This window comes from Cervus elaphus, chromosome 14, assembly GCF_910594005.1.
Source record: "Cervus elaphus chromosome 14, mCerEla1.1, whole genome shotgun sequence".
NCBI lineage: Eukaryota > Metazoa > Chordata > Mammalia > Artiodactyla > Cervidae > Cervus > Cervus elaphus.
In genome coordinates, this window is record NC_057828.1 from 16,716,346 (window position 1) to 16,788,434 (window position 72,089).

Genomic DNA, 72,089 nt, shown 5'->3' on the forward strand with positions numbered 1-72,089 from the left:
CCTAAGTATTTTATTCTTTTTGTTGCAATGGTGAATGGTATTGTTTCCTTAATTTCCCTTTCTGTTTTCTCATTGTTAGTGTATAGGAGTGCAAGGGATTTCTGTGTGCAAATTTTATATCCTGCAACTTTACTATATTCATTGATTAGCTCTAGCAATTTTCTGGTAGTCTTTAGTGTTTTCTATGTAGAGGATCATATCATCTGCAAGCAGTAAGAGTTTCACTTCTTCTTTTTCTATCTGGATTCCTTTTATTTCTTTTTCTGCTCTGATTGCTGTGGCCAAAACTTCCAAAACTATGTTGAATAGTAGTGGTGAGAGTGGGCACCCTTGTCTTGTTCCTGATTTTAGGGGAAATGCTTTCAATTATTCACTATTGAGGATAATATTTGCTGTGGGTTTGTCACATATAGCTTTTATTATGTTGAGGTATGTTGCTTCTATTCCTGCTTTCTGGAGAGCTTTTATCATAAATGGATGTTGAATTTTGTTAAAGGCTTTTTCTTCATCTATTGAGAAAATCATATGGTTTTTATCTTTCAATTTGTTAATGTGGTGTATTATATTGATTGATTTGTGGATATTAATGAATCCTTGCATTCCTGGGATAAAGCCCACTTGGTCATGATGTAAGATCTTTTTAAATATGTTGTTGGATTCTGTTTGCTAGAATTGTGTTAAGGATTTTTGCATCTATGTTCATCTGTGATATTGGCCTGTAATGTTCTTTTTTTGTGTGTGGCATCTTTGTCTGGTTTTGGAATTAGGGTGATCATGGCCTCATAGAATGAGTTTGGAAGTTTACCTTCTTCTGCAATTTTCTGGAAGAGTTTGAGTAAGATAGGTGTTAGCTCTTCTCTAAATTTTTGGTAGAATTCAGCTCTGAAGCCATCTGGTCCTGGGCTTTTGTTTGCTGGAAGATTTCTGATTACAGTTTCGATTTCTGTGCTTGTGATTGGTCTGTTAAGATCTTCTATTTCTTCCTGGTTCAGTTTTGGAAAGCTATACTATTCTAGGAATTTGTCCATTTTTTCCAAGTTGTCCACTTTATTAGCATAGAGCTGCTGGTAGTAATCTCTTATGATTCTTTGTATTTCAGTCTTGTCTGTTGTGATCTCTCCATTTTCATTTCTAATTTTGTTAATTTGGTTCTTCTCCCTTTGGTTCCTAATGAGTCTTGCCAACGGTTTATCAATTTTATTTTTTCAAAAAACCAGCTTTTAGCTTTGTTGATTTTTGCTATGGTCTCTTGTTTCTTTTGCATTTATTTCTGCCCTAATTTTTAAGATTTCTTTCCTTCTACTAACCTTGGGTTTCTTCATTTCTTCCTTCTCTAGTTGCTTTAGGTGTAGGGTTAGGTTATTTATTTGACTTTTTTCTTGTTTCTTGAGGTAAGCCTGTAATGCTATGAACGTTCTGCTTCACACTGCTTTTACAGTGTCCCATAGGTTTTGGGTTGTTGTGTTTTCGTTTTCATTCGTTTCTATGCACATTTTGAATTCTTTTTTTATTTTTTTCTATGATTTGTTGGTTATTCAGAAGCGTGTTATTTAGCCTCCATATGTTTGAAGTTTTAACAATTTTTCCCCCCCTGCAGTTGAGATCTCGTCTTACTGCATTGTGGTCAGAAAAGATGACTGAAATGATTTCAATTATTTTGAATTTACCAAGGCTAGATTTATGGCCCAGGATGTGATCTATTCTGGAGAAGGTTCCATGTGCACTTGAGAAAAAGGTGAAATTGATTGTTTTGGGGTGAAATGTCTTATAGATATCAATTAGGTCTAGCTGGACCATTGTGTCATTTAAAGTTTGTGTTTCCTTGTTAATTTTCTGTTTAGTTGAACTGTCCATAGGTGTGAGTGGGGTATTAAAGTCTCCCACTTATTGTGTTATTGTTAATTTCCCGCTTCATTCTTGTTAGCATTTGCCTTAGATATTGTGGTGCTCCTATGTTGGGTGCATATATATTTATAATTGTTATATCTTCTTCTTGGATTGATCCTTTGATCATTATGTAGTGTCCTTCTTTGTCTCTTTTCACAGCCTTTATTTTGAAGTCTATTTCATCTGATATAAGTATTGCAATTCCTGGTGTTTTTTTTTGGTCTCTGTTTGCATGAAATATTTTTTTCCAGCCCCTCACTTTCAGTATGTATGTGTCCCTTGTTTTGAGGTGGGTCTCTTGTAGACAGCATATATAGGGGTCTTGTTTTTGTATCCATTCAGCCAGTCTTTGTCTTTTGGTAGGGGCATTCAACCCATTTACATTTAAGGTAATTATTGATAAGAATGGTCCCGTTGCCATTTGGTTTGTTGTTTTGGGTTCACATTTATACAACCTTTCTGCGTTTCCTGTCTAGAGAAGATCCTTTAGCATTTGTTGAAGAGCTGGTTTGGTGGTGTTGAATTCTCTCAGCTTTTGCTTGTCTGTAAAGCTTTTGAATTCTCCTTCATATCTGAATGAGATCCTTGCTGGGTACGGTTATCTAGGTTGTAGGTTATTCTCTTTCACTACTTTAAGTATGTCCTGTCATTCCCTTCTGGTCTGAAGAGTTTCTATTGATAGATCAGCTGTTATTCTTATGGGAATCCCCTTGTGTGTTATTTGTTGTTTCTCCCTTGTTGCTTTTAATATTTGTTCTTTGTGTTTGATCCTTGTTAATTTGATTAATATGTGTCTTGGGGTGTTTTGCCTTGGATTTATTCTGTTTGGGATTCTGGGGTTCCTGGACCTGTGTAACTATTTCCTTCCCCATTTGGGGGAAGTTTTCAGCTATTATCTCCTCAAGTATTTTCTCATGGCCTTTCTTTTTGTCTTCTTCTTCTGGGACTCCTATGATTCGCATGTTGGGGCGTTTCACATTGTCCCAGAGGTCCCTGAGGTTGTCCTCATTTCTTTCAATTCTTTTTTTTTTTTTTCCTCTCTGCCTCATTTATTTCCACCATTTTATCTTCTATCTCACTTATGCTGTCTTCTGCCTCCATTATTCTACTGTTGGTTCCCTCCAGAGTGTTTTTGATCTTATTTACTGTATTATTCATTTTTAATTGACTCTTTTTTATTTCTTCTAGGTCCTTTTTAAACATTTCTTGCATCTTCTCAATCCTTGTCTCCAGGCTATTTATCTGTAGCTCCATTTTGTTTTCAAGATTTTGGGTCATTTTTATTATCATTATTCTAAATTCTTTTTCAGGTAGATTCCATATCTCCTCCTCTTTTGTTTGGCTTAGTGGGCATTTTTCATGTTCCTTTACCTGTTGGATATTTCTCTGCCTTTTCATCTTGTTTAGATTGCTGTGTTTCGAGTTGCCTTTCTGTATTCTGGTGGTCTGTGGTTCCTTTTTATTGTGAAGATTTCTCCCAGTGGGTGGGGTTGGACGATTGGCTTGTCAAGGTTTCCTGGTTAGGGAAGCTTGCGTCAGTGTTCTGGTGCGTGCAACTGGCTTTCTTCTCTCTGGAGTGCAATGTAGTGTCCAGTAATGAGTTTTGAGATGGGTCTATGTGTTTGGTGTGACTTTGGGCAGCCTGTATGTTGATGCTCAGGGCTACATTCCTGCATTGCTGGAGAATTTGCGTGGTATGTCTTGCTCTGCAACTTATTTGCTCTTGGGTGGTTGTTGGTTTCAGTGTAGGTATGGAGGCTTTTGGATGATCTCTTATTACTTGATGTTCCCTGTAGTCAGGAGTTCTCTTGTGTTCTCAGGTTTTGGGGTTAATCTCCTGCCTCTGGATTTCAGTAATATTCTTCCATTAGCCTCAAGGCTTCTCCAACTATGCAGCACTGATAATAAAACTTCTAGGTTAATGGTGAAAGGATTCTCCACAGTGAGGGACACCAGAGAGTTTCACAGAGTTACATGAAGAAGAGGAGAGGGAGGAAGGAGATAGAGATGAGCAGGAGGAGAAAAAGGGGGGACTCAAGAGGAGAGAGATAGATCTCTGCAGTACTCTATTCCCTAAGTGTTTTCTGTAGCCCAGAACACCCACAGAGATTCACAGAATTGGATTGAGAAGAGAAAGGGGAGGAAGAAATAGAGGTGATCTGGGGGAGAAAAAGGCAAGTCAAAAGGGGGAAAGAGTAATCATCACACTCCTAAGTAAAAATGGATACTGAATATTGGATTCTTAAATGTCCAAAATTGACATCAAATACTGAAAAACAAGATTGAAAATCTAGAGTAGAGGTTAGACTCTTAAAAATACAATATTAAAAACAAAAACACAAAAAATTTAAGAAATATATATGAAGTTTGCTTTAAAAATAGGATTTTTTTGCAAGGTTATAATGAAATGAAAATGAAAATTAAGGCGTAATAGAGGAGTAACAGAGGACTTTAAAAGAAAATAAAAGAAAAAAAGAAAAAAATTAATTAAAAAAGATAGTAAAAATATATGAGAATGAAAATGAAAATTAAGGAGTAATAAAGGAGTAATAGGGAATTTTAAAAGAAAAGAAAAAAATGTATTAAAAAAATATAGTAAAAATATATCTAGGAATTTCTCTGGAGCTGTTGTGGGCAGTGTGGGTTCGGTTCAGTTTCGGATAGTTCCGTGTTCCAGCTTACACTTCTCGATATCTATAGGCCCCTTCCAGTGCAGTCAATGTTAACTACAGGGATTTTAATCTGTTGCACCAGTCACTTCTGAAGTGCTTCCCTTTATTTAGTTGGCTTCTATTTGAAGGTCTCTTCAGTGTCTAATTTCCGCCCTGACACAAGTGGGCGGAGGTTGTCTCTTATTTAGGTTTGCTTCTTCAGTCATGCTGTGGGGAGGGAGGGGCCCTGCAGACAAATATCGCTGGCGTGTGTGGGGAGCACTCGCAGTGTTCCAGCCACTTTGGGTCTGCCCCCGCTCGCGGCGGGCGTGTGTGCTTTCCCGTCTACACTGCTCAGGCTCCAGGCTGCTCTATAGGGAGCAGGCCCTGAGTTGTGTGCTGTTCCAGTTTTTGGGTACTCCACCAAAGCGCAGACTCGGTTGGGCCTGCGTTTTGTGCCTTCCCCTGCCCGAGCAGCTCAGGCCGCCAGGAGCTTGATGGGCGCACTCTCCCCGGGTGCAGTGTGCCTTCTCCCCTCCGTGGTCCCAGCCTCAGTTTCTGTGCGCGCTGGTTGGGTGCGCCTTGTGTCTGTTCTTGGGAGCTGACCTCTAGCCGCAACCCTCCCGGCGGATGTCAACCATCCAGAATCTCAGGAAGTCTTTGGTTAGAAACTGGGAGCCTGTTTGCAGTTTGGTAGGGGGTGCCATCTCTGGGGCTGAGTTTGCCCCTTTCCCCTCCCCTCCTGCCTCCTGCCTCCAGCAGGGGATGGGCCGGTCCACAGCCAGCTAGCTCTTCTCTGAAATTGCTCAGTTTTTCTTTTGTTCTGCAAACAGCCGGCAGAGTGTTTTGTTAGCGCACTTTTCACCGGTTAATTTTCTCTCTCTCTCTTGCTGTCCCACAGTTTAAGTTGCTATCTCATGTTAGCTCCCTCCAATTGCCCTCAGGGCATTCGGGCCCGGTCCTTACCCTAAGCAATGCTGCCCACTCTTCTCCGTTCTGCCCCCATTTGCTGGTGGTGGATGCGAGCATCTGGGGTACTTTTCTGCTGGGAGTTGCTTTTAGGCATGTTATCTGTGAGTTTTATTTAATTTTCCTCCCAGTTAGGTTGCCCTCTAAGATTCGAAAAACTTCCCCCAGACCCGCCAGTGAGAGGGTTTCCTGGTGTTTGGAAACTTCCTCTATTACGACTCCCTTCCTGGGATGGGTCTCCGTCCCTGGCTCTTTTGTCTCTCTTTTTATCTTTTATATTTTGTCCTACCTCCTTTTGAAGACAATGGGCTGCTTTTCTGGGCACCTGATGTCCTCTGCTAGCGATCAGAAGTTGTTTTGTGCAGTTTGCTCAGCGTTCAAATGTTCTTTCAATGAATTTGTAGGGGAGAAAGTGGTCTCCCTGTCCTATTCCTCCACCATCTTCTGTGGGGAGTCTGTACATTCTTTTATATGTATATTTTATAATAAAGGGTTTCCCTGGTGGCTCAGGTAGTAAAGTTTCTGTCTGCAATTCTGGAGACCCGGGTTTGATCCCTGGGTCGGGAAGATCCCCTGGAGAAGGAAATGACACCCCACTCCAGTATTCTTGCCTGGAAAATCCTATGGACAGAGGAGCCTGATAGGCTACAGTCCATAGGGTTGCAACAAGTCGGACACGACTGAGAGACTTTACTTTCACTTTTCACAATAAAAAGAGTGTATGAGGGTAAATTTTCCTATGTATTTTAAAATTAATCTGCATTATCCAATTCAGTTGGGTTTTCCTGGTGGCTCAGACAGTAAAGAATCCACCCTCATTGCCAGAGACCTGGGCTCAATCCCTGGGTTGGGAAGATCCCCTGGAGGAGGGCATGGCAACCCACTCCAGTATTCTTGCCTGGAGAATCCCCATGGATAGAGGAGCCTGGAGGACTGCAGTCCATGGGGACACAGAGAGTCAGACATGACTGAGCGACTAAGCAGAGCACAGCGCATCCAGTTCAATTAACTTTCCAAATAATTATTTGCTATTGAGTGTTGCCTTCTGATAGGAAGCTCATTTAAAAACCCTTCATTTTATATTTTTGAGAGTTTAATAAAATTGTATTTGTCAAGTGCTCTTGTAGGTAATGGGAATTCACAGGTAAAGAAGATAGAGTCTCTGTCCTCAGGGACTTATAAATATTCTCTCCAAACACTATGGTCTCTTAAATCAGTTCAGTTCATTTATTCAGTTGCATCCGACTGTTTGCGACCCCATGAGTGACAGCACGCTGGGCTTTCCTGTGCATCACCATCTCCCGGAGTTTGCTCAAACTCATGTCCATTGAATCAGTGATGTCATCCAACCATCTCTTCCTCTGTCATCCCCTTCTCCTCCTGCCTTCAGTCTTTCCCAGCATCAGGGTCTTTTCTGAGTCAGGTCACATTAGTTGGCCAAAATTTTGGTGCTTCAGCTTCAGCATCATCCTTCCAATGAATATTTAGGACTGATTTCCCCTAGGATTGACTGGTTTGATTTCCTTGCAGTCCAAGGAACTCTCAAGAGACTTCTCCAACACCACAATTCAAAAGCATCAATTCTTTAGCAGTCAGCTTTCTTTATGGTCCTACTCTCACACCCATATACACAACTACTGGAAAAGCCATAGCTTTGACTCGATGGACTTCACTTTGTCAGCAAAGTAATGTCTCTGCTTTTATAATATGCTGTCTAGGTTTTTCATAGCTTTTCTTCCAGGGAGCAAGAGTCTTTTAATTTCATGGCTGCAGTCACCATCTGCAATGATTTTGAAGCCCAACCAAATAAAATCTGTCCATTGTTTCTCCCATCTATTTGCCATGAAGTGATAGGACCGGATGCCATGATCTTTGTTTTTTGAAAGTTGAGTTTTAAGCCAGATTTTTCACTCTCCTCTTTCACTTTCATCAAGAGGCTCTTTAGTTCCTTTTTGCTTTCTGCCATAAGGATGGTGTCATCTGCATATCTGAGGTCTCTAAAATATGTACCATTAAAATGGTATTTTGCTCAGGAGAACATTGATAATTTAACTATTGAAATTGTACTAAGCATAATACAATGATCTTAACTGATTCATTGTGATTTACCAAAATTCAACATGGTTGAGCCAAAATGATGCACATAGACCTATCAATCTCATATCTGGTGATTTGAAGAAACTCTCTCCCCCACCAAATGATCTCAAGAATCATATACCTACCTTCCTGCAAAATGTTTATTTTCTCTGTAATCAGTATCTTTATAGAAGATAAAATGTTACCATTTACAAAGTCTCTGAATGTTATTTAAATTAGGAAATAAAGTTTCCTATAAAATATATTTCAAGTGACTTAATATTAATACCATTTTTTACCTTCTTTTCTTTATCCTTGCAAAAAGATGTGAACCCTGAGAATGAAAATTTTCTGTTAGTTGTGAATGGTGTATATTTCCTTATAAGATAGTTTGTTATTTTCCTAAAAATATATTCCAAAGGAGTGTATTCTTTTTGAGTTCCAATACAGAGAATGAAATATTGATTACTGCGTTGTAATATTATGATTTTGAAACAAAAGTGTTTTGTTCATATAAATCCATTGAAAAGAAACATTTGTTTGAGCAAGTTTAATAGGCTATTGATAATCTTCCACTTTTGTTTTTCGAAGTAGATATCAGAAGAATATCAGCTTGATTCCTAACTGAATTCACTGTATGTTTATAAGTATCATCTTGCTGCTCATTTCCAATTAGCAATAGAACTCATAAAAACAAACCAAGTATCTAAGAAATTTTAAGTCAGATGGCTTTAGAAATATTAATTTATTTTTAAGTTCCATTGCAAGAGAAACAGAAGCACATTTCTTTATTTTTATTTACTCTTTTCTTTAGCATATATTTATTGAATTCCTGCTATGTGCCAGGAACTCTTCTATAAAGAAAACAAACAGAAAAGCACAAAATATACATGAATGCCAAGATAACAGAGTTTAATACATTTTGCATGCAAGGTATGAAAATCTCAAATTAATAAATAATATTATCCTGTTATTTAAAACATCATATTTTATGTTAGCCTACCATGGCAACAAGATCACATTTGCCCTTCTGGAATACATTAATTTCTCTCTCTTTTAGGTCCAGTCATAATTATTGAACAAAAAGCATTACATGGAGAATCCAGCTATAATTCAGTAAAGGAAATAAAATGAGGAACAAGTCAATATTTAAATTTAAGTTCCAGTAATCAATATAGTGAAAAGTGAAAGTGTTAATCACTCAGCGTGTCTGACTCTTTGTGACCCCATGACTGTAGACTTCCAGGCTCCTCTGTCCATGGAATTCTCTAGGCCAGAATATTGGAGTCAGTTTCCATGACCTCCTCCAGGATATCTTCACAATAATCAAGAGGAGAAGAGCAATCTGAAATATTTTAATGAGAAAAACAGTACAGAATTTTAAAGCTCCCAAACCAAAATGGGAAGGTCTGAGTGGTGTTTGTAACTTACTAAATATAAGCTTTTACTTCAGCCAATTGCCTAATATCATAATGGTTAAATATCATACTATAAAATATTTATTTCAATGTGTTAGGAAAAGCAAACAAGAATACACATAAAGAAATGTTTTAAATATATAGTATGACCATAATATATCATCAAGAAAAGTATCAGAAGGACAAGAGAAATTATCTGAATCAGAGTTGAATATAAGTGAATAAATAAGAAAAATTGTAACTACATTCACCTAAAAAGGTGACAATTTTCAAGTCTCATTAAAATGACATATCCTGTGAGGAAAAAGAAATATCATCTGCAGTACCATTTTCTGTTGTCTAACATGTCCAGTAACAGAGTCAAAGAGAAGCTTTTGCTATCACTGCAGAGAGCTGGCTCTGTTGTTGAAGAAACACATGTTAATTACTTCCATCTATTGACATGTTTTGTGGGAAAATATATTCATAATTATATAATTTATTTCACTGTAAATATGTTTGTTTACACATTTCCAAGCTATTTGTTATTTTATTTGTTTTTGATACTATTTTTCTCACATACAGTAGTGTGAAGTCTAATAAATATTAAAAAAAAACTTTCAAATGAGATTAGTAATGGAATTATAGGGGAAAGTATGATATATAAGAACTGTGACAGAGAGTAGAGTAGAAGAAAAACAACTAGGTTAGTTGTAAGAAATCCAAATGAAATTATCAAGAGATGAGTAAGAGTCAAAACTCTTGATTCAGGCAGAGGAAGCAATTGGAGATAGGGGGTTGGTGGTGGGGGTTTGGATTGTAAAGTGTTGGCCTAACCTAGTTAATTTCAGTACAGTGAATTTGTTCAAGCTTTAGACTAATTTTAAAAGTTCTGTGATGCATTTGCTTTCTTGGTGGCTCTTATTATTATTATTTTTAATGGTTTTCTAAATGTATTTACCCATGCAGACATATATCTGTAAATATGCAAACTCTTGAAACTAAGTACATTTAAATATATGCAATACATGTATTTAGTCAGTAGAATTGAGTTTACCATATTAATTCATTCACTTTTAAATGATAATAAAAGAGAAACAAGGCTAAGTAAGCATTATGGAGATATATCAGAGTAAGATTTTTATTCATATGAAATCAACAATTATGTGGCTCATAATCCAGTTCATACACCATTAAATCAAACATAGTTTCAGCACCCTTTATATGTCAAAATGTACTTGAAACTCATACAAATTAAAATCAAAACATAGGATATTTAGACTTAGGACAAAGGAAAAAAAAATAGACCAGAGGATGATAGGTATCTTATGTATTTTGAAGAAATTGAAAGAAATGTATAAATAATTGATTTTAGAAATGGAAGAAAATGAGATACCAACTATTTATTTAAAATTAAGGATATCTCACTGCAGGATTTTGTCATTAGCACAATCACAGCAACAGGTCTGATGATACATGTTGACTTGAAATAGCTTCAATTTAGGAATAGTGGCCATTACATGAATATATAAAATGCCTAGAAGTATTGAAAAACTTAAGGCCTCCAGCAAAATATATATTGTGATATTATTTGGTCTATAAATGTTAGTTTCATAATTTTTTCTTGCTTTCCTCCTTTATGTAAGTGTAAGATGATAGGGGAAACAGGTGTAATAAAATTGAAGATATTGAAATCTAAAGTGGTAAGTCAGGATTTTCAGTGAATTTATTTAGCAATATTCTCCCCAGCTTTTATTTCCATGGATTAAAAATGTTGACTGGACTATCTCTATACAGGTTTTCATTTCCTCTCATTACTCTAATGAGTCACAGGGGCATCCTAGGTTATTAGTTTTCCCAGCTATTAGAGACTTGATGACTTCCTTTTCCATTTATTTTATTTTCCTCCTTAGTCCTACTGGAATGCAGCTTTCTAAATAATCTCCCATTTACCTGGTACCTCTCCCCTCTGGAATTGATTATTTTTAGACTGCTCCCAACTATGTTTTGGAAACATTGTTTTACCTGAATTTTTTAAATTCAATTTCTTGTTCACTTTGATTTTTCTATTTTCCATACATATGTGTCAACTCCAGAATCTCAGAGGTTTGTCTTTGTGGTAATTTACTGAATTATTTTATAGGTATATAGTTAATGCTGCTATTTAGAGAGTTTTAAAGTAAGTACAGTGCTATTTAATGTCTTACGACTTAAACTACTGAAATCTACTTACTTATTCTTGTCTTCCATGTTTAACATGTCTATTAACTAACCTTAAAGAGTTCTGTTAGCTTCCAACTGTTTTTTTGTTGATAAAGATATCTGTATATGCATGCCAAAGTCACATCCAAGCCATCTTAAAATATTAACAACACAGACAATGTTTTTAATTTTAGTATAAAGAGTGCATAAAGATAGAATACTCGAACTGAAAGCAAAAAAAATCTAGGCACTGATTATCCTGAACTTAATTCTTTGGGTTGTCTTGAAGGTAAATGAGTTATAGCATTTTAAAATCCTGGGCTTCCCTGGTGGCTCTGATGGTAAAAAAAAAAAAATCCACCTGCAAGGCAGGAGACCCAGGTTCAACCCCTGGGTCAGGAAGATACCCTGGAGAAGGAAATGGCTACCTACTGCAGCAGTTTTGCCTGGAGGACCCCATGGCCAGAGGAGCCAGGGGGGCTATTGTCCATGGGGTCACAAAGAGTGGACACAACTGAGCAACTAACACTAACTAACAAACCAAAATCCCTTGCAACCATGTGCCATGTCACATAATATTTTATATGTCACATACTATTTTATAAAAAATTGAATCCATTGCCTCCAACAAAATATGTGTTTCCCAGCACTAAAATTGATGCAGTATTTATTTCAGGCACTAACTCAATCTTGGTTACATGTGAGACCTTTAGGCAAACACTTCCATCAATAAGCATCCTGGGAGCTACAAACAAACAGAAGGAGAAACAGAATGGAAGTATATGGGAAAAATATGGATCTTTTTTTATTCTTCTCTCTTGAATGAGACTGTTCACACACCATTGAGAAAAAAGCTTTAATTAAAAATCTAACAGCATTTTGTCTGTATTTTGAGATTTTTGTTTGGTTTGTTTTTCTCTTAGAAGACAGGGTATGTCATTCATTTTAAAAGTATATGGAAACTCCAAATCATCTTTCTAGAATTATTTTAATTCAACATAAATGATGTAGTAATTATTGAAAGACATCATGGCTTCTAGAAGCACTCTTTAGAAAATAACAACACAAACAAGAATATGTACAGGCATTAATCCCCCAAATGCTCAGGCATTTTTTGCACTTTATATTCATAGATTTCTTTGAGAAATAGTTTGTCCTTTGTTTGGCGTAATTTTAGATTTTGTATAAAATAATAGATGTTGTATAATATATGTTAATTGTCAGGTGAATATTGATTATATCCCAACTCTGAATGGTACTGTTTAACTGAATGATCTATAAATGAGTCTGCGAATAAGGGTATGTATGATATTGTTTGCATACAGACGGCAACCAAGTTTATTCCCCTGAACTCTAAAATACTGCTCGTATTTCCTGAAATGTAACCAAGATTTTATATAAGATAGGATTTGTTGCAGTTGCTGTTTGTTGACTACGTAAGTCATGTCTATACTCCTATTACAAGATTCTTCAAAGACTAGGTGCATTTTAAGAACAGGACCATAATCTGTTTATCTTTGTACTAGCAACATACTGGGTGTCTTCCATACCACGTTCATTTGCTATATGTTCACTAAGTGGAAACTATCTGTCATTTATTTTTTTAAAAATTATAAAACAGAAGATAGGTATTTACATTTGTTGTTACAGAATAGAGAAGAAGATTTAATTTAAGGAAGTAACCATCAACTGTGTCAGTGACTCAAGAACTTAGCAGTCAATTATTTTTTCTCTGTAGGGTTTTCACATTTTAATCAAAGCAGCACTGTGAAATTCATTGAACCTGCCTTCACATGTAATCTGAAAACCTCCAAAGGAGGTAAAAAGGAGACAAGTAACATAACCAATGGGAAAATGTGTGGGACAACAGACAGGAATAAAATAAGCAATGGTGAAATTAACACCCAAGGACACCAACTGAAGGCTTCTTCCTGATGACTTTAATCATCATTCATAGACCACAGGAAAACTCCCAAGGCAGAATGAATTATGTTAACTGTTTCCTTGGAGGAACTGTAAACATTCAACTCATCTGCTTTTAAAAATTAGGATTAGAAAACTAAAATATAGTGCATTTATAGACTGAAGAAAGTTAAAGATATATGTGTATATATGTATATATATATATATAATTTTTTTTTTGGAGAGAAAAGAATAGACACAGTCTGTTGTGGAAAAAGGAAGAAAAAAAAAATAGATGCTTGTAGGAGAAATGGGAGAAAAAAGAAGTATGTGACAGATAAAGGAATATTACAGCTGGACTTAAAATCTTAAGCAACATCAATAGAAAGTAGAAATGCATAGAATTAAGAAAAAAAGAAAGTGAAAAGGAGAGAAAAGGAGATACATAAAAAGTGAGGAAGAGGGGCTTGGAGGAGTGCTTAAAGTGAAATGAAGTAGATATTGGGATGAGGGATGTGAGAGGAAAGGGTCAGAGAGGGGAAGAGAAAGAGATATAGTAAAAGAGAAAAGGAAACCTCTGCTCTCTCACACCTTTGCAGAAACAAGTCTAATGTTTTGGGTACTGCCAAGCAGAGCAGACAGCAGATGAATGGCCAGTGAGGTTACCGAGGCATGGGTGAGCTGCCTATTAGCCTGCATCAGTTACAGTTTTGTTTTCTAACACAAATCTCACCCCTGAGCTCCGAGACTATGTATTTGTTTAGGTGATATTGCCTCTCTGATTCACTGTAGGTATCTTAAAATACAATGTTGGAACCTGTTCTAGCTAGCAGGTGTCCTCATTGTGGAGCTGACATCACCATCACCCTTCTAGCTAAGCATCCATTTTCCTCACATTTATATATTTTTAAAATTCCTATGGCATGTAGATAAAATAAATAGGGATAAATATTTAAAATATGTGTTCATTTAAACATGAATGTAAATATAAAATAAAATTTTCTTATTTTATTTTAATACAAGTTTAAACAAACACACTGACACAAGATATTAATACATATGCAAGAGGACCCAATGTTAATGCAACCACAGGCAAGAGAGGATATGCTCTTGAAACTTAGATCTCAGTAAGGCTAGATGTGTTTCATTGCCTTTTTTTTTTTTTTTTTTTGCTATTGTCATTTTTAATATTTTCAGTTGAGTCTATTCCTTAGCATGAGAAAGAAAGTTAATACTTTCTAGGATTGATGCATCAGAAGAAAGAATATTTGAGGCCAATAAAGCAGCTATAAATAAGTGCAGAATCTATGCATTCAAGAAAACCACAGAGAGAGAGAGAGAGCCACTTCTCTCAAAAAATCTTGGGCTGAAAGCCAAATTATGCATAATCAATGGAGAGTCACTGGGTGCCTGATTGAAAGACAGCAGAAGGAAACCATAGTAATAGAGGAGACAGAACAGCAGCTGCATGCCAGAAGGTACACAATATTTGCAGTTTGCCTCCAGGCAAGTTGATTGCTTACTACAACTGCAACAACATCAGCAAGAAAGTATCTTGAAAGGAATACAACAGAATATAGAACAGCTGCAATCTAATCTCAGCAGTGCCCAATTTTCGAACAAAAATAAGCAGACATGAAAATAAAAAAAAAGGAAGAAAAATGAGAAAGGTCCACAAGTATAGAAAATTCTGACCTAGTTTAAAATAAAAAAGTCCAAGTGGGCAGAGATGGTAATTTCAGTGAATATTTTAAAGTAGCTATTATACATTTGTATAAAACTTAACACAAAAATGTGGTATCAGTGAATGAACAGTTGGGTCCAATGTTAGAAAATTCTAAGTAAAAGAGGAGAGTGAAAAACAGGCTTAAAACTTAGCATTCAAAAAATGAAGATCGTGGCATCCGGTCCCATCACTTCATGGCAAATAGATGGGGAAACAGTGGAAACAGTGGCTGACTTTATTTTGGGGGGCTCTAAAATGGCTACATCCTCATTTATAGTGGCAGAGTGATTGACTCAACCCAGACAAATGCTTGTTGGTAAAGCTGTGATTGGAACCCCTAAACCCTGCTTTGTCTGCTGTTCTTTTCCATTCCGTTTCCTTAGGCAAAACAAGTTAGCAGCATGAGGAGATCCATTACAAGACAATGTCCTCTCTCCTTAAGTGAGCTGAGGCTATGAGAGTTCTCTGATGATTACATCCCTCATATCACTTTAGGAATGTCTTATGTAATGTGTCCTCTTGAAAGTTGTCTGTAAGTCATGAAATGAACGTGTATGAGTGACTGAACTGAACTGACTAAATCTATGGAATGGAGTAAGATTTTTCAAATCGTATATCTGATAAGTACTTAAAGTCCAAAATGTATAAAGAACTTGTGAACTTAATAGAAAGACAATATGATCAAGAAATCATAAAGGAATTGAATAGACTTCCTCCAAAAATAATCATAGAAATGTACATGAAAAGGTGCTCAGCATCACTGATCATCAGTTTAGTTCAGTTGCTAATTCGTGTCTGACTTGTGACCACATGGACTGCAGAACGCCAGACTTCCCTGTCCTTCACCATCTCCTAGAGTTTGCTCAAAATCATGTCCATTGAGGGCCTGATGCCATCCAACCTTCTCATCCTCTGTCATCCGCTTCTACTCATGCCTTCAATCTTTCCCAGCATCAGGGTCTTTCCCAATGAGTCAGCTTTTCACAGAAGGTAGCCAAAACATTGGAGTTTCAGCTTCAGCATCAGTCCTTCCAATGATTATTCAGGACTGATTTCCTTTAGGATGGACTGGTTTCATTTACTTGTAGTCCAAGGGACTCTCAAGAGTCTTCTTCATTACCACAGTTTGAAAGCACCCGATTCTTTGGTACTCAGACTTCTTTATGGTCCAAAATTCACATCCATATATGACTACTGGACAAACCATAACTTGGACTATATGAACCTTTGTTGGCAAAGTAACACCTCTGCTTTTTAATATGCTATGTTTCTCATAGCTTTTCTTCTAAGAAGCATATGTCTTTAATGTCTTTACTGTAGCTACTGTCTGCCTTGATTTTGGAGCCCAAGAAAATAAAATTTGTCACTGTTTCCATTGTTTTCCCATCTATTTGCCATGAAGTGATGGGACTGGATGCCATAATCTTCATTGTTCGAATGCTGAATTTTAAGCCAGCTTTTCACACAGCTTTCTCCCTCATCAAGTCACTCTTTAGCTCCTCTGCTCTCTGCCATTATGTCGGCATCATCTGTATATCTGAGGCTCTTGATGTTTCTCCTGGCAGTCTTGATTCCAGCTTCTGATGAATCCAGATTGGCATTTTGCATGATGTGCTCTGCATGTGAATTAAATAAGAAGGGTGACAATATACAGCCTTGATGTATTCTTTTCCCACTTTTGAACCAGTTCTTTGTTCCAAGTCTTGTTCTAATTGTTGTTTCTTGACTTGCATACGGTTTTCTCAGGAGATAGGTAAAGTGGTCTGGTATTCCCATCTCCTTAACAATTTTCCACAGTTTGTTGTGATCCACACAGTCAAACACATTAGCGTAGTTAATGAAGCAGAAGTAGATCATTTTCTGGAATTCTCTTGCTTTTTCTATGATCCAGAGGATGTTGGCCATGTGATCTCTGGTTTATCTGCCTTTTCTAAATACAGCTTGTGTACATCTGAAAGTGCTCAGTTTGTCTACTGTTGAAGCCATGCTTGAAGGTTTTTGAGCATTACCTTGCTAGCATGTGAAATGAGCAGAATTGTATGATAGCTTGAACATTCTTTGGCATTGCCCTTCTTTGGGATTGAAATGAAAACTGACATTTTCCAGTCCTGTGGCTACTCCTGAGTTTTCCAAATTTGCTGGCACAATGAGTGCAGCACTTTCACTTTCATTTTTTAGGATTTGAAATAGCTCAACTAGAATCACATTACCTCCACTAGCTTTGTCTGTAAGAATGCTCCCAAGACTCACTTTACTTCACACTCCAGGATATCTGGCTCTAGTGAGTGAACCACCATCATGGTTATCCAGGTCATTAAGACCTTTCTTGCACAATTCTTCTCTGTATTCTTGACACCTCTTCTTCATCTCTTCAGCTTCGTTTAGGTCCTTATTTTGTCTGTCCGTTATTATTCCCATATATGCATGAAATATTCCCTTTGTGTCTCCAATTTTCTTGAAGGAATCTCTAGTATTTCCCATTCTATTGTTTCCCTCTATTTCTTTGCATTTTTTTCATTGAGAAAGACCTTTTTGTTTCTCCTTACTATTCTTTAGAAGTCTACATTCAGTTGGGTATATATTTTCCTTTCTCCTTTCCCTTTGGCTTCTCTTCTTTCCTCAGCTATTTGTAAGGTCTCCTCAGATAGCCATTTTGCCTTCTTGGGTTTCTTTTTCTTTGGATGGTTTTGGTCACTGTCTCCTGTACAGTGTTACAAACCTCTGCCCACTGTTCTTCAGGCACTCTATCAGAACTAATCCATTGGATCTATTTGTCACTTCCACTGTATAATCATAAGCAATTTGATTTAGCTCATACGTGAATGGCCTAGTGGTTTCTTCTATTTTTTTCAGTTTAAATCTTAACTGGGTAGTAAGGAACTCATGATCTGAGCCATGGTCAGCTCCAGGTCTTGTTTTTGCTGACTTTGTAGAGCTTCTCCATCTTCAGTTGCAAAGAATATAATCAATCTGATTTTGGTATCAACCATCTGGTGATGTCCATATGTAGAGTCTGCTCTTGTGTTGTTGGAAGAGGGTGCTTGCGATGACCAGTGCATTCTCTTGGCAAGACTTTGTTAGCCTTTGCCCTACTATATTTTGTACTCCAAGGCCAAAGTTGCCCGTTACTCCAGGTATCTCTTGACTTCCTACTTTTGCATCCAAGTCTCCGTGATGAAAAGGATCTCTCTCTTTCTTTTTTTTTTTTTTCCTGTTAGTTCTGGAAGGTCTTGTAGGTCTTCTGAGACTGTTTGACTTCAGCTTTTCCAGAATTACTGGTTGGGGTATACACTTGGCTTACTGTGATGTTGGATTATTTAATTTGGAAAGGGACCAAGATCACTCTGTCATTTTTGATATTACACACAAGTACTGCATTTTGGAGTCTTTTGTTGTCTATAAGGGCTACTCCATTCCTCTAAAGGATTCTTGCCTACAGTAGTAGATAAAATGGCCATTGGATTAAACTTGCCAATTCCCATCTATTTTATTTATTTTATTTATTTATTTTTATTTTTTTCTTCTTTTTTTCCCACTTATTTTTATTAGTTGGAGGCTAATTACTTTACAATATTGTAGTGGTTTTTGCCATACATTGACATGAGTCAGGCATGGATTTACATGTGTTCCCCATCCTGAACCCCCCTCCCACCTCCCTCCCCATCCCATCCCTCTGGGTCATCCCAGTGCTCCAGCCCCGAGCACTTGTCTCATGCATGCAATCTGGATTGGCGATCTGTTTCACACTTGATAATATACATGTTTCGATGCTGTTCTCTCAGATCATCCCACCCTTGCCTTCTCCTATAGAGTTCAAAAGTCTGTTCTATACATCTGTGTCTCTTTTTCTGTCTTGCATATAGGGTTATCATTACCATCTTTCTAAATTCCATATATATGCATTAGTATACTGTATTGGTGTTTATCTTTCTGGCTTACTTCACGCTGTATAATGGGCTCCAGTTTTATCCATCTCAGTAGAACTGATTCAAATATATTCTTTTTAATGGTTGAGTAATATTCCATGGTGTATATGTACCACAGTTTTCTTATCCATTCGTCTGCTGATGGACATCTAGGTTGCTTCCATGTCCTGGCTATTATAAATACTGATGCGAAGAACATTGGGGTATACGTGTTTCTTTCAGATCTGGTTTCCTTGGTGTGTATGCCCAGGACTGGGATTGCTGAGTCATATGGCAGTTTTATTTCCATTTTTTAAAGGAATCTCCACACTGTTCTCCATAGTGGCTGTACTAGTTTGCATTCCCACCAACAGTGTAAGAGGATTCCCTTTTATTCACACCCTCTCCAGCATTTATTGCTTGTAGACTTTTGGATAGCAGCCATCCTGACTGGCATGTAATGGTACCTCATTGAGGTTTTGATTTGCATTTCTCTGATAATGAGTGATGTTGAGCATCTTTTCATGTGTTTGTTAGCCATCTGTATGTCTTCTTTGGAGAAATGTCTGTTTAGATCTTTGACCCATTTTTTGATTGGGTCATTTATTTTTCTGGAATTGAGCTGCAGGAGTTGCTTGTATATTTTTGATATTAATCCTTTGGTTGTTTCTTCATTTGCTATTATTTTCTTCCATTCTGAAGGCTGTCTTTTCACCTTGCTTATAGTTTCCTTTGTTGTGCAAACTCTCACTGTTTGCAGATGACATGATCCTCTATATAGAAAACACTAAAGACTACCAGAAAATTACTAGAGCTAATCAATGAATATAGTAAAGTTGCAGGATATAAAATTAACACACAGAAATCCCTTGCAGTCCTATACACTGAGGAAACAGAAAGAGAAATTAAGGAAACAATACCATTCACCATTGCAACAAAAAGAATAAAATACTTAGGAGTATATCTACCTAAAGAAACAAAAGACCTATACATAGAAAACTATAAAACACTGATGAAAGAAATCGAAGAGGACAAAATAGATGGAGAAATATACCGTGTTCATGGATTGGAAGAATCAATATTGTTTAAATGAGTATATTCCCAAAGCAATCTATAGATTCAATGCAATCCCTATCAAGTTACCAACAGTATTCTTCTCATAACTAGAACAGATAATTTCACAATTTGTATGGAAATACAAAAAAAACCTCAAATAGCCCAAGCAATCTTGAGAAAGAAGAATGGAACTGGAGGAATCAACCTGCCTGACTTCAGGCTCTACTACAAAGCCATAGTCATCAAGACAGTATGGTACTGGCACAAAGACAGAAATATAAATCAATGGAATAAAATAGAAAGCCCAGAGGTAAATCCACATTCCTATGGACACCTTATCTTCGACAAAGGAGGCAAAGATACACAATGGAAAAAAGACAACCTCTTTAACAAGTGGTGCTGGGAAAACTGGTCAACCACTTGTAAAAGAATGAAAGTGGAACACTTTCTAACACCATACACAAAATTAAACTCAAAATGGATTAAAGATCTAAATGTAAGACCAGAAACTATAAAACTCCTAGAGGAGAAGATAGGCAAAGCACTCTCTGACATAAATCACAGCAAGATCCTCTATGACCCACCTTCCAGAATATTGGAAATAAAAGCAAAAATAAACAAATGGGACCTAATTAAACTTAAAAGCTTTTGCCCATTCCCATCTATTTTAGTTCACTGATTCCTCCAGTGTCAATATTCACTCTTCCCATCTCCTGTTTAACCACCCAATTTATTTTGATTCTTGGACCTAATATCCCAGCTTTACATTTCTTTAATAATGAATAATTCTATAATTTGTATAGAAAAGCTAGCAACCTAGAATACCCAAAGGAGGTTTGTTTTTTTTTTTTTTTTCTTATTTTTATTTTTTTAATGGAAGAGAAAAATAATGAAGGATCACACAATAGTTGCTAAGATCTAATTTACGTCAGTGTTCATCAAGTCAGCTCAGTATCCATGTATATGTACATATACACACACTTTTTTTAGATTTCCTTCTCATAAAGATCGTCATTGAATAGGATTTCCCAGAATAATAGGCTTTTATTAATTATCTATTTTATACATAGCAGTGTATGTATGTCAATTCTATCTAGTCTCCCAGTTTTTCCCACCCTCCCTTCCCCATTTGGTAACCATAAGTTTATTCTCTACATCTGTGATTCTGTTTATGCTTTTCCAATAAGTTCCTCTGTATCTTTTTACTAGATTCCCCATATAAGCAAGAGTATGCAATATTTGTTCTTCTCTTTCTGACTTATTTCACTCTCTCTGACAATCTCTAGGTCTATCCATGTCTCTGAAAATGACACTATTTCTTTTTATAGCTGAGTAATATTCCACTGTATTATACATTTACCACATCTTCTTTATCCAGTCCTCTATTGATGGATATTTAGGTTGCTTCCACTCCTGGCTATTGTAAAGAGTACTGAAATGAGTATTGGAGTGCATGTCTTTTGAATTGTGGTTCTATCTGGGATTAATGCCCAGTAGTGGGACTGCTGGATCATGTGGTAGCTCTATTTTTAGTTTTTTGAAGAATCTTCAAACTCTTCTCCATAGTGGCTGTACCAGTTTACATTCCCACCAACAGTGTAGGAGGGTTCCCCTTTCCTACACACCCTCTCCACCATTTATTTTTCATAGATTTTTTGATAATAGCTATTCTGACTGGTGAGGTGATAACCACATTGTGATTTAGAGTTACATTTATTTAATATTGTATAGAAAAGCTATACATAATTTGTATAGAAAAGCTAGCAATCTATAACACCCAAAGGAAGGTTTTCTTTCCCTTTTTTTTTTTTTTTCTTTTTAATGGAAGAGAAAAGAATGAAGGATCACATGATAGATGCTAAGATCTAATTTAAGCCAGTGTTCATCAAGTCAGTTCGGTATCCATGAAAGGACAGACATAAATATCATAGAACAAAATTGAAAGTACAAAACAGGCTCAAGTATATATAGTAAATTGATCTTTAAAAAGTTAAGGTGGCAGTTTAGTGAGAGAAATAAAAACCTTTTTGACAAATGGTAATAGAACAACTGCATATAAATAGGATAAATAAGGATAAAAATAAACATGATCCATCTTTATATACAAAAGTTAACTTTAAATGAGTCACAGACTAAAATATAAACCATGAAACTTTGATATACCTAGAAAAATAGAGAAGAAATATTTTACAACTTTCAGGCATGCAAATGTTTCTTAGGTAAGATACCAAAAAAACATGGATTTTATTTAAAAATTAAATGTTTTATAGGTAATGGTATATATATATGTTAGATGATTGAAAATAGATGGATGACAGAAATATAGATAGGTGATAGACAAAATGATGTATGCTTCAGGAAGTCAGTGATCTTCACCTCTTATGATTCTGGCATATACTGTTATATATTTATTGAATATTGCTTTACAAGATTTAACGGTTCTTTGATAGTAGGATGTACAACACACTGACACTTGGGTAAATGAAAGGCAGAATCCTTTGTTACTTATGTTCTAAGGGAGGGAAGACTGTTAGCATAGCCGCAGGAGGGGTTGCACCTGGGGACAGAATCCCAAGTTTGAGGTTTTGCGGGGCTGCCCATGTATGGTATTCAAGTATGGGAGGGTATCTAGATTTTGCTCCCTGTGGATTGGCTACCCTGAGATATTTCGCAGGTTCGGGGACAAGGGGCTGTTCTTAATTGTAGGGTTCCTTCCCCTGGGGCTATTATGGTAGGTGCACAGTGGCCTGGAGAGTGAGAGCTCTACAAGGGGAGAGGTTGGCTTGTGGACTTAATCCATTGCTCAAAAAGGGAAACTAACTAACAGATCTCTTACACGCATTCTCAGTCACCCAGTTAGGTCCCACTCTTTGTGACCCCACAGACTATAGCCCATCAGGATCCTCTGTCAGTGGAATTTTTCAGGCAAGAATACTGAGGTGGGTTGCCATTTCTTTCTCCAAGGGATCTTCTCGACCCAGGGATCGATCCTGTGTCTCCTGCGTTTCCTGCATTGGCAGGTGTATTCTTTTACCACTGTGCCACCAGGAAAGCCTGGGACAGATCTCTAGCCAGGGTCTACAATACTGGGTTAAGACAGAATTTTGTAAAACTGTATTTACAAATAATTATACACCTTGGGGGGAAAAAATCCTAAATTTTGAGGGTGATGGAGAACAAACAGAATGAACAAACAGAACATTTAAAGTAACTAGTCTGAACCAATATAAACAAAAGTAGGTTAGAATTATGTTTATTTAAGAAAAATTCCCATAACAATTCACAGAGCTGGAACATCTTTTAATATTCATGACTTGGGAACACCTCTGAAAGAATTATTTATAGAATTGTTTTCAGAAAGTAAAGCAAATGGTACATAAGACATATTTCAGATCATTTTCTTGACCACTTAGTAGTAGTCAGAAATACAAACCCAGCAATTTGTCTGCATCTCCTCTAAGTCGATCAGTTCAGATTAATCATACACAGATCATGAGTCTACTGAATTATCTGTGCTCTAAAGAATGCTCACTGTTTAGAAAGGAGACTGGACTCTTTCATTAGATATTTTATTTTGCATTTCATAGTTGGGGAAAAAAAAAAAGTCAGTCACCATTTCAGTCAAATCTAAAAATGAGAAAATCAGCATCTTCCACCATGCAAAAATTCAAAAAGCATATTGCTCCAAATTGCATATTTCCAAATTTTGAATGCTGTGCAATGTGCCTAACTCTAATTTCCTAACATTATAATACTTTAATGTATAAAAAAATCTGGCTCTAACCCAACGAAATTTCCATTTACATAAATATATCATTTTGACTTTTTGTTTCAATAGTTCCTAACATAATGAATTTTTAAATTTTTTTTAATTCCTAAAATATTCTTGTAATATACTATCCTAGGAAGATAGAAACACTTTACTGGTCCATTATAAATTAAAGATTTAGAATAAATCACAAGCTTTTGTAATTAATTAAAGCCTCCTCCCAACAGTATCTTCAAAAATGTTTGTATTTTCCTCATATATCTAGACACCAACAGCTTTTCTTCTACTCCATTAACACTTTGATGCATTTCCTCCCACTGTCTACATTTAGAAAAAAAATTGAAGTATAATTGACCTACAACACTATGTTAGTTTCAGGTACACAACATAGTGATTCAATATTTCTCTATTCATTACAAAATGATCACCATATGTCCAGTTACCATCTGCCACCATACACAGATAATACAGTATAATTGGCCATATTTTTTATGCTGTGTATTTCATCCAAATGACTCATTTATTTTGTAACTGAATGTTTGTAACTCTTAATCTCCCTTACCTCTCTCACTCATCCTCTGACTCCCTCCACCCCAGCAACTACCAGTCTGTTCTCTCTGTGTGTGTGTGTGTGTGTGTGTGTGTTAAGTCCGCATATAAATGAAGTCATACAGTATTTGTCTTTTTTGTGAGACTTACTTCACTTAGCATAATATCCTCTAGTCCTCCTATTTTGTCACAAATGGCAAGATTTCATTTTTCTTATGCCTGAGTAATATACCTCTGTGTGTGTGTGTGTGTGTGTGTGTGTGTGTGTATCCCCCACATATTTTTCATCCACTCACGTACTGGTGGACACAGGTTGCTTCCACATTTTGACTATTATAAACAATGCTGCAATGAACAAAGGGGTGCATATACCTTTTTGAATTTGAATTAGAGCTTTTGTTTTCTTTTTAAAAATACTAAAAAAAATACTCAAAAGTGGTATTTTTGTTGAAGATTACTGTATCTATGTTTATTAGTGGAATTGACCTGTAATTTTATTTTTTTTGTGGTGTCTGGTTTTAGTATTTCAGCAAATGAGTTCAGGAGCTTCCCTTCCTCTTCAGTTTTGTAGAATAGTTTGAATATGTTAAGTACCAACTGCTTTTTAAATATTTGGTAGAATTCACCTGTGAAACTATCTGATCCCAAACTTTTTTTTGTTGAAAGTTTATACATTACTGATTCAGTTTAATTACTTTTAAATGGTTTGTTCATATTTTCTGTTTCTTCCTGACTCAATCTTAGCATATCCACATTTCTATGAATTTGTCCATTCTTATTGGTGGTCCTTTTTATTAGGTTATAATTGTTCATAGTCATTTCTTATAATACTTTGCATTTCTGTGGTATTGATTCTAACTTTTCCAGTTTCATTTCTGATTTTATTTATTTGAGCCTTCTGTCTTTTTTTCTTGATAAGCCTGGCTAGTTTATTTTTTTCAAAGAACCAGCTCTTAGATTAATTGATTTTTTCTATTTTTTAATTCAGTTCTGTTAAAAACGTTGTTTCCTGAAGTATGCTTATGTTGCTATAAATGTCCCTCCTAGAACAGGTTTTGCTGCATTGCCATAAAATTTTGGATCATTCTCAAATGTGTGTCTTGGTGTCTTTCATTGGTTTTAGAAAACTATTAGTTCTCTATTTCCTTCAAATAGTTCTACTTCCCCATTCCCTTTTTGGGAGACCAATAACATACATGTTAGAGCTTTTTACAATGTCATAGCATCCCGTATATCTTTCATACTGTTTATATTTTCTCATTTTTTCTCTTTGTGTTTCAATCTGTGTAATTTTACTTATCCCAGTCTCAATTTGTTCATCTGTTCTTCTGTACTTAAGCTCTTATTTAACTTATACAATTGACCCTTGAACAGTGTGGGGATAATGGGGACATTGCCTCCCCATTTGGTCCAAAAGTTGTGTATAATTTTGATTCCCACCAGAATGAACTACTAGTAGCCTCATTTTGGCCAGAGGCCAAATATATAACATATACTTATAAGTATATAACATATACTTATAATATATACTTATATGTTATATATATAACATATACTTATGTTATATATAACATATATATACTTATATATATATACTTATAATATATACTGTTATAACATATACTTATAACATATACTGTTCACTAACAGATATTTTGTATGATACACACACACACACACACACACACACATTTTATGCATTCATGAGACACCTAACTTTCCCTTAAATTTTTAAATTTAAGTTATATGGTTTGCCTGCCTGCAAGTCTTTTCAAATTGTCATAAATCTCAAAAAAATATTTCCAATACATTATTGAAGAAAATCTGCAAATAGTTGGACCCATGCAATTCAACCCTGTATTTTTCAAGAGTTCAGTTCAGTTCAGTTCAGTTCAGTCACTCAGTCGTGTCCAACTCTCTGCGACCCCATGAATCGCAGCATGCCAGGCCTCCCTGTCCATCACCAACTCCCAGAGTTTACTCAAACTCATGTCCATCGAGTCGGTGATGCCATCCAGCCATCTCATCCTCTGTCATCCCCTTCTCATCCTGCCCCCAATCCCTCCTAGCATTAGGGTCTTTTCCAATGAGTCAACTCTTCGCATCAGGTGGCCAAAGTATTGGAGTTTCAGCTTCAGCATCAGTCCTTCCAATGAACACCCAGGACTGATCTCATTTAGGATGGACTGGTTGGATTTCCTTGCAGTCCAAGGGACTCTCAAGAGCCTTCTCCAACACCACAGTTCAAAAGTATCAGTTATTCGGCACTCAGCTTTTTTCACCATCCAACTCTCACATCCATACATGACCACTGGAAAAACCATAGCCTTGACCAGATGGACCTTTGTTGGCAAAGTAATGTCTCTTTTTTTTTTAATATGCTATATTCAAGAGTTAACTGTAGCTTAAAAAAATATTTTAAACTCTAAAATGCATTTGATTCTTTTGTATCTGCTTATTCTGGGAGGAAATTTTCTGCCTCTTCCAATATTTTCTGATATACATTAATGCTAGTAGTTTTACAGTCCATTCCTATGGATCTCTTTCCATTTTATGTTCAACTGCTGTCTTTGGAAATTTGCTCCTATTTAATAGCATTTAAACTTTTTTGATAGGATGAAAGACACTTTCTTGAAACTTGTAGACTTCTACAGCATCAAGGGAAAACTGTTCACAGAATATGGCTTCACTGACTGAGGCTTCCTTTTTCCTGGAATTTTGGTCCTCCAGTCCCATCTGCTATGTCATCCCTAAATATAATTTCCACTTCCTCAGCCCATGTGAATGTCAATTCTCTTTGGACTCTGTGCAAAAAGTTTGTCAAAATCCTCTAGCAGAGCCAATGGTGAAGAAAGTGCTTATAGTACAATATTTCAGTATTCCATAGATGGCAACCATGCACGTCCCGCCTGTTGTAGTTGCTGCTCCAGGCTATCAGAAGTTTTTGTGGTTTTGAACATTTCCAGCTTTCTTAGATTTTTTGTTTTTGTTTTGATTTGGGAGGGAAAGTTCAGTAGGATATCTTGGTCAGAACTTGAAGGCTCTTTTTTTTTTTTTTTAATTTTTTTATTAGTTGGAGGCTAATTACTTCACAACATTTCAGTGGGTTTTGTCATACATTGATATGAATCAGCCATAGATTTACACTTATTCCCCATCCCGATCCCCCCTCCCACCTCCCTCTTCACCCTACTCCTCTGGGTCTTCCCAGTGCACCAGGCCCGAGCACTTGTCTCATGCATCCCACCTGGGCTGGTGATCTGTTTCACCATAGATAGTATACATGCTGTTCTTTTGAAACATCCCACCCTCACATTCTCCCACAGAGTTCAAAAGTCTGTTCTGTATTTCTGTGTCTCTTTTTCTGTTTTGCATATAGGGTTATCATTACCATCTTTCTAAATTCCATATATATGTGTTAGTATGCTGTAATGTTCTTTATCTTTCTGGCTTACTTCACTCTGTATAATGGGCTCCAGTTTCATCCATCTCATTAGGACTGATTCAAATGAATTCTTTTTGACAGCTGAGTAATATTCCATGGTGTATATGTACCACAGCTTCCTTATCCATTCATCTGCTGATGGGCATCTAGGTTGCTTCCATGTCCTGGCTATTATAAACAGTGCTGCAATGAACATTGGGGTGCACGTGTCTCTTTCAGATCTGGTTTCCTCAGTGTGTATGCCCAGAAGTGGTATTGCTGGGTCATATGGCAGTTCTATTTCCAGTTTTTTAAGGAATCTCCACACTGTTTTCCATAGTGGCTGTACTAGTTTGCATTCCCACCAACAGTGTAAGAGGGTTCCCTTTTCTCCACACCCTCTCCAGCATTTATTGCTTGTAGTCTTTTGGATAGCAGCCATCCTGACTGGCGTGTAATGGTACCTCATTGTGGTTTTGATTTGCATTTCTCTAATAATGAGTGATGTTGAGCACCTTTTCATGTGTTTGTTAGCCATCTGTATGTCTTCTTTGGAGAAATGTCTGTTTAGTTCTTTGGCCCACTGGGAAAACTGGTCAACCACTTGCAAAAGAATGAAACTAGAACACTTTCTAACACCATACACAAAAATAAACTCAAAATGGATTAAAGATCTAAATGTAAGACCAGAAACTATAAAACTCCTAGAGGAGAACATAGCAAAACACTCTCTGACATAAATCACAGCAAGATCCTCTATGACCCACCTCCCAGAATATTGGAAATAAAAGCAAAACTAAACAAATGGGATCTAATGAAACTTAAAAGCTTTTGCACTACAAAGGAAACTATAAGTAAGGTGAAAAGACAGCCGTCAGATTGGGAGAAAATAATAGCAAATGAAGAAACAGACAAAGGATTAATCTCAAAAATATACAAGCAACTCCTGAAGCTCAATTCCAGAAAAATAAATGACCCAATCAAGGCTCTTTATTTTTATTTGTAAGAAAATAAAGAATGAATTTTGAGGAATGTACAAGCATAGATGTTTTTAACATAGAATTTTTTTGGAACAGATCTCCATGAAAAGGGTCATTTGAGAGCCAAGGTGCTCTCTCACATTGATTTTCAAAAGGTGCATGTGCTTTTAAAATGTTTTTTTTAGAGGGTTGACAGCTTTCTTAGTTCAGTTTGGTATATCTGCATCTTGATTTCTATATTTTAATAAAATTAGTTTTTTGTTATAGGATTTTATTTAATACCTTGCTCTTATAGAACACAGTTAATCTTATAGAATTTGAAGATAAAAGAATAAGAATAGCTATTCAATAAAAATAGAGTAAATATATTGGAAGCAGAAGAAAAGAATGCTGACATATCAAAGTTGTACATTAACAAGGATCTGGAACTCTATTTCAAATTTGAATGAGTGGTAAATGCATTTTTACATCAGAAGCATTTTTTTTGAAAGTATGTATTATTATGTGAACAAATCATTGAAAAACAGAAGTAATAAATCAATTATAGTGAGTGTTATTTAGCTATTTAAATCATAGGATTTATGATTATTTTCTTATCTAGACTTTAAACACTATAATTTAACAGTATAGAGCTTGTATATCACACATAAGTACTGTAAACTGCATGGAAAATTAATGATAGTGTTCTTTATTTCTAGGTCTATTATGTTATAATTACAATTCTTTTAACTTTCATTAAAGTGCAGAGAGCAAAAAAAAATTTCTATACTAACTTTAAAAAGGAATTTCAAAAGACAAGAAAATTACATTTTTCATATTAACTTTTTTCAAAAAACCTGGAAAGTTACACAAATGCAATTTTGTTTTACAGAATGCATACAGTTCATTCTAACTAGTCAGTGTTTGCCAAGAAACTATAATAATAATGGCTAGTTCATATCATTCCTCAACTTCTCTGAGTAAATACCTTGTTCCTTTAATATTTTACTAAATTTTTTTTTTGCATTTTCTGGAAATACTTTATTTATAAACTTATCTGGTTTAGAATACTTAGTGTAAAGCAGCATTTTAAGTTTTTATACAGTCAGGTAAGCCAAAAGCTGCAGTGAATATTTAGAGTAAACTACAATTTTACTGTTTACTTACTAATAAATTAAAATATGTTTACTAAAGAAAATAGATCAAGTATTTGCTGGTAAAATAAGAACTTTAGGCAGAACAGGTTAAAACATATGGTGCATTTTAATTCTAACATATGGAAGTTAAAAAGTGCATATTTGCAGTTAGAGCCATAGACTGTGTGTACAAAATATAGTATTGAATTATTTATAGAAAAAATACAAGAATAGTTTTTTCTCTGAAATTATACCAACCAACAAATAATCTATCTGGAAGAACCAGAAGTGATTAAAGGTCTATATTTATTAAAAGGGAGAAAAAACACCAAATATCACATATTGATATATGTCAAAACATCTCATTACTTAACTTCAGATACTAAATCAAGATTCCAAGGCTGTCCATGGCCTTGAGTCTCTCTTTTATGGTAAGTCCAAGAATACAGAACAAATTAATGAACCATTATGAAATATCAGAATATAGGAATTAAGCAAAATCACATAAAGAGTAAAGACAAATTCAATTCATTTAATAAGGAATTCATAGCTTGAGGTAAAGCATGAAAGAAATGGTATGAATGTTCATGGGATAGGAGGACTCCTGGGCCACCTTCTGTGGAATGACTGAAGTTACCAGATAAGGAAGAGCAGGTAGATTGTTAGTTTCTAGTCCTCTTAAGAGAAAACCAATCCTCATCCCAGTTCCTGAGAAGGAGAGTACTAAAGAATGTTCAAGCCACTGGACAATTGCACTCATCTCCCATGCTAGTAAGGTTATGCTCAAAATCCTCCAAGCTACATTACAGAATTACATGAACTGAGAACTGCCAGACTTCCAAACTAGTTTTAGAAAAGACAGAGGGACCAGAGACCAAATTGCCAACATTCTCTGGATCATAGAGAAAGTGAGAGAATTTCAGAAAAAAAAAAATCTACCCCTGTTTCATTGTCTAAGCTAAAGCCTTTCACTGTGTAGATCATAACAAACTGTGGAAAGCTCTTAAAGAGAGGGGAATACCAAACCATCTTACTGGTCTCCTAGGAAACCTGTATGCTGGTCTAGAAGCAATAGTTGGAACCCTGTATGAAATAACTGACTGGTTCAGGATTGAGAAAGGAGCTCAACAAGACTGTTTATTGACATCCTGTTTATTTAAGTTATATGCTGAGCACATCATGCAAAATGTTAGGCTGGATGAATTACAAGCTGGAATCAAGATTGCTGGGAGAAATATCAACAACCTCAGGTATCAGATGACACCATTGTAATGGCCAAAAACAAAGAGGAACTAAAGAAGCTCTTGATGAGGGTGAAGGATGAGAGTGAAAATGCTAGCTTAAAACTCAATATTAAAAAATAAACTAACATCATGGCATCCAGTCTCATCACTTCATGGCAAATAGAAGAGGAAAATGTGGAAGCAGTGGCACATTTCCTCTTCTTGGGCTCTAAAATCACTGCAGATGGTGACTGCAGCCATGAAATTAGAAGACAATTCCTTCTTAGCAGGAAATCGATGACAAACCTAGACAGTGTGTTAAAAAGCAAACACCACTTTGCCGACAGGGGTCCATATAGTCAAGGATATGATCTTTCCAGTAGTCATGTATGGATGTGAGAGCTGGACAATAAAGAAGGCAGAGTGCTGAGGAGTTGATGCTTTTGAATAGTGTTGGAGAAGACTCTTGAAAGTCCCTTTGAAAGCTAGGAGATCAAACCAGTCAAGATTAAAGTAAATCAATCTTGAATACCCTTTGGAAGGACTGATGCTGAAGCTGAACCTCCAATAATTTGGCCACCTGATGCGAAGAACCAACTCAATGGAAAAGACACTGATGCTGGGAAAAATACAAGGCAAAAGGAGAAGGCAGCAGAGGATGAGATGGTTAGATAGCATCGCTGGTTCAATGGACTTGAATCTGAGCAAACTCCAAGAGACAGTGAAGGACAGGGAAGCCCGGTGTGCTGCAGTTCATGGGGTTGCAGGGAGTCAGGCATGGTTTAGTGAGTGAAGAACAACAAATACACATACACACACACACACACACACAACATATTTTTCAAGTAAATGTATAAAAATTACATTAACTTCACTATGCAGTTTGCTACATTATTAGCATATAAGATAAAGGAAAAGCAATTAGAAAGATGAAAATAAGTAATATTTTTGGTACAGTATGGAGTAGAGTAGCATCAATAGAGTTTTTCCATTAAGGGGTGGTTGGAAAATAGATTATGTTCTGTTGGACAAATGGTCTCTGGTCACAACTACTGAAGTTTTCTCTTGCAGTGAGGAAACACCAACAGATAAATGAATGCATGTGATTTTGTTCCAATTATACTTAATTTATATAAGTAGGTGATTAGCAGGCTTTAGTCCATGAACCATAGTTTTTTGACCTTTGAAGGAGAGCATAAAGCAAGCTAGGTAGGAAAAAATCCTACAGGCTATAACAGTGGGCAGTTTTACTAAGCTGAAGGGAAATATGTCTCCATTTCTTTTTTCTTTTTTAAAAAACATTATTTATTTATTTGGCTGTGCCAGGTCTTAGTTGTGGCATGTAGGATCTAGTTCCCTGACCAGAGATTGAACCCTAGCCCTGCGCATTGGGAGCAGAAGTCCTAGCCACTGGCCCAGCAGGGGAGTCCTAGGTCTCCATTTCAATTAAAAATGTCTTTATATGTGAAATTTATACATATAGCTCAATAGTATATGTAATGGTTACAGGCATGCCTCAGATAATTGCAATTTCAGTTCAGATCATTGCAATACATTGAGTATTGTGGTAAAGCAAGTCATATGAATTTTTTATTTCTCAGTATATTTATAAGTTATATGTATACTATACATAGTCTATCAAGGGTGCAATAGCATTATGTCTAAAATAGCAATGAAAATTAATTTAAAAAACACTTATTATTAAAAAAAATGTCAACCATCATCTGGGACTTCAGCAAACTGTAATTTTTTCTGTGATAGTAAAAGCTCAAAGATCATTGATCACAGATCATCATAGCAAGTATAATATTGAAAAAGTTTAAAATATTGAGACAATTAACAACATGTGGCACAGAGACACAAGGTGAATAAATGCTGTTGGGAAGTGGTGCCAGAAGACTTGCTGGATGCAGGGTTGGCACAAACCTTCAATTTGTTAAAAAGCAAACAAAATATCTGGGAAGTGAAGTAAAGCAAGCTGTGTCAGTATATACCTGAAGTGATGCTCACCAAGTGCTAAGAAAAAGTATTTCAGTTTGTGGTGTTACAGGTTTTATTTTTCATATATATATATATGTGTATATATATATATATATATATATATATATATATATGTGTGTGTGTGTGTATATATATGTATATTAGTAATTCAATGGCTTTAGTTCTTGAGGTTGTTGGGAGTTTTTTGTTTTCTCATGAATTTTATAAATCTTATTTATTTAAAAATAAGATCTGTTTTATTTTTACCTAAATTGAAAGTTAAATACTGAAATAAATAGCCTATTGAGACTCTAGTTACTATATATTAAATAAGCTTCTCTTGTATATCAATTAAAATGATAAACACCTTGGAGGAGCTCCTTGGTATGAACCCAGACTACTTAAGGTATTTTTCTGTTTTAGTTAATACATTTTCGTAATCTTTGTATATTCAGCATTATACATCAAGAAACAAAAGGCTATATGAGTAACTGATACTGGAGGGAGAAAGAGAAATAATAATTTCAAATAAGACTTGACATGTTATTAAAATATGTTATTTTAGATTGAGGTATGTGGAATGTAATGTTAAAATGAATGTGTACCAAACCAACCAAATGATATAGGAATGGGTTTATATCCTTATTTTTTTCCTTACAAAGTTATTTTTCTCAAACTCTGTAGGCTAAAGTTCTTTTTCGAGGTTATATAAACTACTAACATTTTCTGATTCAAAATACACAAACATTTACAGAATGCATACAGGGAGTTGGTTGAGCAGTTTGTGGATCAGTCCAAACAGAATGATGGCAAAAAAAAAAAATTGTGTTCTCAGATTACAATTTCAGTTCATCAAACCTTTACTTTGATTTAAAAATCAAATAAATATTTGCCACAAAATATTTCTAATGGTGATAGCAGAAAAGTATGCTATTTTAGAAATAGCAAAAATAGTAAATGTCAATAGTAAAGTAATATGTGGTATTACGTACTCACTGGAATGCTTTATAGTTAATATTTTTATAATATAAGATGATATTTCCCTATCATCATTGGAGCTGTGCTTTTATTTATTTTACAAGTCATCATCTCGGGTAGTCACTTATCTGTGCCTCTGTTATAAGAGATATTTATTTAGAAACTAGTATTTTGAGTCTTGTCTAAAGCTTTGAAAGAGAGAGAAAATCACCATTAGTCTGTGAAGGAAATACAAAGTTCATGCACTGCCCTATACATTTCTCTTTTCTGAGCTACCAATCTTAGTTTTAGTTTTTAGTATGTTTCTTTAGAAAGCAGGAAAGGACATTTACTATAATCCTTGTTTTCACTACCAAGAAAAGATTGTATTTGTAACAACACAAAATGACAGTTTGCAAAGTTATCATCCTTGAGCTATTTTACATAGAATGCTTCATGTGACAGTTCCTAAGTTATTTTATTACCTCTGTCTACAAAATTCTAGTAGTTCCCTCACTCTCTCCCTATCACAATAGAGACATTGGAAGAACTAGAACCAATTTTAATTTGCAGCTCCCAGATGTGGGAAGAGAATGAATATTAAAATCAAGTTTATTTTGCATATAGAATTATCATTACCATCTTTCTAAATTCCATATATATGCATTAGTATACTGTATTGGTCTTTATCTTTCTGGCTTACTTCACTCTGTATAATGGGCTCCAGTTTCATCCATCTCATTAGAACTGATTCAAATGAATTCTTTTTAATGGCTGAGTAATATTCCACTGTGTATATGTACCACAGCTTCCTTATCCATTCGTCTGCTGATGGGCATCTAGGTTGCTTCCATGTCCTGGCTGTTGTAAACAGTGCTGCGATGAACATTGGGGTGCACATGTCTCTTTCAGATCTGGTTTCCTTGGTGTGTATGCCCAGAAGTGGGATTGCTGGGTCATGTGGCAGATCTATTTCCAGTTTTTTAAAGGAATCTCCACACTGTTCTCCATAGTGGCTGTACTAGTTTGCATTCCCACCAGCCCAGGTTGGATGCATGAGACAAGTGCTCGGGGCTGGTGCACTGGGAAGACCCAGCGGAATCAGGTAGAGAGGTAGGTGGGAGGGGGGATTAGGATGGGGAATACATGTAAATCCATGGCTGATTCATGTCAATGTATGGCAAAACCTACTACAATATTGTAAAGTAATTAGCCTCCAACTAATAAAAATAAATGAAAAAAAAAAAGAGAAAAAAAATCAAGTTTACTTTGCAGTGAAGGCAAATTTATTTTAATTTGTTCTACTCTTCATATTTCTCTATGAAAGTTTTAAAGAAAATATAATTTTAAAGACATATAGTTTAATAATAGCTAATGTACAAATTAAAGAGTCAAGTTTAGCATTCAAGGAAAATATATATTGTGTAATGGTTCTATACCTAAGTAGCTTAATTCTGACTGACATAAAGTAAAAATATAGGTGTTTCTAATGGGCAGGGAATGCAGTAATTCATAGACCCTCAGTCTTATCATCTTATGGAGCCAGAAAAAACAGAGATGGAATCTTACTGACCCCGTTAGTCAATAAAGGGGAAAAAGATATGGCCAAGAGTCTGTTTTGGGTGGTGGTGATATTTCTTGGACAGATCTGGTTTCAGTTCATATTTACAACTACTTAATCCCTATTTTCAAGGGCTTGGTGATTTAGCCACAGCTAACTGTGGTAAGGGTGGAAAATGAAGTCCAGCTGTCAGAAAAGAGAAGAGAAAATGACCTTGGTAAAGAACTGACCAATCTCTGCTACAAAGAATTTAGCATTTAAATTGTGACTATAATTTGAACCCTTTTAACATACAGTCTTTATACAGTTAAAACTATCAGAATGGGAACTCTCATATCTATATTTTTTTATTGCAATTCAAAAAATTGTAAGTTACTAGTTAAAACATAACTGCAGGTTCTGCTACTCACCACTCATGCAGGGCAGATTCTTGGTCATTTTTCCATTGTGTCTGCAGGCCTGTTGACACCTCTAGATCTTCTTTGGGACCGAGTCTTGCTTGTGTGGTCTGCCTATGGCTGTATGTTCTCTCGTCACCATAGTTCACCTGCACCTGTGGGGTACACCTGTATGTTTACTAAGGGGAAGCGAGGGGTAGAAAGTTGTCATTCCTTAACTGTTTAATTCTTCATTGCTTCTAATCTAGGAAAGGAACCAGCATATTAGATAAAGTGTTGTGTATATTCCAAAAACAAGAAATCAGGAGCCAAGTTAAAAGTGGCCTTTATGATCTCATTTTTATGATTAAGGTAGAAGGAAAACTGGGAGGAACAAACAGAAAAGGGGCAAAGGAACTGCCCACAAAGCATAGACCTAGATATCATGCCACGTCTTACTGGTGCAGGAAATATAATGTCAAACACAATTTCAGAGCAGACTGAATTTAGCAAAGGCTTTTATAAAAAACTTTTTTTGTGGTTTAATTTTTTTCTCAATCTGGCTTTCTTAGCATTCTATTTTTATGTTCTGATTTGGCTTTGTGATTGTTGCAAAAATGGCCTAAATTATAACACCATAGTTTCAGTTTTATTAGATTAAAGTGAATATTTATGTAATGACACCAATCCATTAATACATTTCTATGTTTTTTTTCTTTTTTTTTCTCTATGTTTTAATTAACCAATTTTGTTGCTTTTGTTCAAAGAACTGTGACCAATTAAGTTTATTATGGAGAAGTGTCAGGAGTCTTCAGTCAAAAAGGCAGCTGAAATCTGAAATGCTTATGGCAACGTGCCGATTTAACCTCAAGCAACATGAATAGAGAAATAAAAACAGGGAATTGATATTATGCACTAAGCAATATTAACTTTGGTATTGATGAGATGTCAGGGATAATGGACATAATCTCAGAGACTTGGGTAATATGACTTTATTGTTTGGTTCCATACTGAAGGTGTTCTGAGACTCACATAGGGATTGTTCTGTCAATCTTCTAGCAGTTTCCATTATTGCAGTGATAGAAGAGCCTTACTCTAGTGGTTGAGGAGATAAAACCGTGAGCTAGCATGCTCTGTGAAATCTAATACACCTTGCTCAAAATTAGTAACAATTTCTACACACCTTGGCTCCATACATGCAAAACAAAATGTTCTTCAAACTCCAAAGGGTAAATAAATTTTCCCCCCAGTTGCATCTCATGTTCTTTGCTCAAATTATACACAGACGAATTAGAGGAGAGAAAGAGCAGGAGAAAGGAAAATGTGTGTGTTTAAATAAATATGCATATAAATGAATATATAACATGTGTATACATATATATATATATATACACACGTATATATATGTGTGTGTGTGTGTGTGTGTTGGCCTGGAGGCTGAGCAGTAAAGAATTCACCTACAATGATAACAACAACAATAATAAAGTGTGTGTGTGTATGTATATATATATATGTGTGTGTGTGTGTGTGTGTGTGTGTGTGTGTGTGTGTGTTCCTTGCAAAAGTTGTTATCAGTTAATCAGTAAATGTTTAATCAGTGTCTTCTCTAAGCTAGAAACAATGTGAACCCTAGCATAGCTTATGGTCTCAAGGAACTTTTACTCTAGCAAAGGGAATTATCCATAAATAGACAAGGTCCAGACATAATTAATTGTCTTGAAGAAAATAACAGAGAATATAGTAGGACCATGTGAGGAGGTAGGGTTTCAACAGGTATCTCAATGCTGAGGCTCTGTTCCGGAGTCAGCACTCTCCATGATCAACAAGAAGTGAATTTTAATTTTGATTGTTCTCTGGAAAATATAGGATGACATAGAAATTAATACAACTCCATCAGAATAGCTAACTGGTGTAGAAAATAAAAGCATACCTGTTCATATAAAAGTCTTAAGAAGTTAGGAAAACATAACTGAATGCTCTCTCAACAGTTGTCAGGACCTCTTTCCAATTCTTAGAAATGGACACTTGCAAAACATCTCCCTGTCTTATCACCTCATCTTTAACACGTCCATGCTACACAGAAGAAAATGAGGTTTCATGAGGGAAAATAGCTTTATCAGCTACTGAAGTCCAAGGTCTAGAATTCTAAGCCCAGATCCTGTGAATTAAAAACCTCTTGCTTTCTTTAAATAGTAATATAATCTAATCTTTGATTCCAACTGTCCTAGCTTAAATCCTGGTTTTATCACTGACTAGTTATTGACTGTGAACTTGAAACATAACCCTTCAATGTCTCAATTCCTCACTTGTATATCAGGGATGATTAAACTTACCTTAAAGTCTTCTTATGGGAATTTGAGAGGTAAATAATGGATAACATATGTAACCTGCTTGGCATACCTAGTAGGAAGTAAAATACAATCTTTAAAAATTATTATGTTATACATTAAAATGACATTAATCATGTTAAATATGCTAACTTTAACAATAATTTTATATAACCCAAGAATAAACTGCTGATTTATTTTATATAAAATTTTAATGAGGAAAAACTGCCAATCTGTATTTGCTGATAGCTTGCATCAGAATCTAGGTACACAACAGGAATGTGGATTTATTTTTTAAATCTATGAAATGGCCCTTCCAAGTTCCATTAGGGAAAAAAAAAACAGTTCATCAGTTATCTTTGGCTCTATAATGGAGTAGATTAAGTCAACAATCGCTCCCCATGTCTCATGACTCTGCGGGCAGCTGGGTGGGCAGCCGGGTGCTCTGGGCAGCTTCCCCAGGCTAAGGATGGAAGCTTTCAGAGTGGCTCTCACCGCAAGACTTGGGGATCTGCTTGCCTGGCACATCTTTGCTAGGAAAGCTGTGTTCTCACGTGTCAACATTCTTGGGGACCAGCTGACCAGCACAAGTATGTCCCTGTAGCTGGGCAGGAATGCAAAAGGGTATACAACATAGTACAGATGCATTTTCACATCTCTGCTTATTTCACACCTGCTAACACTGTATTGGCCAATCATGTCACACAGACAAATGGACCCAAGGGTCCTGAAGATATTATATGTCTTTTGAGGGGAGGAGCTGTAAAAGCAGAGTAGATGGGTATAGACACTGAAAAGGTGGAACTGTCTCCACAAGAAGCAAACTTTCTCTTGGGAGAAAGGGGTAAGAGAAACCCATTTTTGTGGTTTAAGGATAAATTTTTTTTTTTTTTCTTGGTAGAAGTAAAGTTTAGTGTATGATTGAATATGTGCCATGGGACCTTGGAAAAGTTATTTAACTTTACTGTGGTTTGGTGAAACAGGATAATAATTCAACCCATAATTTAAGGGTTTCTTTTACAAACAAAATAATCCATGGGACAGGCTTCAAACAAGGCCTGTGTATAGTAAAAGTTTACTATTATTTGTACCTGATCTTTGAGGAAGAAAATTAACAATTTTACATAAAGTCTAAAAGCCTCCTGAGACAAGGGGAATCCAGGACTACAGGCTCTTTAAGTTTTGGAAGTGGTAGGGTAATTCTTAGAATTTTTTGCTGACTACTTTCACTATTCTGTTCCTGCCATTTGCACTTAAATTTTAGACTCAGCTTATCAAAATCCACCAACAACCTAATGGAATTTTGAATGATATTCTGTTGTTTTCAATAAATTCAAAGAAAATTAGCATGCTACAACATGCTATATACAACACTGCATATTTTTCAACACATGAACATAGTGTATTTCAGTATTTATCTGGGTCTTAATTTCTCTGTGATGCTCTGAGTTTTCAGGGTAGATATCTTGCACATATTTTGTAAACGGAATTATTATTCCATCATTGGAAATTGAATTATTATTTTATTTTTCAATTGTTTAATTATATAAAAATAAAACTGTGTTTTAAACTTCTAATGCATGTTTTAGAAAGCTTTTTCAAAGTTTTCTCAAAATAGTCTACTAAAAAACCTGACTGTTAAAATAATAACAGTTTTAAATTTTTTCCTAATAAAAGTGAATTTTATAAGCTTTTAGAATTATTGAAATGACTAACACCTTCTTTACAATGTCATATAAAGTGGGAATACTGGCCATTCTTGTCTTGAGCCACATCTTTGGTTGGGAAGAAATTAGTTTTTCACTGTTTGGTGATACCTGTAGTGTTTTCTTCCTTTCTTTCTTTTTTTTTTAAAAAGATGTCTTTATTGGTTAAGAAGTTCCCTTTTACCAACTATTTTCTGAGAGTTTTCTGGGAGTTTTTATCATAAATAGATGGTGAATTTTCATATGCCATTTATGCATCTATTAAATATACAGCTTTGACATACTCCTTTCCCAATTTTGAACCAGTCCTTTGTTCCATACCTGATTCTAACTGTTGCATATTAAACTGCATACAGGTTTCTCAGGATGTAGGTAGGGCACCTTGATAATCCCTTCTCTTTAACAGGTTTCCATAGTTTCCATAGTTGTTGTGATCTGCACAGTAAAAGGCTTTAGCATAGTCAATGAAGCAGATGTTTTTCTGGAAGTTTCTTGCTTTTTCTATGATCCAATGGATGTTGGTAATTTGATCTCTGTTTCCTCTGCCTTTTCTAAATCCAACTAGTACATCTGGAAGTTCTCAGTTCACATATTGTTGAAGACTGGCTTGAAGGATTTTGAACATTACCTTGGTAGCATGTGAGGGCTTCCCTAATAGCTCAGTTGGTAAAGAATCTGCCTGCAATGCAGGAGACCCCAGTTCGATTCCTGGGTCAGGAAGCTCTACTGGAGAATGGATAGGGTACCCATTCCAGTATTCTTGGGCTTCCCTTGTGGCTCAGCTGGTAAAGAATCTGCTTCTTTGTGGGAGACTTGGGTTCAATCCCCAGATTGTGAAGATTCCCCTGGAGAAGGGAAAGGCTACCTACTCCAGTATTCTGGCTTGGAGAATTCCATGAATTTGAATATAACTCAGCTGGAATTCTATCACCTCCACTATCTTTGTTCATAGTAATTCTTCCTAAGACCCACTTGACTTCACACTCCAGGATGTCTGGCTCTAGATGAGTCCATGGGGTCGCAAAGAGTCAGACACGACCGAGTGACTTTCACTTCACTTCAGTTGGTAGCATGTGAAATGAGTGCAACTGTGTATAGTTTGAACATTCTTTGGCATTGAATTTCTATAGAATTGGAATGAAAGCTGACTTTTTCCAGAATTGTGGCCACTGCTGAGTTTTCCTAGTTTGTTGGCATATTGAGTGCAGCACTTTAAAGGCATCATCTTTTAGGATTTGAAATAACTCAGCTGGAATTCTATCACCTCCACTAGCTGTGTTCATAGTAATGCTTCCTAAGGCTCACTTGACTTTACGCTACAGGATGTCTGGCTCTAGGTGAGTGATCACACCATAGTGGTCATTCAAGTGGTTAATGACCTTAATGCAGGTCATTAAGATCCTTTTTGTACATTTCTGCATAATGGCTTCACATTATGATAAGAATTTTGGCAGTAGACAAAGGACTGCTAAGACTATTCTATTTCTTTTTATATCCATTTTGGTAATTTTTGTCTTTTCGGGTATCCTCCAATTTTATCTATGTTTTCAAATAGCTTGGCATAGTTGTGCAAAATGTTAACATCATTATCATTTGGATGCCATTGGAATCTCTATTAAGGAACTGTATTTATTCTTGATATTGAAAGTTCCATTCTATTTCCAATTATTATTATTATTATTTTTTGGAAGTCAGTGATCAGTTGAGTGTTTCTGTTTTGATCATCTGCTTTGATCACTGTCTAACTTACAGATTTACCTTTTCATTCATTATAGACCCAGGGATTGAACCCACGTCTCCAGCACCGCAGGCAGATTCTTTACCATCTAAGCCACCAGGGAGGCCTCATTTATCCATCAATTCAGTTCAGTTCAGTTCAGTTCAGTTGCTCTGTCGTGTCTGACTCTTTGCTACCACAAGGACTGCAGCACCCGTGACCAACTCCCGGAGTTTACCCAAACTAATATCCATTGAGTTGGTGATGGCATCCAACCATCTGACCTCTGTTGCCCCTTCTCCTCCTGCCCCCAATCTTTCCCAGCATCAGGGTCTTTTCAAATGAGTCAGCTCTTCACATCTGGTGGCCAAAGTATTGCAGGTTCAACTTCAACATCAGTCCTTCCAATGAACACTCAGGACTGATATCCTTTAGGATGGACTGGTTGGATCTCCTGGCAGTCCAAGGGACTCCAAGAGTCTTCCCTGACACCACAGTTCAAAAGTATCAATTCTTCAGCACTCAGCTTTCCTTAAAGTCCAACTCTCACATCCTTACATGACTACTAGAAAAACCATAGCCTTGACTAGATGGACCTAAGTTGGCAAAGTAATGTCTCTACTTTTTAATATGCTATCTAGGTTGGTCATAACTGTCCTTTCAAGGAGTAGGCATATTTTAATATCATGGCTGCATCACCATCTCCAGTGATTTTGGAACCCCCCAAAAATAAAGTCTGACACTGCTTCCACTGTTTCCAAATCTATTTTCCATGAAGTGATGGGACCAGATGCCATGATCTTAGTTTTCTGAATGTTGAGCTTTAAGCCAACATTTTCACTCTCCTATTTCACTTTCATCAAGAGGCTCTTTAGTTCTTCTTCACTTTCTGCCATAAGGGTGGTGTCATCTGCATATCTGAGGTTATTGATATTTCTCCTGACAATCTTGATTCCAGCTTGTGCTTCATGCAACCAAGTGTTTCTCATGATGTACTCTGCATATAAGTTAAGTAAGCAGGGTGACAATATACAGCCTTGATGTTCTCTTTTCCTGTATGGAGCCAGTCTGTTGCTCCATGTCGAATTCTAATTGTTGCTTCCAGACCTGCATATAGGTTTCTCAGAAGGCAGGTCAGGAGGTCTGGTATTCCCATGTCTTTCAGAATGTTCTAGCTTTTATTGTGATCCACACAGTCAAAGGCTTTGGCATAGACAATAAAGCAGAAATAGATGTTTTTCTAGAACTCTCTTGCTTTTTTGATGATCCAATTGATGTTGGCATTTTGATCTCTGGTTCCTCTGCCTTTGCTAAAACCAGCTTGAACATCTGGAAGTTCACAGTTCATGTATTGCTGAATCCTGGCTTGGAGAATTTTGAGCATTACTTTACTAGCGTGTGAGATGAGTGCAATTGTGTGGTAGTTTGAGCATTCTTTGGGATTGCCTTTCTTTGGGATTGGAATGCAAACTGACCTTTTTGAGTCCTGGGACCATTGCTGAGTTTTCCAAATTTGCTGGCATATTGAGTGCAGCATTTTCACAGCATCATCTTTCAGGATTGGAAATAGCGCAACTGGAATTCCATCACATCTACTAGCTTTCCTTGTAGTGATGCTTCCTTAGGCCCACTTGACTTCACATTCCAGGGTGTCTGGCTCTAGGTGAGTGATCAACCATCGTGATTATCTGGGTCATGAATATCTTTTTTTTTTTGTACAATTCTGTGTATTCTTGCCACCTCTTCTTAACATCATCTGCTTCTGTTAGGTTCATACAATTTCTGTCCTTTATTGAGCCCATCTTTTCATGAAATATTCCTTCTGTATCTCTAATATTCTTGAAGCGATCTCCAGTCTTTCCCATTCCTTGTCCAAGGTAAGGAGCAGCGGCTGTGCTTTGCTGGAGCAGCCATGAAGAGATAACCCATGTCCAAGGTAAGAGAAACCCAAGTAAGATGGTAGGTGTTGCAAGAGGGCATCAGAGGGCAGAAATACTGAAACCATAATCACAGAAAACTAGCCAATCTAATCACATGGACAACAGGCCTGTCTAACTCAATGAAACTAAGCCATGCCCTGTGCGAACACCCAAGACGGACGGGCCATGGTGAAGAAGTCTGACAGAATGTGGTCAACCGGAGAAGGGAATGGCAAACCACGTCAGTATTCTTGCCTTGAGAACCCCATGAGGAGTATGAAAAGGCAAAATGATAAGATACTGAAAGATGAACCGCCCAGGTCAGTAGGTGCCCAACATGCTACTGGAGATCATGGAGAAATAACTCCAGAAAGAATGAAGGGATGGAATCAAAGGAAAAACAACACACAGTTGTGGATGTGACTGGTGATAGGAGCAAGGTCTGATGCTGTAAAGAGCAATATTGCATAGGAACCTTGAATGTTAGGACCATGAATCAAGGCAAATTGGAAGTGGTCAAATAGGAGATGGCAAGAATGAATGTCGAAATTCTAGGAATCAGTGAACTAAAATGGACTGGAATGGGTGAATTTAACTCAGATGACCATTATATATACTACTGTGGATAGGAATCCCTTAGAAGAAATGGAGTAGCCATCATGGTCAACAAAAGAGTCCAAAATGCAGTATTTGGATGCAATCTCAAAAATGACAAAATGATCTCTGTTCGTTTCCAAGGCAAACCATACAATATCACAGTAATCCAAGCCTATGCCCCCACCAGTAATGCTGAAGAAGCTGAAGTTGAACAGTTCTATGAAGACCTACAAGACCTTTTAGAACTAACACCCAAAAAAGACGTCCTTTTCATTATAGGGAACTGGAATGCAAAAGTAGGAAGTCAAGAAACACCTGGAGTAACAGTCAAAATTGGCCTTGGAGTACAGAATGAAGCAGGGCAAAGGCTAATAGAGTTTTGCCAAGAGAACACACTGGTCATAGCAAACACCTTTTTCCAACAACACAAGAGCAAACTCTACACATGGACATCACCAGATGGTCAATCCTGATATCAGATTGTTGTAACCTTTGCAGCTAAAGATGGAGAAGCTCTGTACAGTCAGCAAAAACAAGACCAGGAGCTGACTGTGGCTCAGATCATGAACTCCTTATTGCCAAATTCAGACTTAAATTGAAGAAAGTAGGGAAAACCACTAGACCATTCAGGTATGACCTAAATCAAATCCCTTATGACTATAAAGTGGAAGTGAGAAATAGACTTAAGGGGCTAGATCTGATAGACAGACAGCCTGATGAACTATGGATGGAAGTTCAAGATTATTGTACAGGCGACAGGGATCAAGATCATCCCCATGGAAAAGAAATGCAAAAAGGCAAAATGGTTGTCTGAGGAAGCCTTACAAATAGCTGTGAAACGAAGAGAAGCTAAAAGCAAAGGAGAAAAGGAAAGATATTCCCATTTGAATGCAGAGTTCCAAAGAATAGCCAGGATAGTAAGAAAGCCTTCCTCAGCAATCAATGCAAAGAAATAGAGGAAAACAACAGAATGGGAAAGACTAGAGATCTCTTCAAGAAAATTAGAGATACCAACGGAACATTTTATGCAAAAATGGGCTCAATAAAGGACAGAAATGGTATGAACCTAACAGAAACAGAAGATATTAAGAAGAGGTGGCAAGAATACACATAAGAACTGTACAAAAAAGATCTTCACGACCCAGATAATCACAATGGTGTGATCACTCACCTAGAGCCAGACATCCTGGAAGGTGAAGTCAAGTGGGCATTAGAAAGCATCACTATGAACAAAGCTAGTGGAGGTGATGGAATTCCAGTTGAGCTATTTCCAATCCTGAAAGATGATGCTGTGAAAGTGCTGCACTCAATATGCCAGCAAATTTGGAAAACTCAGCAGTGGCCACAGGACTGGAAAATGTCAGTTTTCATTCCAATCCCAAAGAAAGGCAATCCCAAAGAATACTCAAACTATCGCACAATTTCATTCATCTCACACACTAGTAAAGTAATGCTCAAAATTCACCAAGCCAGGCTTCAGCAATACGTGAACAATGAACTTTCAGGTGTTCAAGCTGGTTTTAGAAAAGTCAGAGGAACCAAAGATCTAATTGCCAACATCCACTGGATCATCAAAAAAGCAAGAGAGTTCCAGAAAAATAATCTATTTATGCTTTACTGACTGTGCCAACTCCTTTCAGTGTGTGCATCACAATAAACTATGGAAAATTCTAAAAGAGATGGGAATACCAGACCACCTGACCTGCCTCTTGAAAAACCTATATGCAGGTAGGAAGCAACAGTTAGAACTGGACATGGACCAACAGACTGGTTCCAAATAGGAAAAGGAGTACGTCACGGCTGTATACTGTCATGCTGCTTATTTACCTTATATGCAGAATACATCAAGAGAAATGCTGGGTTGGATGAAGCATAAGCTGGTATCAAGATTGCCAGGAGAAATATCAATAACCTCAGATACGCAGATGACACCACTCTTATAGCAGAAAGTGAAGAGGAACTAAAAATCCTCTTGATGAAAGTGAAAGAGGAGAATGAAAAAGTTGGCTTAAAGCTCAACATTCAGAAAACTAAGATCATGGCTTCTGGTCCCATCACTTCATGGGAAATAGATTTGGAAGCAGTGGAAGCAGTGTCAGACTTTATTTTTTTGGGGGCTCCAAAATCACTGCAGATGGTGATTTCAGCCAAGAAATTAAAAGACGCTTACTCCTTGGAAGGAAAGTTATGACCAACCTAGATAGCATATTAAAAATCAGAGATATTACTTTGCCAAAAAAGTCCATCTAGTCAAGGCTATGGTTTTTCCAGTGGTCATGTATGGATGTGAGAATTGGACTGTGAAGAAAGCTGAGTGCCGAAAAATGGATGCTTTTGAACTGTGGTGTTTGCGAAGACTCTGGACAGTCCCTTGGACTTCAAGGAAATCCAACCAGTCCATCCTAAAGGAGATCAGTCCTGGGTGTTCACTGGAAGGACTGATGCTGAAGCTGACACTCCAGTACTTTGGCCACCTCATGCGAAGAGTTGACTAATTGGAAAAGACCCTGATGCTGGGAGGGATTGGGGACAGGAGGAGAAGGGGACAGCAGAGGATGAGATGGCTGGATGGCATCACTGACTCTATCGGCATGAGTTTGAGTAGACTCCGGGAGTTTGTGATGGACAGGGAGGCCTGGCATGCTGCGATTCATGGGGTCGCAAAGAGTCGGACATGCCTGAGCGACTGAACTGAACTGAGTTTTTTGCCCTGATCACTGAGGAAGGCTTTCTTATCTCTCCTTGCTATTTTTTGGAACTCTGCTTTCAAATGGGTATAATTTTTCCTTTTCTCCTTTGCTTTTCATTTCTCTTTTTTTCACAGTTATTTGTAAGACCTCCTTAGACAGCCATTTTGCTTTTTTTTTCATTTCTTTTTCTTGGGATGGTCTTGATCCCTGTCTCTTGTTTAGTGTTACAAACTTCTGTTCATAGTTCATCACGCACTCTCTCTATCAGATCTAATCCCTTAAATCTATTTGTCACTTCCACTGTATAATCATAAGGGATTTGATTTAGGTCATACCTGAACAGTCTAGTGGTTTTCCCTTCTTTCTTCTATTAAAGTTTGAATTTGGCAATAAGGAGTTCATTATCTGAGCCACAGTCAGCTCCTGGTCTTGTTTTTGCTGACTCTATAGTTTCTCCATCTTTGGCTTCAAAGAATATAACCAATCTAAGTTCAGTGTTGACCATCTCGTGATGTCCATGTTTAGTCTTCTCTTGTGTTGTGGGAAGAAGGTGTTTGCTATGACCAGTGCGTTCTCTTGGCAAAACTCTGTTAGCCTTTGCCCTTCTTCATTCTGTACTGCACGGCCAAATTTGCCTGTTACTCCAGGTATTTCCTGACTTCCTACTTTTGCATCCCAGTCCCCTATAATGGAAAAGACTGTTTTGGGGGGGTTTATTTGTAGAAGGTTTTGTAGATCTTCATAGAACTGTTCACTTTCAGCTTCTTCAGTGTTACTGGTCAGGGTATAGACTTGGATTACTGTAGTATTGAATGGTATGCCTTGGAAACAAACAGAGGCCATTCTGTCATATTTGAGATTGCATCCAAGTACTGCCTTTCAGACTCCTTTGTTGACTATGAGGGCTACTCAATTTCTTCTAAGGAATTCTTGCCCACAGTAGTATATATAATGGGCATCTGAGTTAAATTTACCCATTCCAGTCCATTTTAGTTCACTGATTCCTTAAATGTCTATGTTCACTCTTGCCATCTCCTGCTTGACCACTTCCCATTTTCCTTGATTCATGCACCTAACATTCCAGGTTCCGAGGCAATATTGCTTGTTACAGCATCAGACCTTGCTTCCATCACCAGTCACATCCACAACTGTGTGTTGTTTCTACTTTGGCTCCATTTCTTCATTCTTCACTGATCTCCAGTAGCATATTGGGCACCTACTGACCCGGGCAGTTCATCTTTCAGTGTCCTATTTTTTTGCCTTTTCATACTGTTCATGGGGTTCTCAAGGCAAGAATACAGAAGTGGCTTTCCATTCCCTTCTCCAGTGGGCCACATTTTGTCAGAACTATCCGCTATGATCCATCCATCTTGGGTGGCCCTATCACAGCATGGCTCATAGTTTCATTGAGTTAGACAAGGCTGTGGTCCATGTGATTAGATTGGTTAGTTAATTAAATGTAGCTGAATGAATTAAATAGCTAGAAAATATAGTTATGCAAATACAAAATGTTCTTAACATAATTTTTGTGTTCACTATCTCCTGGAGTTTGCTCCAATTCATGTCCATTGAGTTGGTATGCTCTCTAACCATCTTATTCTCTGCAGCCCTCTTCTCTTTTGCCTTGAGTCTTTCCCAGCAACAGGGTTTTTTTAATGAGCTGGCTGTTTGCATCAAGAGGCCAAAATACTGGAGCTTCAGCTTCTGCATCAGTCCTTCCAATGAATATTCAGGGTTGATTTCCTTTAGGGTTGACTGGTTTAATCTCCCTGCTGTCCAAGGGACTCTCGAGTCTTCTCCAGCATCACTATTCAAAAGCATCATTTCTTCATCTTTCAGTCTTCTTTATCCATACATAACTACTGGGAAAACCATATTGTTGATTATATGGACCTTTGTCCACAATATAACATCTGTGATTTTTAATAAACTGTCTGGGTTTGTCATTCCTTTCTTTCCAAGAGAAAGCATCTTTTAATTTCATGGCTATAGTCACCATCTGCAGTGATTTGGAGCCCAAGAACACATATTTCATCTTTATTTTTTCTGCTTGGTGTACACGGTGATTTTTGCATCTATAAAAAGAACTTTCATAACTTCTGAATACATTTTAGCTATTGTATATGTTGCTTCTGTTGCATTGTCTGATTTTCTTTGATTTCAGCAAGTTGTCCTTTATTAAATTTGCTTCTTGCTAATTTGTCCACCGTTTTACTTATCTTGCCATTCTGTTTTTTTTTTTCCTGATTTAGATTTCATTTCCTCAATTGTTTGTTAATTTGCCTTACACAATGTTAAAAATATCTACTTCCACTGAGTTTAAAATGTTATGTTTTATTTATAGAATTTATTATATTGAGCTTTTTTTTGTTTGTTTGTTTTAATTCTACTTTCTTATCTGAAATTTTAGTCCAGATTGCCTAGAGGGTCACTGCCATATTTGGAAATGATATTATGTTGTCAACATTTTATTTTTTCGTAACTATATTTTCTAGCTATTTAAATCATTCAGCTAACTTTTCTTACTGTTATCCAAATCTGACCAACATTTCAATGACTAAACTTTAAATTCACAAATAGACTCCTGATGGAATAAAGAATGTTGAGCAAAAAACTTGTTAGATCAGCTTATAATTTATGTAGACTTATGTTAGTACATTATAGCTTATGTATCAATTTATTATATGCTGGATGATTGGGAGATAGTTTTCTTGGTTTCCCTTGGTTTCAAAACAAGTTAGATATACAAAAAAAAAAAAAAAAAAACACTAAGTTTTCTTCTTTGCCACTCTAATAACCATACTTTGTTCTTGGTTATGGTAACTATTTAAAGAAAATGTCTACCCTCTGGAGGCTTTTTCATTGAAGGCAGCTAACTTTCCTAAGAAATACTGCTTTCTCCTCTTAATAATTTTCAGTCATCAGTAGGTTTATAAGAGGTTAATGTCACATTTTTTTCTGAGAAAAGTTACTCAGTAATTTCTTTCTTAAATATATTTGCCATAGTCAGATCTATTTTTCTTTCACATAGCACATGATCAAAATACCTACTGACAAAATCCCCTTTGAATGGTATAGATGACCTACTCTACATAGTCAGGAATAACATTAACTACTTAATCAAATGGGCATTTACCTAACACTATAGTCAGGATAAATGGAATCACTGTTCAAGAGAAGGAAGGTTTAAGTTCAGGATATAGCTTAGTTGTCAAATTAATAACATTATAAATACAGCCATATTTTTAAACAGAAAATGTACTTCCACATTTTTGCAGATTAAACAGGTCATGAAAACATTTGAGCCTTTGCCTTATGAAATTGGTAAATGAAAACTTGAGAATATAGATGAAAGACCATTAGAATCTAACAGTAAGAAATGAGAGATAAATATTCCTTTAAGCACAAAAAATAATATTTAAGGCAAAACTAATTCAGTAAGTCATATAAATAATATCAGCGGTGTTCTGCATTAAAGGAGTAACTTAATTGTCAACAAGCTAATGTAATCTAAGTTGAAATAATATAAAGATAGTAGATAGTGAAGATAGTCTAATTCTACTACATTGATTAGAAACACCAAAATAATTTTGGAATACTTACTTTAAAAATCCATAGTTGAGTAAAACTGCCTACATAGGAGTTTCATTTGGATGAAGAGAAAGCTAGAAAATAATTCATATTATATACAGAATTTTAGAGGAAATGTGAGTTTTTGCCTAAATAAGAGATAAGTATTTGAAGATCTGCAATGCAGAACAGGGGTTTGGGCATATAATAATGAAGAAGATACTGAAAAGTTTCTCTAAAAATGTAATTACTGTTCTGCCATTAAAGTCATTTAAGAAGAATCTGAAGTGATTTCAGAAAGAATTTTAAGAGGAGATTCAAATATTTGATGAGATACTCAAATAGAAATTTAGATAATCTTTAGCGTTTATTTCAATCAAGAGATTGTCAGATTATATGAAAACAGATAAGCAACTTAACTGTTTTTCTTTTTTCTTTTTTTTTTTTTAATATTTATTTATTTTATTTATTTATTTGGCTGTTCCCAGCCTTAGCTGCAGCATGTGGGATCAAGTTCCCTGACCAGGGATTGAACCCTGGCCCCCTGCATTGGGAGCACAGAGTCTTAGCCTCTAGACCACCAGGGAAGTCCCTTAACTGTTTTTCAAAATCACTGTATCTATTCTCTTTTTGCTCGTGCTCAGTGACACCTATATTTATCATTAGTTCGGTTCAGTCACTCAGTTGTGTCCGACTCTTTGCAACCCCATGGACTGCAGCACGCCAGGCTTCTCTGTCCATCACCAACTCCCGGAGTTTACTCAAAATCATGTCCATCGAGTTCGTGATCCCATCCAACCATCTCATCCTCTGTCGTCCCCTTCTCCACCCACCTTTAGTCTTTCCCAGCGTCCTGGTCTTTTCCAATGAATCAGTTCTTTGCATCAGGTGGCCAGAATATTGGAGTTTCAGCTTAAGCACAGTCCTTCCAATGAATATTCAGGACTGATTTTCTTTATGATTGACTGGTTGGATCTCCTTGCAGTCCAAGGGACTCTCAAAAGTCATCTCCATTACCACAATTCAAAAGTATCAGTTCTATTTTTAATGCTTTAAATGTTATACCTTTTAAATATGAATTGTTTTGCTAAATTTTTATGAAATATTTTCTGAAATTAGTTTCTTGTTACTGCAAGCATATCACTGAAAGAAATTGACTTAAGAGACAGGCTTTGATTCTGATCCATAATAGTGAGTCACAAGGCATGTATTTTCCCTTCAGTAAAGATGCTTAATATTCATCATATGACAGAAACCCCCTAAAACTGAAGTTCTCACTGAAATGTAAAGCTAGGATTTCCTCATGTCAACACAAGGAATAATAATAGTTGACTAGTACTTTGCCAACAAAGGTCCGTCTGGTCAAGGATATGGTTTTTCCAGTGGTCATGTATGGATGTGAGAGTTGGACTGTGAAGAAAGCTGAGCGCTGAAAAATTGATGCTTTTGAACTGTGGTGTTGGAGAAGACTCTTGAGAGTCCCCTGGACTGCAAGGAGATCCAACCAGTCCATCCTGAAGGAGATCAGTCCTGGGTGTTCATTGGAAGGACTGATGCTGAAGCTGAAACTCCAGTACTTTGGCCACCTGATGCGAAGAGTTGACTCATTGGAAAAGACCCTGATGCTGGGAGGGATTGGGGGCAGGAGGAGAAGGGGTCGACAGAGGATGAGATGGCTGGATGGCATCACCGACTTGATGGATATGGGTTTGAGTAAACTCTGGGAGTTGGTGTTGGACAGGGAGGCCTGGTGTGTTGCTATTCATGGGGTCGCGAAGAATTGGACACGACTGAGCGACTGAACTGAACTGAACTGAACTGTCTATAGGTTGAAGGGAATAACAGAGCTTTTATCTAAACTGTGAGTCAAATGGTAAACCAGAAGTTGAAATAAAACAATATTAATTGTGCACTCAGAATACACTTGACACCAGAGGACCAATTTTGTGCTGATTGTGCTTTTGAAGAACACATGGATTCAGGGGCAGTGGGTTTGATCTCTGGTGAGGGGAAGGAGGAGGTGATGTCATTTTTGTGAGCATTACTTGGAGATTAGGTAGCAAAATCCTCTCTGACATAGTTCTTCTGTTCTTCCAAATGAGAACATTCCTTGCAGACCTGAGAATTTGTCCTTGTTAAGATATATTTCCAATCATATGCAACTTTCTTTTTTTTTTTTTTTTAATTTTTTAACAGGTAAAAAATAAAGACTTGAAGGATATTTGTTTTTTTTTTATGTGTTTTTCACATGCTATGTTAAGTTAATAAATGATAATTTGATTTTTGCTGCTCTATTATAATCAAGTTTTTTTTTCATTTATTTTTATTAGTTGGAGGCTAATTACTTTACAATATTGTAGTGAGTTTTGTCATACATTGACATGAATCAGCCATGGATTTACATGTATTCCCCATCCCAATCCTCCCTCCCACCTCCCTCTCTACCCAATCCCTCTGGGTCTTCCCAGTGCACCAGGCCCGAGCACTTGTCTCATGCATCCAACCTGCGCTGGTGATCTGTTTCACTATAGATAATATACATGTTTTGATTTTATTATTATTATTATTTTTTATAATCAAGTTTTGATCCAAAATCAGAATGAAATAAATTGTGACCCTTTAGGAAATCAGTAACATGTAATATTTTAGAGTGCTAGTGCCACCATCAATTGCTAGTGAGAAAACTTGGGAATTGCACATTTAGTCTTTGATTTATGTAGTTTAAACTTAACTAAGAAAAAAAATCTTTTACAACTCAGTTTTTAGATATCTCTGTGTATCTCCTGAGAAATGAAAAATGGCAGTACATTAACTGTCTTTTAATTACTCTTTGAAACCCTGATAAAACATGATCTTTTAAAAACTCTTGCTTAACATCCACTTGTAGACTTAGCTCATTAAATATTATGTCATGGGATTTGAGTACTACTATTTTCTGGCCCTGGTCTATCACAGTAAGGATTTTTTTCTTAATGAGCACCTGATAACCTCAGGCTGCCCTCCCCTTCTTCTGGAAATAGTGAGAAAAGAGCGAGTTAGAATATTAATAGGCTTGTATCCAGCATATAATACAATTGTGAAATGTTTATTTCTGCTTACTTCCCGAGACTGGGAATATTGAGTGATGGTCACTCCACAAAATAGAGCAACAGAGGAGCCAGCTCGGCTGCAGGCCTCATTCTTACCTTGGCTTTCAATCCCTGATGCATCCCACCATCTCCCTATTACTGAGTGTGAAACGTGGTCGGCTTCGCTGTTCCCCAGCCTTTTGACAGTGTCTTGTTTTTCCTTCTTACTTAAATAAGTGAAACAAAGTAAACATTTTTCTTCAGTAAAGAGGATTCAATAGATGGAAAGCACTGGTGGGTAAAACAGTGGTTACTATTTATTGGAAAGAATGAAAAATTTCACACAGATGCAATGAGAAGGAAGTTGAACATTATTGATTCTTAACTAACCTTGGTGTTTTTATATCCATGAAATTAACTTGGAGTATAAATAGAACACATTGCTTTACTAATGACAAGTATTTAGAAAAACAGAGCATTAACTGATGTCAAAAACAAAATAAGGGATTCTACAAAAGAAGTCTGAAGGTTGCATTTTGCAAATTGCCTGAGTAATCAAATGCAGTAGAACATTTATACTTCATAGAAATCCAATGGATGAGGAAATGAACAGATTACTTGGAAAGAAGATGCTTTGCTCAGATAATTGGTACATTATTAACAGAGCGAGAAATTAGGATTTCCTTATGAATTTTTTCCAAAAAGATTTCAAATTTATCAAATTTATCTCATTAAATAAAAATCTCACTAATTGAATTTAGCTGATACCACATTTTTAAAAATTCTCAGAAAAAACCTATATGGAGAATTCTGTGACATTTAGCTTTACTAATTGCAAAGTTAAAATGATTATACAAATGGTGAAAATTTTCAAACTCATCCTCTCTCTATATATATGAAACATTTGGGGAAAAGAATTGTGCCACAGTGTTAAGCAAGTTCTTGATAAAGATGATAATATGTGTCAGAATAATGTGGCAAAGATTTTCTGACTAAAATAGACAACTTACATAGCAATGTTTTTTACATTTTCTATTCCTCTCTAGCCCTCACTCCTTACAACCATTTTCTCTACCTCACGTAGTCTGTTCTCAGTATTTAAATGTTTATCTGTATTATGCTATTGTGCACTTGTTTTTAAAAGCAAACATCCTCTTAAAGCTCAGTTCCAATGCAGAGGTGGTTTATTATGACCTAGTAGAGTTCTTTGGTGCACTGGGAAGACCCAGAGGGATTGGGTAGAGAGGGAGGTGGGAGGGGGGATCGGGATGGGGAATACATGTAAATCCATGGCTGATTCATGCCAATGTATGACCAAAAAACCACTACAATATTATAAAGTAATTAGCCTCCAACTAATAAAAATAAATGGGAAAAAAATTAAAACAAAAGAAAAAAAGAAAAACATACTAATAAAGTGTACAGAATTACAATTAAACATTTGCTAAAGCACTGTTTTTATAATTTTTCTGCTTTCTTTTGTTGAAAAATTTTAATTTCCTAATTCAGAGTTTTAAATGACTCTTTTAAATGCAAGTCACAATCAAAGTTATTATATATATATATCTGTACATACATGTAGGAACAATTAAAGAGAAAGTGAAAGTTGCTCCGTTGTGCCTGACTCTTTGGGGTCACATGGACTATATAGTCCATGGAATTCTCCAGGCCAGAATACTGAAGTGGGTAGCCTTTCCCTTCTCCAGGGGATCTTTCCAACCCAGAGATCTAACTCAGGTCTCCCACACTGCAGGTGGATTCTTTACCAGCTGAGCCACAAGGGAAGCCCAGGAACAATTAAAGCATGATGTCAAATTAACATAGGAAAAAGATAAAAGTAACTAAAGCATAAAACAAAAAGATGCCCAGATCTAAAGACAATGATCTGGCAGAGGCATCAATATAGACAATTATTTTATATTAAAATAACATAGTAGATTTTAGTAAATTTACTGAGGAAGGAATAATTGTTAATGTCCCCAATAACCTAAAACCAGTGTACAGGTTTAATTTCTTGAGGCTATCTGTGCAGTTTAAATATTCTAGATTCATTAGCATTGCTCTTTATGACAGGAGAAGCATATGAATTGGTCAAGAGCATTAAGTGTATTTATACTATAGTATCATTATATGATGACTAAAATAATAATGATTCACAGTGTATCAAGCCCTTCTGCATTTAGATGTTTATTCATTTAGATTATTGTTATTATTGTTTACCTTTAATGCTCATGATAAAATTTTAGAATTTTTTCCCTACTGATTAAAATGATGGTTGAGTCTGTCTTACTTATTTTTCCTCAAACTATGCCTGGTATCTGACATAATCAAATGTTGGGAGATGATAAGTTTATTGACAGAGCACTGTTTTTTCTTCAAGCTATAACATACATTGTAATTTTTATCATTTGCCTATTATTTTTCAATTTAGTCTGAACTTACAAAGTTCACTCAAACTCTTGATTTATTCTATGTTCAGCTATGTTGGTATGTATGGATGTGAATCAGTATAGTTAATTGTGACACAAAGAAAGGAAAAGAAAAGTTGGTCACATTTTGGAACGTGTCAGCACTAGCCAGGAAAGACTTAACATTTTCCTCATCTTGGGTAATGTAAAAATAAATTTCTTTGACTTTCCACCTCACACCAATGCTGTCTATTATGCTTTTTATTAGTCACCTTTTCACATAACAAATAATACTGCCACTTTTCCATAGCTTTATTAAATACTTTAGATGTTATTTAGTATCATACAGAGTTGCCCCATGTACTGATCAGCAAATTTCCTACTCCTTTATCTGAAAGTGCAGTATTTTCAATTCATTAACATTGAACTCACAGTCAACAGTATGCTCAAAATAAACTTATCTAACTCACATTTTCTTTTCCTCTTAAGCCATCCTGCTCTTTGCAACACTAGTGAGCACTTCATCACTATATTTGAGGACTATTTTAAACATAGAAATCATCCAAGAAGTCACACAAAGGTGTGTGAAACATCAGTAAATAGACTGAAATAGAACACTTCTTTACAATATGAAATGGAAAAGATCAGACATAGTGTTGCTTTGTTGGACTTCAGCTGTGAAGCTGTGGATCACAACTCATGTATTTTGCTATTCTGCACATGTCTGCAAATGACCACAAAAGCCAGGCAGTATTTGTCTTGAGGTAAGAGTGAAAAAGTTGGCTTAAAGCTCAACATTCAGAAAACTAAGATCATGGCATCTGGTCCCATCACCTCATGGGAAATAGATGGGGAGACAGTGGAAACAGTGCCAGACTTTATTTTTTGGGCTCCAAAATCACTGCAGATGGTGATTGCAGCCATGAAATTCAGAGACACTTACTCCTTGGAAGGAAAGTTATGACCAAACTAGACAGCATATTAAAAATCAGAGACATTACTTTGCCAACAAAGGTCTGTCTGGTCAATGATATGGTTTTTCCAGTGGTCATGTATGGATGTGAGATTTGGACTGTGAAGAAAGCTGAGCACCGAAAAATGGATGCTTTTGAAGTTTTGATGTTGGAGACTCTTGAGAGTCCCTTGGACTGCAAGGAAATCCAACCAGTCCATCCTAAAGTTGATCAGTCCTGGGTGTTCATTGGAAAGACTGATGCTGAAGCTGAAACTCCAATACTTTGGCCACCTGATGCGAAGAGTTGACTCATTGGAAAAGACCCTGATGCTGGGAGGGATTGGGGGCAGGAGGAGAAGTGGATGGCAGAGGATGAGATGGCTGGATGGCATCACCGACTCTATCGGCATGAGTTTGAGTAGACTCCAGGAGTTTGTGATGGACAGGGAGGCCTGGCATGCTGCGATTCATGGGGTCGCAAAGAGTAGGACACGACTGAGCGACTGAACTGAACTGAACTGAAAAACTTTCAGGGAGCAGGTGAATCCTTTTTAAAGACTTTTGCATCTATGTTCATAACAGATACTGGTCGTATTTTCCTTTTCTTGAAAGTTTTTTTTTTTTTTTTCTGGCTTTGATGTTAGGGTAACGTCGACCTCATAGAATTAGGAAGTATTCCCTCTGCTTCTGTCCTCTGAAAGAGATTGTAGAGGATTGAAATAATTTCTTCCTTAAATATTTGGTAGAATTTACCAGTTAACTCACCTGGATCTGATGCTTTCTGTTTTGGAAAGTAGTTAATTATTGATTTAATTTCTTTAAAAGATAAACACCTATTCACGTGGGTTGCTTTTTCTTGTGTGAATTTTGACAGATTGTATCTTTCAAGTAATTAATCCAGTTCATCTGGTCTACCAAAATTGGGGGCATAGAATTATTCATAGTATCCTTTTATGTTCTTTTTAGTATCCATGGGACCTGTATTTTCCTTCTCTCTAAAGAGCTTCATGTAACATTTTTTTGCAAGGCAGGTCTTCTGGAAACAAATTTACTCATTTTTTGTTCGTTTGAAAAGGTCTATTTCTTCTTCATTTTTGAAGGATAATTTTACAGACAATAGAATAAGATGTTGGAGTTGCTTCCTCTCAGTACTTTAAATATTTCAGAATATTTATTTCTTGTGTACATGATTTCTGCAGAGAAATCATTATTATTATTATTATTGTTCCTTTAGAGATAATGTGATTTTGTTTGTTTGTTTGTTTTTGCATTTATCCTGCTTGGCATTATGTATGCTCATTGAAGCTGTGATTTGTTGTTTGACATTAATAAGAGGAAATTCTCATATACTGTTGTTTTAAATATTTCTTCTGTGCTTTTCTCTCCTTTTTCTTCTGCTATTACCAGTATGTGTATCTTACAACTTCAGTAGTTGCTCCATACTCCTTGGACATTCTGTTCTGTTTTTTCCATGTTTTATTTTTTCCCTCTGCTTTTCTGCTTTGAAGGTTTCCTTTGATGCATCCTCAAGCTCATAGATGCCTTCTTCAACTGTTTCCAGTCTACTAATAAGCCCATCAAAGACATTCATTTCTGTTTCAGTGTTTTTGATCTCTAGCATTTCTCCTTGGTTTTTAGGATTTCTACCTTCCTGATTACATTGCCCAGCTATTTCTATACATCTGCTTTAACCATTAAGGCCCTTAGAATAGTAATCATTGGTGTTTAAGCTCCCAGTCTGACAATGCCATGTCTAGCTCTGATACTTGCTCTGTCTCAAGTTGTGTTATTTGCCTTTCAGTATGCCTACTAATGTTTCCTTGATAGAAGAAAAAGATACTGCTGTAGACAGGCCTTTAGAAATGTGATGGTGGAGGCGAATCTCTAGTCTTTAGATTGGTCTTTTTGTGCTCCTATGCCTCTGCTCTGGGAATTCAGCACCTGCTTCCCAGTTTCTTTCCACTCCCACTCCCCTTAGGTGGGACAGAGGGGTTACAGTGCTTTGGAGTTAAGAGTTTCCCTTCTATGCAAGAAGCTGGCACTGGCACCCAAGCCAATCAGACTGATAAAAACCCATGTTGTGTTCTGGTTAAATAGTGCTTCTTGATGGTGAGCTTGTTGAGAACAGAATGCTCTGATGTATTTCACAATGGTACCATTTCCCTTTCTGTGATGTGAAGCCTGACATGACTTTTCTCCAATTCCTCTGACAAGGTTCTCCAAAGTTATTGTGAGAACCTTGCCAAGCTTCTGGAGGCAAAACTCACAAATTTATGGGGACCACTGATTATTAGGTCCCTGTATAATTTGGTAGCTCAGAGGTAAAGAATCCACCTGCCAATGCAGGAGACCCGGGTTCAATCCCTGGGTCAGGTAGATCCCCTGGAGAGGGAAATGGCAACCCACTCCAGTATTCTTGCCTAGAAAATTCCATGGACAAAGGAGCCTGGTGGACTGCAGTCCATGTGGTTGCAAAGAGTCGGACATGACTTAGGGACTAAATAGCAGCAAATATAATTTGTAACTTAGTATATACACACTGAGGCTCCAGGAGTTCATCAGGTAAGATTCAGTTTTTCCTTTCTCGGCAGTGGTTCCCATGGCAGTCTCTCTTCATGAGTGTCTGCCCAGGTGAGATGTCACCTGTTTGTCTTCACAGTCTAGGAGGCTGGGGTTGCCTTTGAGTCCTCAATTATAAACAGGTCCAAGAACTTGATTTATCAGACTGGTCAGCTTTTTGTTTGAAGTTAGGAAGGAGGAGTAACTCCCAAGCTCTCTGTGTGCAAAACGAGTAACTTCCATGAAAATCCTTTTAAACTTTATTGTAAGCTGCGTGTATGTGTGTGTGTGTGTGTGTGTGTGTGTGTGTGTGTGTGGTGTGTGCGTGTCTAAGTATAGTAAACATAGAGTTTGTTTTCCTCCTATGTCTGATTATTCCAGTTTATGAATATTCATATGTCTGTTTCTCTGTAGATAATTGCATGTGCTATCTTGTTGCCTTGTAATTTTTTTTTTTTTAATTTTAAGCTGTGCATACTCTCCTGGGAAATTATTTTGAAGAGTCTTCAGGTTTTAGTTTTAAGATAATTTCCACCATAAAGGATTACTCTTTGATATGCCAGGCACCAGGGAGTATTACCTTTCAAGTATTTTATACTTAACTCAGAATTTGTATTTTTAACACCTGGGTTGTATAAATTTGATCTGCAAGTGCAGGTGAGGATGAGTTTTTTACTTTAACTTCTCAGATGCTCATTTTGGCTTCTAACTTTGTTGACTACCATGCTAACTTTAATATCCGTTCTCTTTGAGTAGGGACTCAAGAAAATATGTTTCATCAAGCATCAAAAGTGTTTGCTTTTGATGTGTCTCCTTTATTTGGAAGGGTCATCCACCTGTGGTGGTACTGGACTCTGTCTATGTCTCTCATTTTAGACAAAGCCAAGAAAGCTAAAGTTCAGTTTTTATAAGACTTGGTAAATATCATCAAAATAAGATCTACTTCTCTGAGTTACTCTTTCACTGAAATTTTAACTTGATATTTCCCTACTGTCTTTCAAGAACTTTGATATTTTTGAGGCTATTTTGGTAGTTCATTCGGTTCAATTTTTGGTCAGAGGGTCAGAGTGGATATCTGAATGGCTCTGCTGCTAGAATCTCCCTTCTGAATATTGATTCTTTTTTACCTTGTACACAGAGAAGCATATGCTTTGATTATATCAATAAAGTTTCCAGATTCTTTATACTGTTTATGAAAGTGTTTTGCTTTAGGACATTTTTGTCTGATTTTCCAGAATTCCTATATTATAATATTCTAATATTTCTTATGTTGGCATTATGAGATCTCAGTTCATTAGAGTATGTTTTCTGTCTTTCTTGTAGTCCTTTAGGTGAAGCTAACGTATTGATCCCTTAACAATACCCTTAGTGTTGTTTTCCTTAGAAGGGTATAAGTGGTATACAAGTTTTGAATTCTTGATTTTTTTCATAAGTACTTAATCTGCTCTTAGATATGCATTGAGAATACTATCACATATAAATTCTAGATTCAGAATATTTTCTCATTTTGAGGGAATTGCCACACTATAATTTTGTGAATATACCTTCCTATATTTCTTATGTCGATCTGATGTCAGTCAGTCACTTGTGTATTTGCCAGTAGCTTTTGTTTCCTTGTGAGAAGAGAATTCTATTCTTTGTAGGACTCTTTTTATGCTTGATGCAGCTATATATGGACAGCTATATATGAATTTATTTTATATATTAATCTCTAAAATTAGTTTTGAAATTCCTGCATGGCTTAGATAATGATCATACTATAGTAAATGTCTATGTTCCTTTCTCCTACCTCATATTTAAATTTTTCATTTTGTCTTTATGCTCTGCTCTCTAGAAATTTACCTCACAGTTGACAGTGTTTTGATTTGTCATTACTTTTCTAACTTCTCAAATGGTAAAGAATCTGCCTACAATGCAGGAGACCCAGGTTCAATTGCTGGGTCACTAAAATCCTCTGGAGAAGGGAACGGTTACCCACTCCAATATTCTTGCCTGGAGAATTCCGTGGACAGAGAATGCTAGAGGGTTACAGTCCATGGGGTCACAAAGAGTCAGACTGAGCGATATTCACTTCACTTGTTTTTCTAACTTCTGGACTTAGAAATTTACACTAATGATCTTTAATCTGTCTTCTCTAATATACTCATTCAAAGTTATAATGTAATTTCAATTTCTGGTTTAGTTGCATCACAGAATTGACATGTTGCATTTTTGCTTTCTTAAAAATATTTTGTAATTTATTTTTCATGCCTATGAATTATCTTAAATTATTTTTATATATTTTTACATTTCCTTGTAATTTTTCAGAATTTACTAACTTCTATATCATTTGGAATATCAGGGTTTGCTTTATGACTCTGTTTGTAACCTATCATGGAAAAGTCCATGCTCACTTGAGAATAATATATCAGTGTTTGCTGGGAAATGTCCTGTAGGTATGTCATAATTTTAAGTTCACATTTCCTTTTGGAAGATGCACAGAATAGTTGAATCAGCCTACTTTTCTGAAAGGTTGTGTTTTGATTTGTTTAGTCTTCTTTATTTCAGTTTTTTCCTCACTCCTAGGACATAGTTCTTAATCTTCGTGTGTACCCTGATGCCTTGAGTATATACCTTAATCTCATTTTTTTCTGGACTCTGAAATGAATTGATCAAAGGTCTTCTAGCTTAGCAGGATTTTAAACCCAAAGTTTATTCCCTCCCCTGCTAAAGAGCCATTTATATAACTGAATATTAGAAATTAACTTCTGGGGGAAAATACAAGCATGTTGGACATAATAATTACTTCATGTTTTTCCTCCATCTGTAGGGAAACGGAGCCCCGAGTGCTGACTGAAATGACAGCACTCTAAGCCTTTCTAATAAGAGGCTTATTTGCTAGAAGTTATTTCTATTGTGGGCAGCACCAAAAATCCTTGGTAGCTTTTCAATATTTTTCTTTTGCAATTGTATTTTGAGTATCTTTCATATACTGTATTATAATAGCAGCTGATACAGAATTCTTTTCCTATGTCAAACCCTCTTATAAACTCTTTAAGAATGAATTCATTTTACGTTTATAAAGACCAGGCCTTTTTTCACAATGTTATGTTAGTTTCTGCTGTGTAGCAAAGTGAATCAGCCACATGTATACATATATCCCCTCTTTGTCACCACAGAGTATTGAGTAAAGTTCCTTGTGCCACACACTATGTTCTCAATAGTTATCTATTTTGTATAGTATTTATATATATTATACTATGTAGTATTTATATATAGTATGGTTGTCTATTATATACACAGCAGATATATATATATATGTCAGTCCCAATCTCCCACTTCATGCTATCCCTTCTTTCCCCATTTGTGTCCATATGTTTGCTCTATGTCTCTATTTCTACTTTGCAGATAGGTTCATCTGCACCATTTTTTCTAGATTCCACATCAACACATTAATATATAATACTTGTTTTTCTCTTTCTGACTTCATTCTATATGACAGTCTCTGGGTCCATCCTTGTCTCTGTAAATGACACAGTTTCTTCAATACTATTACCATAGTTCTTTTAAGAATAAGGAAATGGAGTCAGAAGCAAAATAATATTTCCAACATCCTAGAACGAGAAATCAGGATCTTGGACTTAAACCTAGGAGTGTACCTCCAGAGCACTCATTCTTCTTGTTTTTTAATTTATTTATTTTTAATTGGAGGATAATTACAATGTTGCATTGGTTTCTGCCACACATCAACATGAGTCAGTCATAGGTGTATTTATGTCCCCTCCCTCTTGAACTTCCCTCCCACCCCATCCCACTCCTGTAGGTTGTCACAGAGGGCAAGCTTGAGCTCCCTACACCATACAACAAATTCCCACTGGCTATCTATTTTACATGTGGTAATGTATATGCTTCATTATTACTTTCCCAATTCATCTCATCTTCCCCTTCCACCAGTATGTCCATAAGTCTGTTCTCTATGTCTGTGTCTCTATTGCTTCCCTGCAAATAAGTTCATCAGTACCTTTTTTCTAGATCCATATATAAGTGTTAATACATGATATATTATTTTTTTCTCTTTCTGACTTCACTCTACGTAACAGGCTCTAGTTTCATGTGCCTCACTGGAAATGACTCAAACCCATTCATTTTTGTGGCTCAGTAATATTCCATTGTATATATGTACCATAACTTCTTTATCCATTTGGCTATTGATGGATATCTAGTTTGCTTCCATACACTGGCTATTGTAAATGGTGCTGCAATGAACTTTGGGTGGGTGCAGAACACTCATTCTTAGCTACTGTATTTATGTGTCTACCATATGGCCTTGATAAATGTTAATAACTGAGTGCCATCAATATCCATGGGTAGTCAGGAAGTGACAAAAATAATTTTTCCTGGACTGAGACAAGGATAATCTTATACTACTGGTGGTTTTATATGGGTGCCTGCCTTTTATGAATTGAACTTTGTTTTGCAAAAAATTTACATTGAAGTCCTAACATCAGAATGTGTGACCTGATTTGGACAGAGAGTCAAGAAAGATATACATAGTTAAGATGAGGTCATACTGAGGTAGAGTGAACCCCGACTCTAATATGACTTACATTCTTATAAGAAGGAGGCCATATGAAGCCAAAAAACACCATGAGCAGAGCACCATATGACCTTTAATGAGAGAGTGGGGTTATGCACCTGCAAGTCAGGGATTGCCTAAGATGGCCATCGAAATCCCAGAAGCTAGTAAGATGTAAGAAGTGTTCCTCTGCAGGTTTCATTTGGAGTTTGTTTTGCTGATAGCTTGATTTTAGAGTTTTAGCTTCCAGGACTATGAGAAAATACATTCCTGCTGGTTTAAGTTATCCAGTTTACGATACTTTGTTAGGACAGTCCCAAAAATCTAATACACTAACAATGAATTTATTAAATCTTACCACACGGAGTACATAATTGAATACTCACAACTACTGCTTTGAATCTACTACTTCATAAATCATTATAATATTCAGAAAAAAATTGTAAATTTTAGAAAGAAGACTAAAAGTGAATTTCTCAAAAGAACACCACCACCAACAACAAAAAAAAAATCCTGATAATTTTTCTTATAACATTTATTAGGAAAAAATGCTACTGTAAAGTTAGAATAAGTTGTTTCTCCATAATTCTTAAATGTGGAAAAAATAAGGAATTATATAGCTTGGATTCTAATGATATATTTATTAAAAGTAATGTTTGAAGAAATAAGAAGGAATCCTAAGTAATTAACAGAGTCTTTGTATTTGAAACTATGCATTTATGATTAAACCATAGCTACTACACTGATGCTTCTGTTCCAAAATTTCTGTTTAATGGATATATTTTTTTAAAGTACACATAGAAACATATACAATGTTTCCTATAGTTTTCTATGGGAATTGTCTTATTTAAAATAAATAACATTATTTCCCCTTAGAATTCATAATGTAGATAAATCATGCATGATTAGAAAACTAAAACAAGATGCTATTTTTTTCAGAAAATAATGTTTATCATAGAGTTTAACCTTTAATTTGTAAGATAAATGAATACAAAATGAGAGATTTATAGCTACCATATGGAGATCAGATAGAGTGCTTGAGTTATATCTGGTTTATATAATTATTTTTTAAACTAGCAATTCCCTAAACTTCACACACACACAAACAGATGCACACAGTTAATATCACTATTTTCCTTCATTGGAAAAATAAAGCAGACATTGGTAGGATGTATTTACTTAAACTTGTAGCAACTACAAGCCTGCTCAGAATGTTGTTCTTATTGAAAAAAGCACACTCATATTGACTTCCATGCTACTTTCAGTTGCTACCTTGTCTATTTAGTTTTTCTTAAACTATGTTTTTGTTGTTTAGTAACTAAGTTGTGTTCAACTCTTTTGTGACTCCATGAATTGTAGCCCATTCAGTATTTTCCCAGGGAAAAAAGCTGGAGTGGGTTGCTATTTCCTTCTCGACCCAGGGATTGAACCTGCATTTCCTGCATTGGCAGACAGTTTCTTTACCACTAAGCCACAGAGAAGCCCTTCTTAAACTACAATCTATCTCTGAATAATTGTATCCATTCACAAAAATGAAAACATACTTATACTGAAGTATGTCATTAGTTTATATAATAACTCTAACTTGTAATTCTTCCATTGAAGGCTAACCATTTAGCCTAGTATCCTAATTGAAACTGTACATATGTGAAAGGAATGCCAATCATTCCCCTTTCTTAAAGCCATAACTGGTAGATCTTTTTAAATTTTATTTATTTCAGTAAGTGGCGAGGCTCAATTGATTTTTTGCAGGTCACAGAACTAGCACTCAAACATATGTCCAGTTGCCTCACTCACTGTAGTTAATTTATCACTTTTTCATCTTCAACATTTCTAAGTTCCAATCCGCTCTTCTCCCTGTCTGTCAGCAGTTAACTCACAACACCTCCCATTGGGACTTTCACAATATCTTTCTAAGTGTTTAACTCTGCCATCTGTTCTTGACATTGCAGACACAGGAGTCTTGTTTTTATCCCCTCCACCATATATCTGGTGGAGGTATAAGGTATAAAGTCTTCTAAAACTTTAACTGTTTCAGAAGTGTCTCATTGTTCTTAGGATAAAAATGAATTTTCCACAACAGGTCTTATAAATTTCTCATAAAAATGTTCATTTCATATTGCTAGATACTTTTAATCTTTCTATGTTAGCCATTCTGACCTTTTTCAGTCTTCTATCATGGGGGATTGCATGTGATTTTCCTGTATCTTGAAGCATAATTACCTCTTTTCTTTATTTAAATGGCCCAGATACAATTCAGCCTAACATTCTTTTCCTCAGAAAAGCCTTTCCTAACCTCTCTGATGAGATCAAATCACCAATTTTATCCTCTCACACAAACATTTAAATCTTTTGTGTGGCATTATTCTGAATTACAATTTCATATAATTTTTGAAATTATAGGCTACCATAAATGGAGACCATGTTTCTTTCCTTGACATATGCACTGCATTTGCATGATGCCTAGTATTAAATGAATATTTTCAATCGTTCATGCACTTATTATTTAATATTTTACTAAAGATTTTTGTTGGAGAAGGCAATGGCACCCCACTCCAGTACTCTTGCCTGGAAAATCCCATGGACGGAGGAGCCTGGTAGGCCGCAGTCCATGGGGTCGCTAAGAGTCGGACATGGCTGAGGGACTTTCCTTTCACTTTTCACTTTCATGCATTGGAGAAGGAAATGGCAACCCACTCCAGTGTTCTTGCCTGGAGAATCCCAGGGACAGGGGAGCCTGGTGGGCTGCCATCTATGGGGTCGTACAGAGTCGGACACGACTGAAGCAACTTAGCAACAGCAGCAGCAAACACTTTTGTGATTACATATGCATGTGGGCTGAGGATGTAATGTTGAAAGAAAACACACATGATCATTTCTGTAGGTGCTGTTGATCTAACTGAACAAACAAAAATCTTTGTCTTTTTTCCTCTTACAGCTTTATTTTAGTGGAATGAGTTTTAAAAATGGATCATATAAATATGGAATAATCCTATGTGTGGAAGAAATAAAGCCTGGTAGGTCATTGTGTGACTGAGAGTCTAAGTATGGTTTTCAAAAAAGGACCTCTTGAAAAAATGTTTTTTAAAGAATGATTGTAGCTGCTGAGTGAAAGATTGTTAGCTAAAATGGTAAACTTGGAGGAATTTGTTTAAAAAAAGTGTGATGGTATTTTGGTTGAACTATTTCAAATCCTAAAAGATGCTGTGAAAGTGCTGCACTCAGTATGCCAGCAAATTTGGAAAACTCAGCCATGACCACAGGACTGGAAAAGGTCAGTTTTCATTCCAATTCCTAAGAAAGGCAATGCCAAAGAATGCTCAAACTACCGCACAATTGGACTCATCTCACACGATAGTAAAGTAATGCTCAAAATTCTCCAAGCCAGGCTTCAGTAATACGTGAACCGAGAACTTCCAGATGTTGAAGCTGGTTTTAGAAAAGGCAGAGGAACCAGAGATCAAATTGCTAATATCCGCTGGATCATCAAAAAAGCAAGAGAGTTCCAGAAAAGCATCTATTTCTGCTTTATTGACTACACCAAAGCCTTCGATTGTGTGGATCACAATAAACTGTGGAAAATTCTGAAAGAGATGGGAATGCCAGACCACCTCACCTGCCTCTTGAGAAACCTGTATGCATGTCAGGAAGCAACAGTTAGAACTGGACATGGAACAACAGACAGGTTCCAAATAGGAAAAGGAGTACGTCAAGGCTGTATATTGTCACCCTGCTTATTTAACTTCTATGCAGGGTACATCATGAGAAATGCTGGGCTGGAGGAAGCACAAGCTGGAATCAAGATTGCTGGGAGAAATAGCAATACCTCAGATATGCAGATGACACCACCCTTATGGCAGAGAGGGAAGAGGAACTGAAAAGCCTCTTGATGAAAGTGAAAGAGGAGAGTGAAAAGTTGGCTTAAAGCTTAACATTCAGAAAACTAAGATCATGGCATCTGGTCCCATCACCTCATGGGAAATAGATGGGGAGACAGTAGAAACTGTGTCAGACTTTATTTTTTTTTTGGGGGGGGGTCTCCAAAATCACTGCAAATGGTGACTGCAGCCATGAAATTAAAAGACGCTTACTCCTTGGAAGGAAAGTTACGACCAACCTAGATAGCATATTAAAAAGCAGAGACATTAGTTTGCCAACAAAGGTCCATCTGATCAAGGCTATGCTTTTTCCAGTGGTCATGTATGGATGTGAGAGTTGGGCTGTGAAGAAAGCTGAGTGCTGAAAAATTGATGCTTTTGAACTGTGGTGTTGGAAAAGACTCTTGAGAGTCCCTTGGACTGCAAGGAGATCCAACCAGTCCATCCTAAAGGAGATCAGTCCTGGGTGTTCATTGGAAGGACTGATGCTGAAGCTGAAACTCCAATACTTTGGCCACCTGATGCGAAGAGTTGACTCATTGGAAAAGACCCTGATGCTGGGAGGGATTGGGGGCAGGAGGAGAAGTGGAGGCAGAGGATGAGATGCCTGGATGGCATCACCAACTCGCTGGACATGAGTTTCAGTAAACTCTGGGAGTTTGTGATGGGCAGGGAGGCCTGGCATGCTGCAAGTCATCGGGTCGCAAAGAGTCAGACATGACTGAGCAACTGAAATGAACTGAACTGATGTATATATATATCCCAAAGGAGTGGATGATTGAAGAGAATCTTTGAGAAAGGAGTTACATGCCAGTCAATAATGTTCTAAAGATGAACTTTATCCTAATAATTAAGTAACAAGGAAGATAACTTTGTAGTAGGAGTCACACAGGGTTATTTATACCCAAATATTTTAGACATAAATTAAAAAAAAAAAGTTGAGAAAATAAACAATGGAATGATAAAATAAATTGTTACAGGATAGATTAGGTAAGCTCTAACAATACATAGAAAATAAGGATAACCCAACTCTAGCAAACCTTGCCCTCTAAATAGAACCTATATCAGTTCTCTAGAATTGTCAGAACAGAGTACCACAAACTAGGCACAAACTTTGCTTCTCAGTTCTGGAGGCTAGAAGTTCAAGAATAAAGTGTCATTTTGAGGTTAGTCAGCAAGGTGAGTTCATTTTGAGGGCTCCTAAGGGAGGATCTTTTTGACACCTGTCTCCTAGGTTCTGGAAGTTTCCTGACTTGTAGAAACCCTGCAGGTCTCTGCCTTCCCCTGCACGTGGAGTTCCTCCTGTGTGTGTGTCTGTGTCCTCGTTTCCCCTCTTTACTAGGACATCAGTCCTGTCGGATTAGGGGCTACCCTACTTCAGTGTGATGAAATCTTAACTAAGGAGAGCTAGACAACCCCAGTCCCAGATAAGATCCCATTCTGTGGTAGGTGTTAGGCTTGAGCACCCAACGCAAGTCTTGTGAAAACACAGATGAGCCCATAGAAGGCAGTCACACAAACTAAAAGGCAAGTCATTTTACAGTTGGCTGCTTTTCTTTATCTGATAAGAAAACAATGTACTGCTACTATTTCTATTACATCACATCTTTTCTAACTCTAGCCACAATTTTAATATTTTAAACATTTTCATATAAAATTCCATGCCATCAATGCTTAAGTTATATGTGGTAAATGGTATTTTCTTATTCACATATAAAACTGAGGCTAAGAATGGGGAAATAACTTGGCTAGGCATTTTCAGCTACTGAGTGACGGAGTCCTTACTTTCACCTTAAATTACCAGTATCCAAAACCCATGTAGACCACTAAGGGAACATTTTATAAGAGAGAATGGTAGTTCAGGAAGCATAAAGCACGCATGCAGTGTTTTTCATTGGGATGAAATAAAAAAGTACATCAATTTGTCACATTATAAAATCATCTTTTAAAAATAATATTTTTATAATCTCAATAACTTACTTCAACAATATTATGTTTATTTAAAATTGTACACGCATGGTTCTTTTCCTTATCTAGTTATCAAACTTTTTATCCTGTAAATGTAAGTAGTATTTTCCCTCTACTTCACTTTTTTCACTTGCAATAAGTAATAGTTATCAATGAACTCATTTCTGCTTTCCTCATTTTAGGACCAATCACCAATTTCTTTCACTGCTGCCTTGACATTTTATACTTTATTTTCTATTCTAGCAGCTCTAGAATTTAGAGTAACTGAAGGAATCTGTCAAATACTCATTCACATCTAGTGACAGGCAATAAACTGCTTATCACCCATTCTTCCTGATTTCTTAAGACAACATAAGAAGAAGAGGAAAAAAAAGGGGGGCTTATTTTCTCTTACCCTTTTCTGATGAGAGTGAGTCCTCTCAGTGTTAATTATATAGTCGGAACCTAAGTTCAATTGTATGCCACTGAAAAACACCGTCAGCTTAATTGACTATAGAACATTTCAATAAATCTGGCAAGTAATAGGGACTCAGATGTGACAGACAAGAAGACCTTCTTTTACAGAACTGCTCCCAATGAAGCAAGTAATTCTAACAGTTGATGATTTTCACTTCTTTATTTTTTGCAATAACACTCTGAAAATTGAACGATTTATGTTATTTACTGGGAGAAGGGTTATGAATATTTTAGACAGTTAACTAAAGAGACAAGATGGATTTTAGGAAAAATGATTAGATTGAACTGTCACAAAATCTTTGGGGTAATGTTTACTATACTTTTTCAATTTGAATTTAAAACTGTCTCAACATTATTTGTTTAATCTATTTTTTTATCTATATATGGATATTCCTCATAAAATCCTGTTTGACTATTTTTTTAACTTTAAAATTATGATTCTAGGATATTCATAAATTAAATTTATATTTATGGAAATAAAATCCAATGTATTTTAATAAGAATTTGTTAAGGATAATTTTATAATTTCAGTATTTAAAACTATATACTTAAAGATAAAATCACACAAATAAAATGCATTCTACACATATATTCTACACTTCCCTCCCCATCCCATCCCTCAGGGTCATCCCAGTGCGCTGGCTTTGAGTGCCCTGACTCATGCGTTGAACCTGGACTGGTGATTCATTTCACATATGGTAATATATGTGTTTCAGTGCTATTCTCTCAAATCATCCCACCCTCGCCTTCTCCCACAGAGTCCAAAATCTGTTTTTTATCTCTGTGTTTCTCTTGCTGTCTCACATATAGGGTCATCGATACCATCTTTCTAAATTCCGTATATATGCATCAATATACTCTATTGGTGTTTTTCTTTCTGACTTACTTCACTCTGTATAATAGGCTCCAGTTTTATCTACTTCTTAGAACTGATTCAAATGCATTCTTTATAATAGCTGAGTAAATTTAATTTTTTATGTTATTACTTGATAATTTGCTTTTTCATTTTGTAATAAATCATGTTAAAATAATGAAACAGATCTACATATTTAGTGAACAAATTAAATACTGGTTTTTCAGTTTTAAATAATGATGATGATGAATGGGAAGTAGTAAAAATTATAAATGTTTTGTGGCATTAATGTGAGAGGAAGGGCGCGGTAACATCATTGATTACCCTAAGGTCAGGTGACTCAAAAACACTAATAGAGCTTATAAATCTAAGGTTCAATTCAGTTCAGTTGCTCAGTCATGTTCGACTCTGTGACCGCAAGGACTGCAGCTCGCCAGGCCTACCTGTCCATCACCAACTCCTGGCGTTTACTCAAACTCATGTCTTTTGAGTTGGTGATGCCATCCAACCATCTCATCCTCTGTTGTCCCCTTCTCCTCCCACCTTCAATCTTTCCCAGCATCAGGGTCTTTTCCAATGAGTCAACTCTTGGCATCAGGTGGCCAAAATATTGGAGTTTCAGCTTCAGCATCATTCCTTCCAATGAATATTCAGGACTGATCTCCTTTAGGATGGTTGGATCTCCTTGCAGTCCAAGGGACTCTCAAGAGTCTTCTCCAACATCACAGTTCAAAAGCATCAGTTCTTTGGTGCTCAGCTTTCTTTATAATCGAACTCTCACATTCATGCATGACTACTGGAAAAACTATAGCCTTGACTAGACAGGCCTTTGTCGGCAAAGTAATGTATTTGATTTTTAATATGCTGTCTAGGTTGGTCATAACTTTTCTTCCAAGGAGCGTCTTTTAATTTCATGGCTGCAGTCACCATCTGCAGTGATTTTGGAGCCCCCCAAAATAAAGTCTGTCATTGTTTTCACTGTTTCCTCATCTATTTGCCATGAAGTGATGGGACCAGATGCCATGATCTTAGTTTTCTGAATGTTGAGCTTAATTTAAGAAAACTTTTTCACTCTTCTCTTTCACTTTCATCAAGAGTCTCTTTAGTTCTTCACTTTCTGACATAAGGGTGATGTCATCTGCATATCTGAGGTTACT